Consider the following 72089-nt stretch of genomic DNA (forward strand, 5'->3'; position numbering starts at 1 on the left):
TCTTCCAATCTATGCTTTTCACTTTAATTTGCAAGGTAAATTGGTTGACATTGCGGATGCTTCACGACGATAAATCAGCACAATTCAATGGACGTGCCTATGTACCAATTTTAAAAAGTTGGGAAAAAATAACTACATTTTGGTGAATTTAGAAAAAACGTGTTTTAACTTATCCCAATTCAACTGCTTGCCATTTTTCAAAACTCAAATTTTTAGTTTTTATGGTTGAATAGATTGTAGAAGTTGATATGTAAGGCACGACTTGACCTTAGACTCATGAAGAAATTCTATACATTTTAAATTGCAATTCAAAACTATGTTCATTCATTTCAAAATTTGTTTTTTTCCTTTACCTCTCACGAATAGAGTATTTTGAAATTTTAAGACATTTTGCCATATCGATATCTGAAATTGGTGAATATTTTGCAAATTCAATTCGTTGGATGCATGGTTTTTGATTTGTTGGGGCTCGTGCAAAAATTCTTGCATTTACAGAGATTGAAAGAAACATTTAATAAGTCATATAAATTCCCCTGTGATGTTAGAAGTTGTTTCCGAGGGGATGGCATTCAATCTACACCCCGATGATTACCAAAACATAGTGAGTAGAATCTATCACATTCTGTGTGTAGAGCAGATAACATCATATTTTTTGCAAACTTTTACTAGATAGCTTGAAATATCTCTCCATTCTTTACATGACATGTAATAACAATTTTTTAATTTTCCATTTGCTAAACATTTATGCTAATATCTGTTATGATTAATTGAACATGTATGAATCCTTTTATTTTAAATATTTTAATTCAAGTAACTTCATTTTCTAATTTTTTCTATTTATCTATATAATGAGTATAAATCTGAATAGCCAAATTTTATTCAAATATATATTTTTTAAATACAAAATATAATTTGATATAGTTTATTTTTAATATATTTTAGATTTTATACAAGAGCAATAAATTGGGAGCCTATTAAATAAGTAACAATCTAGGCTTCCGTCCATTACAAAAAATTCAATGTAATTTTTAAATTATAAATTTTAATACAATATTACAATTTATTTTTTACCTTATACAATTTTAGTTTAAAGAATTACATTTTCAAAAAAATTATATATTTTCTCTCATAAAGTAATTTTTTTATTTTAAATATTTAAGTTTAAATAATACATTATCACTTTTAAGTTTTATTTTATTGCTATATTTTAGATTTGGTTCAAATTATTTTATTCTTAAAATTTTGACATTAAATTTAAGTTTAAGGATTTCAATCTATACTAACTTATATATATTCTATAAAATATATAGGGAAGCCGAGAGTTATCAAGGCTTTAGTTTTTATAATTAGAGTACCATCTTGCTACTTCATTTGAAGTAATATTACTCATTGAGTTCCAATTACCACATGTACAAACATGCACACACACGAACATGCATATATAAACACACACATCACTCTCGCTTTCCTCCTTCCATCTCTACCTTATATCTATGGCCTTCCCATCTCTCCCATTCTTCTCCCTCTCACAATATCTTCCTTATATTGTAATCTATTTCTACATCATATATCTGGAGACTTATGTTTTCATCTCAAATTTTTGCTATTTATTTTCTTGCACTCCACAATATTAAATCGCAATTGTAATGTTTGGTTCTATTTTTATTTTTTTATATATATTTTTTCCAAATATGTCTCTTTTGTCATTGGCTATTCATATTTTTTTTGGGTGATTTTTTAATTTTTAATTCAAACACTCAAAAAATGTATTACACCACCAATAAGAAATAAGTAAAAGTAAAAGATCTTTGTAAATTTCTAATTTTTTAAAATAATCTTCTTGAAAGTTACTATCTTAAAATGTTGCACAATTTGATTTTAAAAAATAATAAGAAGAAACATGCAAACAACAAATAATTGAATAAAAATTTAATATTTCTTAAAAAAATTATTTTTAATTAATTATTTTTAATATTCAAAGTTTAAAATATTGATACATATTTATATCTATACATTTTTAATAATTATATTTTTAATTTTTAATTTTTTTTTATAGATTTATGCAATTATAATTAAATGAACATATAGTTACATGAAATATCAAGAATATTTAGATTTTTATAATTATATATTTTTAATAATTATTTTAACAATATAACTTAACCATTTTTCATGGTATGATTCTTAATGTATCACTTTATCATTTTAGCTATGGAATTGTAATGAGTAAAAACTCAGTTCATAATAAATTATCTTTACTTTTGACATTAGGTGGGACTTTAGCTCTATATAGCTCTTCTTCCCATTGTAACTCTTTGTCATTACCTCCACTTAAAATTTAAGGATTTCAATCTATATTAAATATTTTTAAATGTTATTGTATTTTTAGTCAACTGATTTATCTTTTTTTATCTCAACCAATTGAATTTAAGTATTTTTATTTTGAGTTTCGATTTCTTAATTTTCTATTGTATGTATATGAAAAATTTAATTTCTAAAATGAATGAAACTATTTTACCTCAATTTGATTGGCTCATTATTTGGGGTGTTATAAAGCAAATTTCTAGAAATCCCTACTCAATATTCTCGAATGTATAAATAAGAAGCATATAATACAAATATAAGAACTTTAAAATAAAAATGTTAGTACCTAAATATAACTAAGCTATAATAACTTCACTTATATAGTAAATTAAATATTATTGTAAATTATAAATATGGTTTTATATTAAAAGTATGTTATTTTTACAATATTTTAGTACAACAAAATTTTAAAAAATAGATTGATAACTGTTTTAATCTTACAAAATTCAATACTAGATTCTTATGAAAATATATTATATATTATATATTATTATCCTAATAAAATTAATTAGTTTCATATTATAATTATTAAAATTGATATATTACTCTATCTAATTAAACCATTACAAATACAAACACTATGCACTTGTTAATTATGAAAAATTATTCTCAAATTCAAAAGAGTTAGAAAATATCTATAAATTCTCAATCTATTATATTAATCTTAATTGGAATTTTTTTTTAATTGTATAATCATATTGTTAGGAATAAGGTGTCTCAACCTTGGATAATTCCTATTCTTATTATTTATTTTGTAAATCTATTTTTCGCAAATAATGCAATTAAGTGTGAGTGTACATGTCTAGTTGGCATGTTGATGTGTCACTCCACTTGAATGTAGTTTTAAAATTTAAATATTTAAGTTTAAATAATATGTTATCACTTTATGTTTTATTTTATTGCTGTCTTTTAAGATTTGGTTCGATTTATTTTATTTTTATAATTAAAAATTTGACATTAAATTTAAGTTTAAGGATTTCAATCTATACTAGCTTATATATATATATATATATATATATATATATATGGAAGCCAAGAGTTATCAAGGCTCTAATTTTGTCATTAGAGTACCATCTTGCTACTTTATTTGAAGTAATATTGCTCATTGAGTTCCAATTACCACATATACAAACATGCACATACACGAACACACATACATAAACACACACATCACTCTCGCTTTCCTCCTTCCATCTCTACTTATATCTATGGCCTTCCCATCTCTCTCATTCTTCTCCCTCTCACAATATCTTCCCTATATTGCAATCTATTTCTATATCATATATCTTACATTTTTAGTCCTGGTAGAGACTTATGTTTTCACCTCAAATTCTTACTGTTTATTTTCTTGCACTCCACAATATTAAACCACAATTGGAATGTTTGGTTCTATTTTTTTTTTTCAAATATATGTCTTTTGTCATTGGCTATTCATATTTTTTCTAGTTGTTTTTTAAATTTTTAATTCAAAGACTCAAAAAATGTATTATACCACCAATAAGAAATAAGTAAAACTAAAAAATCTTTGTAAATTTCTAATGTTTTTAAATAATCTTCTTGAAAGTTACGATTTTAAAATGTTGCACAATTTGATTTTAAAAAATAATAAGAAATATGAAAACAACAAATAATTGAATAAAATTTTAATATTTCTTTAAAATTTTATTTTTAATTAATTATTTTTAATATTCAAAGTTTAAAAATATTGATAAATATTTATATCTATACATTTTTAATATTAATATTTATAATTTTATTTTTTTATTTTTATAGATTTATGCAATTATAATTAAATGAGCATATAGTTATGTGAAATATCAAGAATATTTAAATTTTTATAATTATATATTTTTTATAATTATTTTAACAATATAACTTAACCATTTTTCATGGTACAATTTTTAAAGTATCACTTTATCATTTTAGCTATGGAATTGTAATGAGTAAAAACTCATTTCATAATAAATTATCTTTACTTACTTTTGACATTAGGCGAGCCTCTAGCTCTATAAAGCTCTTCTTCCCATTGTAACTCTTTGTCATGTACCTCCACTTAAAATTTAAGGATTTCAATCTATATTAAATATTTCTAAATGTTATTGTATTTTTCGTTGAGTGATTTATCTTTTTTATCTGAACCAATTGAATTTAAATATTTTTATTTTGAGTTTTGATTTCTTAATTTTCTATTGTATGTATATGAAAATTTTAATTTCTAAAATGAATGAAACTATTTTACCTCAATTTGATTGGCTCATTATATCTATGGCCTTCCCATCTCCCCCATTCTTCTCCCTCTCACAATATCTTCCCTATATTGCAATTTATTTCTTCATCATATTTCTCACATTTTTAGTCGCGGCGGAGACTTATGTTTTCACCTCAAATTCTTACTATTTATTTTCTTGCACTGCACAATATTAAACCACAATTTTAATGTTTGGTTCTATTTTTATTTTTATATTTTATTTTTCAAATATATTTCTTTTGTCATTGGTTATTCATTTTTTTCTGGTGATTTTTTAAATTTTTGTTTCAAAAAATGTATTATACCACCAATAATAAATAAGTAAAACTAAAAAATCTTTGTAAATTTCTAATTTTTTTTTAATAATCTTCTTGAATGTTACGATTTTAAAATGTTGCATAGTTTGATTTAAAAAAATAATAATAAGAAATACACAAACAATAAATAATTGAGTAAAATTTTAATATTTCTTTAAAATTTTATTTTTAATTAATTATTTTTTAATATTCAAAGTTTAAAAGCATATATTTTTATCTATACATTTTTTATATTTATATATATACATTTTTAATATTTTATAGATTTATGCAATTATAATTAAATGAACGTATAGTTATGTGAAATATCAAGAATATTTAGATTTTTATAATTATATATTTTTTATAATTATTTTAACAATATAACTTAACATTTTTTCATGGTAAAATTTTTAATGTATCACTTTATCATTTTAACTATGGAATGTAATGAGTAAAAACTCATTTCATAATAAGTTATCTTGACTTACTTTTAACATTAGGTAGTACTCTAGCTCTATAGAGCTCTTCTTCCCATTGTAACTCTTTGTCATGTACCTCCACTTAAAATTTAAGGATTTCAATCTATGTTAAATATTTTTAAATGTTATTATATTTTTCATCGAATAATTTATCTTTTTTATCTCAACCAATTGAATTTAAGTATTTTTTATTTTGAGTTTCAATTTCTTAATTTTCTAATATATATATATATAATTTCTAAAATGAATGAAACTATTTTATGTCAATTTGATTGGTTCATTATTTGGGGTGTTATAAAGCAAATTTCTAGAAATCGCTACCCAATATTCTTGAATGCATAAATAAGAAGCATATAATATAAATATAAGAACTTTAAAATAAAAATGTTAATACATAAATATAACTAAGCTATAATAACTTCACTTATATAGTACATTAGATATTATTTTTAATTATAAATATGATTTTATATTAAAAGTATGTTACTTTAACAATATTTTAGTATAACATAATTTTAAAAAATAGATTGATAATTTTTTTAATCTTACAAAATTTAATACGAGATTCTTAAGAAAAATATTAAAATATATTAGATATTATTATCTTAATCAAATTAATTGATTCTATATTATAATTATTAAAATTAATATATTGCTCTATCTAATTAAACCATTACAAATACAAACACTATGCACTTGTTAATTATTAAAAATTATTCTCAAATTCAAAAGAGTTAGAAAATATCTATACATTTTAAATCTATTATATTAATCTTAATTGGAACAAATTTTAATTGTATAATCATATTGTTAGGAATAAGGTTTCTCAACCTTGGATAATTCTTATTCTTATTATAGGTATGTGCAAGATCATGGTCAACCAAACTATGCTCTTAAGTGGCAATAAAAAATTAGAAAATCAGGGTTATGTCAACTTGACGTGCAATTTTCTACTTGTTATTAACTTTATATCAAAATGTTGAGAGAAAAAAATCTCTGTGAAATTGAATCTTGTTTCTAAACTACTATGACTTATCTCAAAAAAAAAAGTTCATTGGTCAAAATTTTGAATTTTAATGCAATATTACAAAATATTTAGAACAAAAATAAGAAGTAGATGTATGTTTGACCACCTTAATCAAAATCAAATGATAATATTTTTTAAAAATATTGTAGATATAAGTAGTAGACTCATGCCTAGATGTGAAACATATTTTTGGGTATTTTTATTCTAAATAAATAATAAATAATTAATTTTTGACTTTAGTATTTTTTGAATAAAAGAATCTCATGTCTGACCACCTTAACTAATTCAAAACTCTGCAAAATTCAAATTTTTATTTTTTTTTCCTTATAGTAGAAGAAACATAGAATGTGATGCATCTTTTGGATTTTAAAAATGTTGTACCATTTGAAAGTTATAGTTGTTTTTCAAGTAGTGTGTTAGTCAACACTTTATATGTAACTCCATTAAAAAATAAGTAGTAATTACTTAACTCATAATTTGAGAAGCGTTACATTTATGGAAAGATAAGAATGTTCTTAAGAAACCCTTTTCATTTCATCAAATTTTGGTGGAAAAAAAGTTATTAGCTACACATTTGAAGTAAAAATCACATAAAAATAGGCCAAAAGCACATTTTAAGGATGTTTTTAAAGTTGACCATATAGGTTTGGTATCAAAAGATATAGTAGATCTTATAAAGATATTAATTGTTTTCATTTAGTATCAGAGTGGGTGGAAAAAAAGTTGGAATAGATTTTGAAATGGTTTGAGATATTTTAGAACTATAGATTTTTCAGATCGCCACTTTTTGGCACACCATTATCCTGCACATACCCTTATTTTTTTTGTTAATTTATTTTTTGCGAATAATGTAATTAAGTGTGAGTCTACATGTCTAGTTGGCATGTTGATGTGTCATTCCACTTGCATGTGTTAGCATCTTGAATTGTGTGTAACCAAATCATGACTAAAATAGTTATGGTGGATTCCTGTGACGCATAAGAGCTATCTTCGAAAGATATGATGATGGGTGAAGACATGAAGACATGTGGCAATTGATCATTGAGTATTATACACTCGAGTCTCCATCTAGTGTGCAAGGTTTGGGGCATTGGCCTAAAAAAAAATTTGGGTTCCTACTTTTTTGGAGAATGGTAAAACCCTAACACAATTGTTCTTTGGAAGTTGCCCTGAAAATGGAAAGCATATGATATAAAAATTTCTAGGGTTTTAGATAGGAGAGAATAAAATGTGTATTGTTGGTTACTACTAGATTAGTCTTTCGTGTCCTAAAAGAACTTGCATTGTAAGTGTGTTGTAACCTTTGTGTTGAAGATAATACATTGTGTAAGTTTTGGAGGGGTGGCGTTGTTTGACCGAAAGGTTTTTTCCCACTAGCATATCTTTGTGTTTATGTATTTTCTTTCTCTGTCTATTTTCTCTATTCATGGTTGACCGCAATATTATTGTTTAAATAATATTGAATCTAAAATTGTAAGGATTTAATAGGAATTTGCACAATACTTTCCTTAAGAGATTATTGTAGGAAGTTGTTTCTGCACCTGAGTTTCCTTACAAATATTAGTTATATTAATTAAATATTTTTCACATTCCCCTCTCTATTTCTCCTTTTTCTATCTTTTGTCTCTTTCACTTGCCTTTCCTCCATAGAGTATCTCACCCTACTCTCTATCACACACTATGTAAAAGTTTGTATTCTTCTTTCTTCACCCCTCCAACTATCAAGCTTAATTGGTACACTAAAACCATTAACTAATAGTGGCTAAGAGTGGGCCCAACCACTCTTAGCCAATAGTTTGGGGTCACTATTATGCATTGGGCTTAGGCTATTGGGCTAAGAGTGGTTGGGCCCACTCTTAGCTACTATTAGTCAATGGTTTGAGTGTACTAGCTAAGCCACTCACCTCCAACTTCATTTAGAGTTTTAAAATTCTTCTCCCAAAACTCCTTACACAATTTAATTTAGAGCCAATATGTGTCATGCCCCATAAATTTATTCACAATGTCTTAATAAAAATTCAAACACTACTTTGTCATTGTCTTATGTTGACTTTCTCCACATCTATTAAACAAGTGGTGCTTAGGAAAGGGCCTTCTAAAGGGACCTACAAGTCTATCTTTAAATTCTTGGATGTTCCTTATTAAAGATCACCTAATTAATTAGAATCTTTTCCTTTAAAATAGAAAAGGTTGGGGATATAAATTTTCCCACTAACTTAAGATAACTCATATGTGGTGCTTCATTGCTTGATAAAAAATATCTGCATAAATTAAAGAAAAATTTAAAAGTTGATCATTATTATGAGAAGGAATGAGGTTTATTTATAGGTTGAGGATTATAAATTGTCATAAACAACTAAGATAATTACAACTTTATAAATAATATTTTCTAATTTTTGAAGGGTTTTAATTTTTGAGAAATTTGATTTTTTGTAAACATGATTTTTTCTAATTATTTGTTACCGACCAAATTGTCTTTCCTACAAAATTCAATAATTCAATCTATGCCCAAGACCAAAAATCCAAAAGGTTCACAACATTTGGTTAAACATTATGTTGATCATTTCCCTCTAAATTTTTATAGGTACAACTCCCTTTACAAATATTTTATCAATGAATTTGAAAGATCAAAACAAAAAATTGCACACTTAAGCCAGAAAGTATTTAAGGGACACTCACGTACTCTTAGGTACTGAGGTATTGATTCACAACTTCATAAATTTAACATTAAATTAGAAAGCTCACAATCTTCACACAAAAAATAGGATTCACATATGAAATTAAGGCCTACAAAAACTTAAATCAACTTTTCACAAATGAAAAACCAATACAAAAAATAGGATAAATAGCAATAGATGTCATACAATATTAACCATCATGGCTCAGAAAGTAACCATAACTGATTATGCCCAAACACTAAGTTTCAAAGCATAGTAACACACACACACACACACATTCAAAAAGATCTCCAAAGCATAAAGTCATCAAGAGACAACTTTCACATATACTACTATATGTCTATTACTATGTCCAACAAAATTTAATAATCCTAAACTATCAGAGTATTTTATGCTACTTAAAATATCATCCCTTTCTAGCCAAATGCTCCAACATTTATAGTCTTTTACAAACCTAAGAAGGCCTCAATCAAAACCCAACCTTTTGGTTGAAAATAGTTATAAGCAAAGAAATACTTTTTAAAATAGCTTTTTGAAAATTCAAACATCAAAGATAATTGTTTGTAACTAAACATCTTCACCAAGATTTTCTCCATCCACCATGGTTTGCTTGACTAATTTCTAGCTTTTGAAGGATCTCACAAATTCTTGCATTGTATGGGAGTGAGGATTCTTTCAGTTGAGTAGTTTTGATCTACATGCATCTTTTTGCCACTTGAGATCCCTAATCATGTGGCTTTGTCTTGGCATAAGGTCCTTGTTTAAATATAGCATTGATTTAATGTTGGCCAAGGTGGTGAAGTCTTTGGAAGTAGGGGTGTTGTTGTCCTTTATCCCAGACATGGCATTGTTGAAGCTTTCAGTTAAAATCTTGGAGTCCATGTTGCCATCCTCAAACTATAGAATACCTATAGGGTTGACAATCTACATATCCTTTAGGAGCTCTTTATGCATTCTAGTAAATTTGAATTCCATTGCTCGCATCTCTTCAATGGATCCCTTGTAAATCGAATCCTTCCAACCCATATTATTTTTAAGGATGAACAACATGCATGAGTCTACAGTTTTCATGGGATTTTCACATAGAAACTTCAATGCACCATATTTTTCAACTTTGTGGACCTGAAACACAATGCTTGGCACCGAATTTGATTAGCCTCCCACACTAATGTTGAAAATAGATTGATACAAGTATGATAAATCTATTTCAATCATTTTTTTGTCACTGATGTCAAACCTATTATTTTCTAGTAAGAAAATTGCTTATATATTTTACGTACTATCACTTGTTTAATTGATCAAGAGGATTTGATCAAAATGATGTAACAATAGCACCTAGAGGAAAGGTTGAGTTATGATATGAAAAGGAGTACAAGAATCAACTAAGATAGTGATATCATAGTGCATTGATAATCTACTTAAGGTTGCAAAGGTTAGTTACACTAAGCAAGTTCAGAAGGACAAGTTAAACAAAGTTTGTTTGCCAAGCTTGACCAAGTGGACAAGAGGTGTGTAGAAAAGTTAGTGCAAGCCAAGTAGAAAATAAGTTAGAGCTAAGAAAAGTCAATTTTAGTGTAAACTAGGTAAAATAGTTGATGCTGAGTAAATTTTAGTTGATGTCGAGCAAGAGTAAACTTTAGTTCATGCCAAGTGATTTTATAGTGGGTGCCGAGCAATGCAGTATGTGTTGAGCATTAGAAGCTAGTTAATGATGAGTATCAACATTATTAGAAAGAACATGAATTCAATGGATCTGAGCCAACACGTTTTTTTCTTGAATTGTGTGAACCATGTAGAAGATAAGATTCATGAGTTGGTGGCACAAAATTCATGATACACTATTTTGAGGCAAATTGAAAGAGGATTGAAGAAGTTTTTAGAAGGGAATGAGATGAAATAAGAGGTAGATTCATTGAATCCTACCTAATCTATCCTAATCTTAAATTGGACAATGGAGAATGAACATAAAAATATCTCAATTCTCTATTTATAGAGATGGATGGTCAAAAGCAAAGGTTGTCATGTGCAAGAATCTGAGGAAGACAAGGAATCTAGGGTATTACTTCATTCAATGACCTAAGTGAAGAGTCTACATTGGTAAGGAAAGAAAGAAGGCTTAAGGGTATGGATGCTTAAAGGGTGAATGAGCTATCAGAGTTGAAGTGTGTGAAAGCCAAGAAAAATGGAGGACTGAAATAAAGATCTATAATATGCAAATGAAGTTGTAATTTGTTGTCAGATCAAGCCTTATTGTTACTCTCTAATAATTGTATTAGTCTAGGGTAAATCCTTTGGATCAAGGTTGACCTAATAGTCATTTGTAAATCCTTTAATAGGGTGACATTCCAAGTAAATGATCTAAATTCCTCTAACAAGGCTCACTCTTAATAGGGTGATTGAAATCTTTTAACAGGGTCACATTTAACATTGTGCATTGTAACCTTTAACAGGTTTGGACTTTTACATGGCATCACTTTAGAAGAGTGAGAATGAGTAGCATATTATTGGTGGATTTTTCCAAATTGGGTTTGCATATTAAATCATTGTGTCAAATGTGTTATTGAATCTGTTATGTTTCATGCTTACATTTCGACAAATTGATTTGATAGTAACCTACAAGTTTTAAGTGATTGCATAATCATATGGATGCATAAATGATGATAAATGTTTTATTGGTTCACTAAGCTATGAAAAGTTTTAATTATACATCTAGACCTTGGATAATAATTCACCCCCTCTCTTAGTTATTCTAAAGAATTCCAACAACTGGTATTAGAGCCATCTTCTTAAGAGGACTAGTTTGAAGGTACTAGAAGAACAAAGATCAAGATGTCAAAAAGACAAGTACCCAAGCTTAATAGAGATAACTTTCCTGCATGGAAAATTATGATGAAGCTATACCTTAGAGAACATGAAGATCATGCACAATCTACCATTACTGTTGAGCATACTGATCCTCTTGGAGCCCTCACTATTGAAGATCTAAAAAAGAAGAAACAACACAACCAGGCAATGTTGGAGATTGTTGGAATGTTCAAATGGGAAGAGTAATTCTGAGGGGGGGGGTGTGTGAATCAAAAGTACCAACTTTTATCCTTTCAAACCCTTATTAACACATAACTAAAAGCAATGTACATGCATGCAAACATATAAACAAATCATGAAATGAAAACATGTATAAACACATAACACAAAGATTTGGTATCCTAGAAACCCTCCAGGAATAAGAAGTTAAAACTGGAGTGGGGACGACACCCAAAAAAATCACTGTAGCAATCAATGTTCAACCACTTCTGATGGTCTACCCTATGAAAGGTCTACCCTATTAAAGGTTTTACACTGTGACAATAGTGACCTGGTTAAAGGATTTACAAACACTTATGCAAAGTGTCATCTTGCTAAAGGATTTACAATAGGTTGTTGTTAAACCCACCTAATATTGTTAGAAATAATAAAATCAAAATGAACTAAAATTAACGAATTATAAATTAATCCAAGAGAGTTTGTGATGAACATAATTACCATACTTTAAAGAGCTTTCCAAGATCAACACAAGAATGGAGACACAGATTTTGAAAGGAGAAAGCAAAGAAAACTCCTTGTGAATTATATGAATGAGGCAAATTCCTAAGAATGAAGAAAGAGAGAGAAGGAGATAATGTGGAGCCATAGGGCTCATTACATGAACTAGATTTGTGATTGTGTGTTAAGAATGAGAGAGCAGCATCTCTTATAAAGAGATGAGAGGAGGAGTTATTTGTAACTCCCATGTGAATGATTGCCACATTCATAAGTGTGTGCATAACAAGTGTCATAATCCTCTTAAGAAGGAATAACTATTTTCCTTAATAAAGGAATTACAAAATATACTTGTCCTCACATGTGGACTAAAGGACAAACAACATAAGGGATACCTTGTTTTATCGCATTTAATAAATACAACCAAGGAAAGATTACCAATTCTAACACCCCCCCTTTAATCTTTACTTGGGGAAATTACATCAAAGGGTATTAAACCCAAATTTTTACAATGAAATTCTAAATAGCAGCAACTTGATCTTGTAGAATGTCTTCAATTATGCAAAAGGTCTCTTGTGAGTGTAGGTAGATCTTCGTAGATCCAAGAGAGAAGTGGATAGGTAATCTGAATTTACACCAAATAATATTGTCTTGTATGGATTACCTAAAAAACATAGACACAAGAAACAAGACAACTATCCACAAGGAGCATTTCATTTTATATTCAAATTAGAAATCCTTTTAAATAAGGATAAGAAAATTTTCATAGAGAAATAGAGAGGAAAATACAACATGTTACCACAAAGCAATGAAGTTAACCTGATATTATATGCTCAAAATATTATCAACAAGGACAAAAAAGCTTGATCAGTGTTCTCAAAAAAAGTATATTATACTAATGTACTAATGACTACAAACAAGTCCAACTAATGATACATGCATCGACATTGCATCAATCATGTGGATATAGATAGTCCACTTAATGAATCATCCCACTACAAATTAATGGGTGATCAATCCATAACATGCATGATTCATGATCTAAGAAATGAATTATGCAAATCATTATCACATTAATATATGAAAATAAAGCATAAGGAGAGACATGCTGATCAAATTAGTATTATCATGATTTTTGTTTGGATACTAAAAAGAATGGATTATGAGGAGCTAACAACATATTGCCTTCAAATTGATTAAATCATCTAAATTTGGAGGGAAAACTTCAATAATATCCTCTTTATTGAGGAACAAAATGGAACAACATGGAGGGAAACTCCATAAATATCAACCTTTCAAAGTAGAACATATAGAATCAAATGGAGGGAAACTCCATATAAATATCAATCTTTCAAAGTGGAACCAATAAAACCAAATGGAGGGAAACTCCATAAAGATATTATCCAATTAAAGTGAAATAGATAGGATCAAATGGAGGGAAAATCCATATAAAATGAGTGCACACCAATATAGGATGGAGGGATACTCCATGGGCTAGATAAGGAAACTATGTATCAATTATACTGAGGGGACCTACATTGTTAACCTTGAAAAAATGGCTCCTTATGCAACTCAGAAAAAATATCATATAAATCATGTAGATCAATGGTATAAAACCATAAAGTGACAACATGGGCATAGAATGATGCTATAAAAGCATAAAAGTGCAACTAAGTGCATATCAAAATATCACAATGAAGGCAAATGTGTAAGATAACTCATAATCCATTTAAGGTGAAGCAGGTATCCAAGGAAGATCAATGGAAAAAAAAACAAAGTATGGATATTAGGTATAAACTCCTTTGAGGGTAAACATGAGTACTTAATTCATTTTGTGAAGGTATATATCAATTTCTGAATCATAATAGTCATAAATAAAATTATATATTTATCTGGGTATATATGTGTGCGCCCATATATACTTAAATAAATATATGATAAGTCACAATATTTATCTTTAAAAAGCATTAATAGGATCCTTCTATAAAAATATATAACAAATAGAATGAATATTTTGAATAAAGACAAAATGTCTTAAATAGTAATTGAAATACCAAAATCTATCACAATCAAAGAAATGCATGATCATTAGGAATGACTACCAAAGCAAATAGAGTATTTTTTTTGTTAAAAAATAACATAACTAAAATTTCAGAATGATGAAAGCCAAAAAGGCATATTACATGAACAAAAAAACTAATTTTTCTGCATACATGAATAGAGACGTTAAAGCAATGATAGAAGTTTAGTAGTTACAAAGGAATATAACTAGAATAGACAGTTGCAAGTAAGACAAAAAGAAATCCCCTAACATGCATTGGGTAGTCAACAGTGTAATCGAATAGAAAAGGAAAAAAACTTCTATAAATTGCAACCAAAGAGAATGATGTTGAGAGAAGCATTTAGAGTCTTACTCAAAAATTTCAGTCGAGCTAGATCTAGGTGAAGGCAATGCATATGAAAGAAGAGTATGCAAAAGTATCTTTTTTTTGTCATAAAAGAAAACTTATATTTCTTATGAATTTTGAATGTAGGTTTTAGAGAGGAAATGGATCAAAAAGTGTTGAATCTCCGAGTGATGATTCCCATTTTAACATGGGAATTTCCATTGGAGTCAACATACTTGAGGAGAGATTTTGATGAACTATTTCAGGCAATGCCTGGAGAGGTGGAGCATGCAATAAGGAGCATAATAGGAGATGGGGTGTTGAGGCCAAGGGCACCATGACCTATCTATCAGACTCAAGTATTGTCCATATTATACTCAAACATATATGATATGTTACCTGAGTACAAGATGTTGATGAAGATTCAAGAAATCTATATTAATCCTTCTCTTGTGAATGCAGCCATATTGGATGAAGCAATCAGTGGTTAGGTTTGTGGCTAAGGAATCACATGTATTTTGAAAGGGAAATGATTCATATTGCAGAGCTACTGCCAACAGATACGGTGGCTAGGGAATATGCATTATTTGATGCAATCTTAGTGGTACTGGTCTGATACTGTGAAAGTCAAAGGGTTCCTCCTCAGATGAGGGCCTCTTCTAGGGATGACAACATAGGGATTATAGTGGGGTTGGTGGGTTCTACAAACCAAATGTAGGGGGTCTAGAGGAAAGGGTTAGAGAAAAGTTAGGCATGCAAAAGGTTTTAATTATGATAGAGAGAGAAAGAAAAGAAACATTTATGTACTTATTTTTATTTGAAATAGACTAATAAAAAGATAAAGAGCACTATATTAAATTGCCTACATGAATTCACTTTAAGATAGAAAAAAGATGTTTTAACTTTATTAATTAGCAACAACTTCTCTTATTAGTAGCGATTTCTCTTCATGTAAGGCAACATTGCAAATAAAAGAATTGATAATGATAATTATTCTTCCCTCATGAGACTTTGAATAATATTAAAAAAAAAATTAATTTAGAGTTAAAAACTTTTCAGAGAATAACTTTGTAACAGGCAAATAATAATGCAGTCCTGCAAAAAACATTAGAGGAATAATTCTTTTGCAAATATAGAAATTGTATCTACCATTGTTTTGTTCAAACGTTACTAAGGAACCTGCAAATATCCTTAAAATAGAAACTTAAAAGTAGATTTTTCAGATGTATCTAACTAATACAAATTATAATTATTAAAGCCAAATGTACAAGTTATAAATAAATTTTATAACTCACAACATAATAATTTATAACTTTAAAAAAATTAAACTAAAGTAAATAACCAAACTTATAAATTAATTTAACAAAGAGTTCTAAATGTGATCAAAGGCCAAATATAGAAGTTATAAATTTGTTTGATAACCTACAATATGACCATTTGAAACTTACAAATGATTAAATAGTAAAAAATAATAATTATTAGATTAGTGACAATTCAAAAAGAAACTTTATTAATAAATTAATAACTAAATCATAATATCAAACCTAGATCGACAACCCAAAGGAAGCATTTAAACTTAGTGACCCCTAAGGAGAGAAAATGGTCAATAAAGAAATAATAATGAAATTTTATAACAAAATCTATTACTAACTTAACTTGAAACAAAACTAAAGGAGAAAACAAAACATATAATTTAAAAAAGCAAAATAAGGCTAGCATAAAAAAAAAGGTCAAAAAAAGAATAAGACTAGTGTTAAAACATATAAGATAAATAGGAGGCACCAAAAAAAAGTCATCTAAAGACTGCGGCAAACAGTAGGAAGAGTAGGACAGCCAACAGAGATGCATGACAGATCTCTTATCCATTTACATACCCTAAAAATAGGAAATTTACCAAAATTATGAGAATAGACGCTACAAATGCCAACAACCTAAAGAAGTTATATGGCCATTGTTGAAAAAGCTTCAAACGCTAATTACATGCAGCTAAACCATGCATTTCTTAGAGAAGTTCTAAAAAACCTCAAAAAATTAGAAAACCCACAAATCTCAAAACTTGGTAGATCTTATCAATTGAAGCTTTAAAAACTTGCCATTTAATTACTGCCATATATTCCTCAACAGACCCACCACCAAGAACAACAAAAAGACCTCAAAATCTGCTTGAAATAAACTAAAAAATTTAGAAAAAAAAATGAAACTTGATCACACTAAGCTTGACTGAGTGGGCTAGTTTAGACTATGAGTCCTAGTAGATTACAAAAAAATAATGCAAGGAAAAAGGGATAGCAGCTGCATGTATATCTCAGCCCACGTATTACAAAGAGGCACAACAAGATCGATATGGAAACCAGAAAAAAAAGAAACGAAGGCTCAAAATGGGATAAGGAGAGGAGTATGGGAGATAACAAGCATGCAAATGAAAGAGGGCATGAAATATGAAACCCAAAATAGAAGCAATGCTACTTCCAAAGAAGGAACTAGAAGTGCCATCGATTTTATGAATAACACCGCCATACATCTGATAATAACATCTTCACCCATCACTTCTTACAATGGACATAACATATTCACCCATCATAGTTGGCATTGAAGCAATGTTCACAATATCTACGAAAATACAAAAAAAAGCCAAGTGGGTGAGAGATTTTGTTTCCCATAGACGGTGCCTAACCAGCAGCGTAGAGAAAACATGGGTTAAGGAAAGAAAAAAAATATCAACTCATGGAATGCAAAAAGTGTAGCTATAATGCAGATCGATGAAAAAGTGACAGATTTTTTGAATTATGAAAGCCGCAACGATAAAACCAGTAACATATTTGATGAAAAATGAAGATAAATCTGATAGCAAGAGCAGACAGGTAACACATTCGACTGATAAATGAAGATAAATGAAGAACAAACAATGGATTTAGGGTTAAAGCACAACTAATCTTTAATCAATTTAGTCCATGCATAGAACTTAAATCAACCATCGTATAAACTTATAATGGATTTAATTGAATCTGTAAATGGTCCCAATCAAAAACTAGGATGACAAAAAAACATAGAACTTTGAAAACTGGTGCTCTCTAAGCAGGAAATACAATCAGAATATTCGTAGAGATTCACAAACTTTTAAAATTGCAAATATATCTATTCAGATCATCACCAAAAAGAAAGGGCTAATAGCAGAAAAAAATACATAGAGCTCACACGCAAGGAGCAACATATAAAAAAAAGAAGCATCTATAAAATTGTAGACCATGTAAAATGAGACTTAGTCTGCAAACAAGAAAAATAAATTGAATGAAAACAATAGATTAAATAGCTAAAAAAAAGAGAGATAAAAGACAAGAATAGAAGAAAGTTTCTAAAAAGAACTAAGAAAGGTAAGAATATTAAGGAAAGGAATTGTCCAGACTTACTAAAAACAAATTATGATTAAATATAAAATTGTCTAGACTTTCTAAAAAATAAATTAGGATGTAAAATAAGATTAGAGAAAATAAGATATTTTCCAAGATAAAATGAATAGAAGTAAGAATTTTAATCATAAGTCAAAAAAATAAATAAATAAATTTAGAGAATTTCTTAAATATATATAAAGAAAATTATATATATATATATATATATATATATATATATATATATATATATATATATATATATATATATATATATATATATATATATATATAAGATTATTAATGAGAGAAAATTATTATTATTATTTTTTATAAAAATTTATTATTATTATTATTATAGTGTTCCCTGCAATAAAATGGTAGGGAATCATAATATAATTTATTAAAAAAATTTAAAAAATATTAAACTCAAATTAATGAATGCTACGAAGAGTAAAAAAATAATAATTTTAAAATAGAGTTACCTTAGTCAAACTAAGGTGAGTTCTAATCCATCATCACAAAACTCAAAACAAGGGTTAGTATGCTTTGATACCACGTTAGAAATAATAAAATCGAAATGAACTAAAATTAATAAATTATAAATTAATCCAAGAGAGTTTGTGATGAACATAATTACCATACTTTAAAGAGCTTTCCAAGATCAACACAAGAATGGAGACGCGGATTTTGAAAGGCGAAAGAAAGAAAACCCCTTGTGAATTATATGAATAAGGCAAATGCCTAAGAATGAAGAAAGAGAGAGAAGGAGATAATGTGGAGCCATAGGGCTCATTACATGAACTACATTTGTGATTGTGTGTTAAGAATGAGAGAAAAGCATCTCTTATAAAGAGATGAGAGGAGGAGTTATTTGTAACTCCCATGTGAATGATTGCCACATTCATAATTGTGTGCATAACAAGTGGCATAATCCTCTTAATGAGGAATAACTATTTTCCTTAATAAAGGAATTACAAAATAGACTTGTCCTCACATGTGGACTAGAGGACAAACAACATAAGGGATACCTTGGTTTATCCCATTTAATAAATACAACCAAGGAAAGATTACCAATTCTAAAAAATATATAGGATTTTCAAGACCTTCTCCAAAGGTTCTCCTACCTAGATGTTAAGCTAACCTATCAACATAGGATTTCAACCTCTAATACAATTATGAGAGAGTACTGGAATATTTGACCTGATTGAATGCAATCTCAAATTGTTGGGTTCAAGTACTAGATCTGCTCTTTTTGTTCTAATCCTTCCATGATTTGATCTCTGTAAGTGCTCCTTGTCCCTTGTACTATTCTGATCAACTTGATATGAAATTGTTGCTCTATTCCTCTAGGTCTTTCCTTCTTCACACTGAAATTTCATTATAATTTTCCCATACACTATTTTCATCCACATTTTCAATGGTGCATTCAACTTCCTTATAAAGAATACAAAGACTTAGGGTTAGGTATGGATCTACGATCCATATTGAATCTCAAATTATTGCTCAAATCCTTGGATTTTCTTCATTGGTTGCATGCCTTCTCCATTTTTTTGATTGGTTGCATGCAGATTGCATAGGGAATGTAAGTGATTCGTCCTTATCCTTTTTCTCCTTCAAAATATCTCTAAGTCAGCTCCTAAAATGGTTTACATCTTAGTTTGTGAAAGCACAAACTCTTATGCTGATCCTGAGTTACTCAACACTCATTACATTGCTGATGCTCGACATGAACTGATTCTTGGATTTCTCGACATCTATTATTTTCTTGGTTTTCTCAACACCTGTTATACACTGTATTGCTCAGCATCTAAACATTTCTTGGATCACTCAACACATACTACATTTTGACTTGCTTGGCACCAACTGTGGCTCGAAACTTATTGAAATTCTAGCTTCGCATACATTGTGTACTCGACATGTATAGTGAAAATGGTTAAGTGTGTTGACACTCAATTGTCAAAACTATTCTTTTGACCAACAATATCCCCCTTTGACATGAGTGTCAAAAACACTTAACTAGGCATTCATGCAATATTCCAAAAATATTGTAACAATATACCTTATCACTCCCCCTAAGTTGATTATGCCTTGTCAATTCTTGAAACTAAAATTATGTGTCAATGTGCTTGATTCTCTTTGTCCTTTGTCCTATTTCTACATTCTAAGTTTGTGTACTATATCTGATCTATTGAAGTTTAGAATTTTGCATTTTCCCTTTTCTCCTTTATTATTAGTCTACTCCTTTTTGGCTATTTACAAACTTTCCACATTATTCTCAAAATGAAAGAATGTAACAAAAAATGGTTCAAAATTTGGTATTCTCTTCAAAATTTGCATATACATATCTCCTCTTATACATATATCTCCTCCTTACTTTATCTCTCCCTTTTTTGACATTTATGTTAAAGGGTTCTATGGAGTAATACCAATCTTAGCCAAAAATGTGCTATTTACCTCTAGGAGTATCTTTAGAGCTGCATCCCAATTTTCTAGTGCAATGTCCAATGACTTATGCTAGATGGTGACCTCTGCTACTAGATGTACAAGTCCATCTAAGGTAGAAAGATTTGAATCTTTCTTAGAACTATTTTTGCATACATTTGCCCCTTATGAAGTACCTCCAAGTGAGGGGTTATAGATGATTGAATTTGCATCAACTTAGCTTTTATATTTTCCTCCTTTGTTGTTAATATAGTTGATTCTCTTTGAGTGTGAAGCGTTTGAGTAAAATGCTTCTCACTTTGAGCTGGATTGATTGGGAGTTGTATACTAGAAATCTTTAGATTTCTCTCCAAGCTCATTATTTTCTAGCTAGTCTCCTGTGTGAAGTTGGAAAAATCACACAACTTGTTGCATAGGGAGAATATATTCCCAAGTACAATTTTGACTTTATCTAATTTCTTAGCCAGCTCAACTTGTGATAGTGTTATATCACCAGATATTTTCTCATTTACCTTTCCTTGAAACTTCCTTTCTGGCCATTTCATTAATTTTGCATTTGTATCATGGTCTTCATTTGTCACCTGATCAACTATATCAAATAGTTGTTCTATTATTTGCCTTGACTCGTCAGGTGTCTACAAGCTGAAGGTATCCATAAAGATGTCATTTATCTCATTCAATACTTGCCTATATTTATATTCTTTTCTCAATACCTCTCATCTTCTTCTTCTATCCAGTGCATTTTCTATTTCATAAATTTTCTCCTCAGTGAGATTGTTGGATTCATAGTAGGGTATTGTGATTTTCTCATCAAGCTTAGGAATTCCATAATGAAGTTTCCTAGCTACTTTTGTTGAGCTCGAGCCTAGTGTTCTAATTTGCAATGCTAGTATTTCAGTGCCCGGCTTCTGAAGAGTTTGAGTGGGAGTACCTATTTTTGGTAATTCAACCAAAGTTTGTATTGTAGATTCCTCCTCATCTCTTGTCTCTTCCTTCTCTTCAGCTTGTTTCTCCTTTTCACTGTCAATGGTTGGGGGTGTGCTTGCTGGCTGTTCTATTTTCTCTTTGTCTTCCCCTGTTGCTACACATGGCACTTGAAGTGCATCTATTATCATTCTTGGTGTAGATGGTGGAGGAAGGAATAAGATTCCAATAGTTTGAGCGGTCAAAGGTGGTTCTTTTGTTTGCACCTTGACTTCATTTGATTTTACTATTTCCTTTTGTAACTCATCAACACTAACCAATATTGGGCTTGTACATAATCTAGCTACTTGTGTTGATTGGTCAAGGATCTTTGCTAGATCCTCTGCAGTTAATGGATTGATGTTTTGACCAAAAGTTTCAATAACATCCTTTATTTTAATAATCTCTATAGGTGTGATGGTGGCATGAGGAGGGCTAAGAGGTGGCATTTGTGTGACTTGCACACTTTGCTCTTGTTGCTCATCTATACCCTTTTCTTCCTCTTTCTCTTCTTTATTCTCTTCTTCATCTTTCTATTCCTCCTCTTCATCTTTCTTCTCTTCCTCAACTTGCTTCTCCTCTTCCTTCTTATCTTCCTCCTTCTTCCTTGTTTCTTTCATTTCCTTTTTATTGGCACTTGCTTCTGCCTTGTATTCTTCATCAAAAACATCATCAATTTTCTTGTATATTATTTTCCACAATCTTGTGGATTTGCTGACTACGTCTTCAATTTTATTTTGCAATATACAAAATGCTCTATACTTAGGAGTAAATCTACTATTGTGCCTCTTGACTGCATTAGTTATTTGACCCTTAGTCAAATTAGGCAACAATCTAGCTAAAGTAGATTCCCTTATTTCTTTTTCCATTTGCAAGAAAAAATACCAATTGTCTTCTACTATTTTGTACAATTTTTTGGGCGTTGAGCCATCTAACTCTAGAGGTTTGTGCTTGTACTCAGCCATCATAGCATACACAAATTCCTCTATTTTATTTTTCTCTTCCTTTGTCAACTTATTAAAATCTAAATTCTTCAAATCTTTGAAGTCATCATTTTTAATCTTTGTACACAATTTATCAATAGAAGACTTTGGTGGGCGACTTACCACTTTGAACTGACTATTGTCATATGCTTCTGTCTTTTCTTCATCTAAATCAGGTTGAGCTACATATTTTCTTCTCTTTCTTGGCTCCTCCTCAATCTTATTGGTGGTTTTCTTCTTCTTTTCTACCTCTTCTATGGCCTTTCATGTTATAGCTCTGGTGGTGGCTCTGGTAGTAGGCTTCTTTGATGCAAGTTTTGTCATTTTCTTTGCTTTGGGTTGAGGAGTAGGTGGAGTTTTAGCCTTCCTCTTGCTGACTTTAGTTCTAATAGGTGCTTCCTCGGCTTCTTTTTCCTTAGCACCTTCCTCTTTATCCTCACCTATACCTTGTGTTAGTTGTAAAGGCTCTCCTTCATCTTCATTTTCATCCTCTTCTTCATCTACTTCCTCTTCTTTAGCAATACCTACTTCTTTAACTCCAAATCTTTTCTTGATCTTCTTGGTCAATTTGTCCTTCTTTTTCATTGTTGTGGCTGTCTTAAGATCTATCACCACCCTTGATTTGACAATTTCATAGGTTCCAAAATGTTTTGCATCCTTGTCAATGTCTTCTACAAGTAGAGTTGTTATTACTGCTAAGGATTGATCAACATCAAGTTCATAACCTAGTGGCCTAAGCCATTGTAAGGAAACTTGGCAATAAAGAATATAACCATTTTCACATAACCCATAATAGATCTGAAATAAACACAGAATTAAAATCCACATGCAAGAGAATAGACAACATACCCACAAAATTGTGACACAAGATATACCCTGGGAAACCCTCATTGAGGGAAAAACCCGGCCTCCAAAAGCATCTATCACCCTGTATTATTCAGCAAAAATACCATTGTCATACAACCATGGAAGCCTTCATGGCCATAGCCACAACCGAGCAAACTATGTGAACAAGCATGAATCCACACATTCCATGCCATGCTTTCAACCTTCACAAATGCTCCCTTGGCTAACTTGTCAAGCCTTGTCCTGCTCGACTCTTGCCTTTTGTCTTCTCCTTGTCACTCGCTCTCTCTCTATACAACAACTACCCTTGTGGCTGCTTATATAGTAGCAAGTCCCACAAAACTACCAAGTGGTACTACATAAACCATGTGCTAAAACCATGTGCTACCTAACCCACTGACCCCACATTTAATATTGGGCATTTAATTTTTTTCCCTAATATTAAATAATTACATAAAATATTATCACAATGTTACAATACAACTTATCAAGAATATTCTATGGGAATCTTTACATGTTGCACGTCCATCTAGGCACAACATTACATAATAAAAATAAAATAATAAAATAATAATATTATGCAATGTGTGCAACACCCATTATCTCAACAATCTCCCACTTGTTGTATACATAGCATAGGGTCAATCCGTAGCCACATAAATGAACAAGGGAACAATCCCTCCCAGCACATCCACCATCATGGATCAAAATACACCAAGTGCTCCATCCTGGTACCCACAACAAAATCAAAGTATCCAGCATCTCAAACATGAATGATCTCACCTCCTATTATGCCACTCCCAGTGGACATACATAGAAGCCATCCAAAGAGAAAACCACCCAACCTGTCGCATTAGAAGATCATAAAATCCTGTACCAACTAAAATTTCAAGCACAAATAACTTGATCCAAAGGTAATCACATGTATCCGTAGTTGTCAAAATATCCATAGCTGAAATAGCACCCACAAAAAAGTGCCAAACCCATCCAACTATCCATACCTCAAAGGTATAACAAGTGAATCTCATATCACCGACATATCCAATTTGCAATTTGCAATCACAAGCTTCAAGAGCAATACCTACCACATAAATATCAATAAGCTCCCACTACAAAAGATAATGTCAAATCTATAACCAATCCACTCAACACATCTCAAAGAAGTGAATCCATGTAGTATCAAGGACATCTACAATACATAAACCAATATCCTACAAGGAAAAACTCTCATAACAAGTCTCCAATAGTCTTCCAAATTCTCCACAACCAACAGAGGAAAGAGATAAATAAATAACCATGTCATCTCTCACAGGACATGCATGACCACAAACCAGTGATCACAATCTCCAACCAATCTCAAATCTAATGTAGGAAAAATTGAACATCCAAGAAGATAACCACGACTAAGAGAAACCATGCAAATCATAACCTGTACCATGTCCTTCTACACACACCTCTAGATGTAAACTGTGCAAGTATGATCTCCTCCATAAAACTCCAACAAGAAGCCTCAACAACACCCAAACCATACCATATAACTAATCATGGATGTAAGCCTCTCGCAAGAAGATCAAACTTAATAAACCATTTCTAAACCAAGGAATAACCATTCCTAATCCAAAGAAAATGCCCAATATAAAACCATCTCCCAAACTCAACCAGCATAAAAACATATGCACATGGAGATAACCAATGCTAAACCATCTCTCAAATGAACCCTCCAGAACTAACTCATGTACCATAGCTCAAGATCCATATCCATGAAAGACAAGCATAAATATAATGCAACTGAGAGAAACAATGGGCTATACCTCTCAAGTAGCAAACTGCCGAGTAGACCAAGAGTGGGGAATGAGAATGCTCATCAAGATACCCAAGTCTCCAACCAAGACTCATCTAAGAACAATCTCCTCTCAAGTCCATATCAGGTGGCTGCCCCTCGGACTTCCTGCTGAAACCATCAACTGTCCCAACAAATACTTCTCTAATCCAAGAGAAATCAGCATCACCACCGTCTCTAAGTATCCATGAGCACCTGTAACCAATCAATCCATGCCAACTCTAAATGCAACATAGAAATATCATGAAGTATCCAGCTTATGATCAGTGTACTCAATACCAAGAAACTAAACCAAGACCAATGTCAAAGTTCTAACCATGGCCTCAGGAATATAAATATGAAAACATGATCTAACCATCTCAACTAGAGAGATAACATGCTCTATCTAAACATACTATAACATGTCACAACTCTAAATGTGTATCAAGAGTATACCATGACATAATAATGAAACCATCCTTATACCAAGGATAACATGCCAAATAAAAGCATAAACCACACCTTTGCCAAGAACCCTGTGAGTCCTCAAGATGCAACCATCTTCACACACCATGAAGAAAACCATCTCCACATACCAAGAAGAACCATCTCCACATACCATGAAGATAACCAAGAACTCCATGAGTCCTCAAGATCTAACCATATTCATACACCATGAAGATAACAAGTGCACCATGCAAATCTCAAAGACGCTTCTGCAGTAATAGGATCTAAGACAAACCTCCAAAATTTGCAAACACTCAATAAATATATCAATGCCAACAACTCCCACTCAACCGTGGTACCAAGTCACCCATGGCATCATAAAATCCATCAAAGAACTTAAAGTGTACATCATGATCTCCTTAAAAGAAAACCAAATAACCATGATCCTCAACCAAGAAGATATACCACCATAACTGAATCAAAAAATCCAAGCTAATGAACATCAAGGATGTACCTGTATATCCAATCATGTCATGCCAAAATCTATGACACCATGATCACATCCATGAACCGAGCATCTGGCTCTCAAAGTGTCCAACTTGTCAACATAGTCAACCACAATCCTCCACCATGACTGTAACTGGTAATAACATCTCATCCCTTCTACATGAAGATAAAATCATGTGACTTAGGGCATAGAAAACCCAAATCCAAGCCACGAATCTGAATATGCATCAATAATGAAAGATCAATGGGCAAAGACAACCCATAACCAAGCTATAAATGCAACCTGTAAGTATAGACCGCTTACAACACTGCACAACTTGTAGATCCAACAAGTCATCATACATATCCAAACCAAACACTGATAATCATATCATCATAAGACCAATCTAAAATATGAACTGAGTATACAATGACATCAAATCTTAAATCTCCAATGCCATAAACTCACAATGTTACCATAGTCAAAATATACTTATAAACTATTCAGATCAATATATCAACAAATAAATCATGCCAAACCTACACCAAATCTAAACCAATGTGTAGATCTCTCCAAGAGCTTTTCGTTGACTACTCGAAGTCCAAAATCCAACTCTGTATGCCTAAGTTATGCCCTAATCCGTGCTCAAAATAAACAAAATCTGACTTTAGGGCTCTTAAAATTTGAAAAAATTTTGAAATCACAGAACCAAACCTAACCATGTTGTAGTGCTCTGAATTAGCTTTCCAACGCCTATAAGAACTCTGAAATCTGATATTTTGAGAGAAAGTTATGGCCATTTTACTAAGACAGTCTTTTTACCATTTTCAGTACGATTTTTCATTTTTAATTTTTTTTCAGTGACGAAAATTCCGACGGGATTAAATTTGACGGCCATCATGGGCTGAAACTAAAAAACTCTTTCATTTCCTCTAAACATGGCCAAACTAGGGCATATTATATATCATAATTTATGGAAATGTCGACCCGGATCCAATGGTGAGGTCTGTTTTTACCCAAGAGGTCATTTTTGCAAGCTACCCCCAAAACCCTCATTTTAAATGAAATATCCGAAAAAAAAATTTCTCTAACAATTTCACATGCCCAAATCTTTTAACATCCCATCATAACAGCAAATCCAAAACCTTCAGATCTGCAATAAATCATTCATATATCTTGCCCTTTTTTTTTATCCTCTCATGCATTCCCATGGATTCAATCTAGGGTTACAATAATAAAACCATAGCTCTGATACCACTTGTAAGGAAACTTGGCAATAAAGAATATAACCGTTTCCACATAACCCATAATAGATTTGAAATAAATATGGAATTAAAATCCACATGCAAGAGAATAGACAACATACCCACAAAATTGTGACACAAGATATACCTTGGGAAACCCTCATTGAGGGAAAAACTCAGCCTCCAAAAGCATCCATCACCCTGTATTATTCAGCAAAAATACCATTGCCATACAACCATGGAAGCCTTCATGGCCATAGCCACAACCGAGCAAACTATGTGAACAAGCATGAATCCACACATCCCATGCCATGCTTTCAACCTTCACAAATGCTCCCTTGGCTAACCTGTCAAGCCTTGTCTTGCTCGACTCTTGCCTTTTGTCTTCTCCTTGTCACTCTCTCTCTCTATACAAAAACTACCCTTGTGGATGCTTATATAGTAGCAAGTCCCACAAAACCACCAAGTGGTATTACATAAACCATGTGCTAAAACCATGTGCTACCTAACCCACTGACCCCACATTTAATATTGGGCATTTAATTCTTTTCCCCAATATTAAATAATTACATAAAATATTATCACAATGTTACAATACAACTTATAAAAAATATTCCATGGGAATCTTTACATGTTGCACGTCCATCTAGGCACAACATTACATAATAAAAATAAAATAATAAAATAACAATATTATGCAATGTGTGCAACACCCATTATCTCAACAGACATCTCACTCTAGGTATGATTGCTTGTATATACGTGTAATCAATATCCATAAGAAAGAAAATATCCTTTAGATGAAGCTCAACCAGTGAGACTAGTATCCTCATCCTCTATTTCATGGACTTCTTGAAGTCCTCAAAGTAGCTAGTCATTTGGGCATAAAAATTCTCACCCATCTGCTCAATGAATCCATTGATTTACTCAACAATGCTCTTATTCTGATCCCATTTCACCTTGCCTACTAAAGGGAATTCTTTCATGATATAGAAAAACATACAAACCAAAATTGAGCCAAATTTGCATTGAGCTCCCTTAGACTTCCTTATAGCTCCTAGATTCTCATTAATCTATTGTAACATGAGTTTTGCAAGATCATATGTATGATCTTTCTTCACCAATTTATAGGCAACATCCACTACTATACATGGTACACTATTTAGTCTACTTGACTGGTAGAATTTGTGTGATATGACTCTCACAACAAAATTTAGTAGGGGTTTTGTGATGGTGTCTATTGTCATTCCCCTATTATTCCATTTTGCACCTATATTCTTCTCTATGGCCTCCTTTTTGTCACTTCTCAAGGTCTTTGGCCAATCTAGGGTTGAAATACCAGTAACCCTATGGACAATTTTCTTTGTAAAATTCACTAGCCCTGTCTCTAACCAAAAGGCTCCATCATGGATTCTACTCAACACTATGCATATCCATTCCATTTCGAAAACAATAGGAAAAACTAGGGCTTTGGTTAGACCCTTCTTCTCAACTATGGTGAATTCATCTTTAAGTTTTCCATTATCACATAGTTTATCAAATACATTAAAAATCTCCAAATCTCCTATGGCTCCAACTTTACAATTATAACACTTTTGAATGTCTTGAATCATGACAACTTTATTAGGAATTACAGATAGGGCACCAAGGGGATCATTTTTATAAGCAACTTCAGGGATGGGTCTAAACTCAGGCTATTTGACTTCATTATTGACTAGTTGAATTTTATGAATTTCCTTCTCCTTAGTGTTTTTTCACCCTAATGCCATTGTTTACCAAACTAGGGTTTAAAATTGAATAAACTTTCAAGTTGAGAATCGATGAAATCAAGTTGAATCACTATTGAAATTGCTATAAATTTATGTTTGATCAGTGTAGAATTGCCTCTTCACTCTGCTTGACTTCACTTTGTGTTTGAATGATTTAAAAAATGAATGATTTTCACCTTTATTAGGTTTTAAAACCTATCATTTATTGCATTTTTTATGACAACTATACACTTGGCTTCCAAAGATTTTATCAACTCAGCTTCCACTGAAGTTCATTTACTCAGTAGCTACTATCTTATTTCACTCATCATGAACTGAACTTTTCTATTGCTTGACAACCACTAACATCTCTTACTCGGCATCCATTAGTCTATTCAACTTGGCATATACTAGAGTTTCACTCGGCAACCAAAGGGAGCTCGACATCATCTTCTATCTTTCAACTTGACATCTTTTCTCATGCATATTTCTTCTTTGTAGTACTTCTATGTTTTCTTGGGGTGATGTAAAATACATTTTTATATTTACGAGCCCCATGTATCTGTCTTGTGCTTAATTGAATGAGGTGTGATCACTTGACCTCTTGGGTGAAGTGATCTCTCCATTTGATATGCTGCATTCACCTTTCTTCTTCCATGTCTTGCTCATTTGTCCTCTTATTTGTTCAACATCAATCTTTTCTTTTCCTTTATTGACTTAAGTTTTTGGTGCTTTTGACTTTGTAGGATAGTTTCTGCTGATATGACCAATCTTCAAGCAACTAAAACATGTAGTTTGGTTCAACCATTTGTTGTAACTTCCCTTGAAATGTGTCCTTATGCAATTTTTAGGAATGTGTCCATACTCTTGACAATAGTGACAACTATACTTGGTATTGTAATCCCAATTGTAGTGATGTACATGATTGATTCCTCTTACAAGATGATTAGGTGTCCACATAGGCTTTGATCTAAATTCAAATGCTCTATGTCCATACTTTTTGCAGTTGTAGTAGTGACCCTCAAATCTTTGCATCCTCATGGTCTTGGTTCTGCAGTCTTGTGTTGAATGTCCTTGCTTTTTGCATTTGTGACAAAATTTTGCATTTGTATGCTTATCATGCTGATGACTATTCTTGTTTCTGCACACATTAGAGGTATGTCCCTTTTTAACACAGAAATGACAAGTAGGTTTAGTTTTCTTACCTTTGTTGTTTCTTTCTTCTGCAGCCTTGGATGATTCTCCTTGTTTAGTGCTGATGTAGCCAAGTCAAGTATCATTACTAGCCCTTGGTGATTTCAACAATTGCTCAAAGTACTTGATGGCCTCATTGGGTTTGTTGTAACTTTCTGCTATTTCCTTTTCTCTCTCTAATTCATTCTACAATTGTTCATTCTGCATCTTTAAGGTGGAGATCTCAATGTCCTTTATGTTTAGCTCATGATGAACATTCATCATCTGGCTTAAGGTGTCCAATGACATGTTTGAGATCTTTTCAAATTCAATTATCTTCTCTTCCAGCCTATTGATGAGATTTCTCTTGTCATCTTCTATCATGGCCTTGAATTCAATAGCTCTTTTCTTTTGTTCAGTTACTTTACAAAGCATTATGGTTTGTGATTCTTGTTCAAGCTTGAGTAGTCTAATTTCTTCAGCTTGTGCTCTATTTTTTTCCATTAATTCTACTATTGTTGCATCAAATTTCTTAGAATCTCCATTGGAAAACACTTGTGAGGTGTCAATCTCCTTGTAGTGTATGTCATTTTTAGCTATGGTAATCTCCTTCCTTCTTTTCAAGGATTTTTTCAGTTCTTCCCTGGCTTCCTCTACTTTTTGTAGAACTAGTTGTACATCAATCACCCGGTTGTCAATGATCTTCCCAAGTTTGAAGACTTCCATCTTCTAACCTTTTTCTCCAAGCTATTAGGCTTTTCCTTGTGAGAACCAATGCTCTAATACCAATTGTTGGAATGTTCAAATGGGAAGAGTACTTATGAGAGGGGGGGGGGGTGTGGTGAATCAAAAGTACCAACTTTTATCCTTTCAAACCCTTATTAACAGATAACTAAAAGCAATGTACATGCATGTAAACATATAAACAAATCATGAAATGAAAACATGCATCAACACATAACAAAAAGATTTGGTAACCTAGAAACCCTCCAGGAATAAGAAGGTAAAATTGGGGTGAGGATGAGACCCACAAAAATCACTATAGCAATCAATGTTCAACCACTTTTGATGGTCTACCCTATGAAAGGCTTGCCCTATTAAAGGGTTTACATTGTGTCAATAGTGACCTAGTTAAAGGATTTACAAACACTTACATGAAGTATCACCATGTTAAAGGATTTACAATAGGTTGTTAAACCCACCTAATACATAGGATTTTCAAGATCTTCTCCAAAGGTTCTCCTACCTAGCTGTTAAGCTAACCTATTAACATAGGATTTCAACCTCTAATACAATTGTGAGAGAGTATTAGAACATTTAACCTGATTGAATGCATTCTCAAATTTTTGGGTTTAGGTACTAGATCTACTCTTTTGGTTCTAATCCTTCCTTGATCTAATCTCTTTAAGTGCTCCTTGTCCCTTGTATTGTTATGATCAACTTGATATGAAATTGTTGCTCTGTTCCTTTAGGCCTTTCCTTCTTCAAACTAAAATTTTGGTATAATTTTCCCATACACTATTTTCATCCCCATTTGTAATGGTGCATTCAACCTCCTTATAAAGAATACGAAGACTTAGGGTTAGGTATGGATCTACAATCCATATTAAATCTAAAATTCCTACTCAAATACTTAGATTTTCTTCATTGGTTGCATGCCGTCTCCATTTTTTTGATTGGTTGCATGTAGATTGCATATGGAATGTAAATGATTCATCCTTATCCTTTTTCTCCTTTGAAATCTCTCTAACTTAGCTCCAAAAATGGTTTACATCTTAGTTTGTGAAAGCACAAACTCTTATGCTAATCCTAAGTTACTCGACACTCATTACATTACTGATGCTCGACATGAACTGATTCTTGGATTGCTCAACATCTATTACTTTCCTGGTTTGCTCGACAACTATTAAACATTATATTGCTCAGCATCTAAATATTTATTGGATCACACGATACATACTACATTTCCTGGATCACTCAGCACATACTAAATTCTGATTTGCTCGACACCAACTGTGGGTTGGCACCTATTGAAATTTTTGCTTTCTCTTTTTGGAGTAGGGTTTTTCCCATGTGGTTTTCTCTATTTCTCCTCTTTATAGAGATTTTTTTGTGATTGGGTACCTGATCTAGCCTTGTTGCCGGGACCCAATTCTCTTTCATAGCTGTGCTAGGTTAGCTTCCTCCCAAGCTTCGCTTAAGGGGGGGTGTTAGAGTAATTATTTGTTCTAACTTATTAATTAAATCACTTTGATTTAATTAATTAAGTTTCCTATTACTCTAGTTTTCTTAAGCTATCTTGTAGGTGCATATAATTAATATTTTATTAATTATATTGTGCAACCCTAACTTTTTTAGGCTTTAGTTTCCCTTTTCGAGTTTTGTGATTCCTTTATAAGGATTCACCTCTTTGTATTTTATTCATTCACTTATTGGATTATATGAGATATTTCTCTTTGCATGTCCATAAGATGGATCTGGCTTTTTGGCCTTCTTGATTTTTCCTTGCCTCTGTTCTTTGCTTCATCCATGTGACAGGGTTATGCATGTAGGTGTTCTTGGGAGATTAGTTTTTCACCTAATCTAACAAAAAGATGGAATCTTCTTTCAAAGCTAAGATATCATTGAAGGAACCTGGTGAGAAAAAGAAGAAAAATAAAAAATATGTATCTAGTGACAGTGATATAGATGAGGAAGATGTAGATCAACTTGAAGCACTACTAGCAAGAAGATTTCACAAAGGTAAAAGAAAGTTTAAAGGTAAACTACCTATCATGTGTTTCAATTGCAATGAGGCTAGTCATAATGTTGCTAGATGTCCAAAGAAGAAGAACTACAGAGGTGGTGACAAGGACAAAAGTAGAAGAGATGAAGAGATCAAAGATTACAAACACAAAAGCAATAAGTCTTGCTACATTTTTGAAGATGAAACAAGAGATGAATCTAATGATCATCATGATGAAGTGGTGTATGTTGCAATGAAGGATAAATCTGGTGAAGATGAGGCAAGGACACTTGTGTCTTGTGTGAACAAGAATGACAGATGGATGATTAATAGGGGGTGTTTACATCACATGACTAGAGATAAAAGTAAGCTTATTACCTTGAATTGTTATGATGGAAATAGTGTAATATTTGGTAATGATGCACCATGTTTGATAAAAGGAAAAGGTTCTATCAAGCTCATAAAAAATATTTTATGTGACAATGCTTACTATGTTGAAGGACTTAACTATAATTTTTGAGTGTGTCACAACTAAATAATTTAGGATGTTTGAAAACAAGATTGCTAAGATATATGACATTGATGGAAAACTTATTAGAAAGGGTGATCATACTAGAAGTAATCTATTCTACCTTGATATAGAGGATGCTATTTGTTTAGTTGTAGAATTTTATGATGTGTGGCTATGGCACAAGAGGTATGCCATGTTAATTTTGATAACCTAGTTAGTATCAGTAACATGATAAAATTTAGAGGTTTGCCTAAGTTAAAGAAGCCTAACAATATAATGTGCAAACAATGTTAGTCAGGCAACATGACAAAGTTCAGTTTTAAAAGTAAAACTCATACCTCTAAAGGAATGCTAGCGATTGTTCATACTGACTTGTGTAGACCAATTGAAGTGAAAAGCTACAAAGGAGATAAGTACATTATGCCTAAACTGACACTAAACTCTAAATTTTCATGAAAACTTTCACTTTCAAATGAAAATTCCCATTTAACGGTTAGGAATTTGAAGATGAAGTAAACTAGAGTCTTTTAGGATTTTGTGTCTAGATTCTAAATATATTTATTTTAATTTTTTTAAATTTAATTTATTGAATTATTTTTTCTCCTACAAAAATTAGTATGATATCAAAAACCTGATTTTTAAAGAGTGACACTGTTTTTGACACACATAACATTTTTTTACAATAGATATCAATGTGATTCTTTCAAATTTAGTTTGTTAACATCCATACCTAAACTATATAGTTGGTCTTATATATTTATCATTAGTATTTCATATTTTATTGTAGTTTAAAGTTGGCATAACACTAATTTAGACATACGTGGCTTTTGACACATGTAACTTATTATATATTTACCCAATTTCAAAAAAAAAAAATTGTTTGAAAGGTGACTCAAATACGGAGACCACACTTATTTTTAAAATTTTTTATTTTTTTATTTACTATTTTTCCATGAGCACCGAATATCTTAGTTTATTTTTTATAATAAACCTATATTCAATTCATGTTAAAAAATATATATACCTAAAAATTTTGAAAAGCATCAAATTCATAGTCATTAGAAAGTTAGTTCAGAGTACTTCTGTCATGCAAAATTTTAGGTCTTCAATGCTCCAATTGAACCTAGTAATTCAGCTCTGAAGAAAGGAATTCACTGAAAAAACTTCAAACTATTCATATAAGCTTCTATCTAGGTAGTTTTGATAGAAAATTAGTTTCAATAAAAAAAAAAATTTGAACTTTCAATAGAAACTAAATCACTTAGTTTCTACCAAAACTATGAGTGGTTTAACCGCACGGTTAACAAACCTTCCATAGTTTCAATTGAAAGTAATGTGGTAGTTTTGATCAAAACTAGCAAGTAGTTTCAATCGAAACAAGGGAAAGATAGCGTGGGATCTTGCCTAGTCTGCCACTAGGGGTGTTTCTCTAGTTGGCCCCTAGGGGTTTTTTCCTAGTCAGCTAATAACTTTGTTTTTTAAAGAATTTTTTTTATATAAATATGAGTTTCATTTTTTTTCAATTTACATTTATGTGAAATCAAGTTATTGGCTTTTGAATTGGGAAGAAAGAAATATTTGACAAAATTCAACCTATTTTTGAATTTTGGAGGAAGAATTTACAACGTGGGCAATAAAGATAAAAGAGTAAGTAAATATGCACGAAGAAGAACTAAGGAACAAGAAGATGAAAATTGTCAAAAAATGCTAGCAAGATACTATCTTAGATCAGGTACACATCCACAATCTTTTTTCCAATGTATTTAATTAGTTTATTTAGTTAGGATTAGGGTTTAAATCCAATTAGGAATATGATATTTATCTTAAATTAGCATTACTATTAACTTAATATTAAGATTTTATTTGAAAGTATGTTCATATTTAGGCCATTAGGGTTTATTCAATTATGTCCATATTTAGTCCTTAGGGTAAATATTACATTATGAATAAATTTTAATTATGAATTTATTTAGCATTAGAATTACCTTGTTCATTCAATTATGTTAATAATTTATAATCCATTAAGGTTTATTAGATTATGATTAAATTTAAATAAATGAATTTATTTAGGACATAGTCAACCAGGACAACCTACCGACATTGGAGAAGGTTCATCCCAAGTTCAAACAGGTACATGTGCATCTCTTGCAAGTATATAAGATAGATCTCTGTAGATTTCTAGGTCTCTATCAAACTTTATATCTTTAATTTTTAAATTTAGCAAGCGATATTTCCCCTTATAAAATTACTTGATTTTATTTGTTATATCATGCACGTGCAACTCTAGTAGATGATGAAAATGTTGGACATGAGGAAATTGAAGATGAAGCAATGGATATTGAAGAAGGACCATCTAAAGGTTAGATAATTTAATCAAGTACATAATATTTCACTCAACTTAAACATGTATATATGTATACATATATGTCCCCTAAAGAGATTGTATCTTAAGACTTTGTTTCATTTTTTCTTGTGCAACCCGAGATCAAACAACAAATGATAATGTTAATCTAGCTCAAAGATTGAAGAGAAAAATTAATCATAGAAACATAGATCATTTAATTGAAATGGATGTGGAAAAATTGAGAGAATATGCTAATCAACCTACACATACTACGAAGAGGAAATTGAATAAAAAGTCTAAAGACATAATTGCACAATTTGAGAATCTATCAATAGTGGAGAAAACTCAACTATTATCAATTTCACTTCTTAAAGATGAATTAAAAGAGCCACTAAGACTATTGGGTATAGATACAAGTATAAAAAAGAGGAGGACTTCTAAACTAGAAAAAGATATTGTTGAAAGTGTTAAGGAAGGTTTACATTCCATTGGGAAAAAAATTAGATCTGTAGATAAATCCATTGCACTAAGAGTGATATTGACATCTATTTTAAATAAGAAAACATCCCAAAATAGACAGATCTCTTCATTATCATCTCATTTTGGGTATATTCAGAAGATAGTACTACATTATCTAAAAAGGAGAAACAATTTGAATGATAGTACATTAGAAGGCAATTGGGAACTAATGTGTAGAGCTCCTCGATCTAATAGGATAGGGGAAATAGCTAAGAACTTAGTTATTCAATTTTGGATTGATAATACTTGTCCTTCACCAAAAAGAAGAGATATCATCAAGCAGAGGATTGGGCCTAAGGAATATATTCAACACGCAAAACATTGGTTGGATGTCACTCAACATGAATTGTATCTCTCATTTTGTAATTTAAATCCTAACATAAAGATTGGACAAACAATGTTTGAAAGATTGAAGCCCTATTTTGTGAAGGTAAATAAATCTTTTGAAACATATTGTTTTCGATATCATGTTGAATTTGATCTGTACTATGAAGGGTTTTGAAAGATGATAGAAGAAAGTGGTGGAACTTCTCAAAATACTTTTCCTAAATGACCAAGTCAATTCATAACATCAATCTTATGTGACAAACCAAATGATTGTGCAATAGGTGAAATAGATTGCATAAGAGGAACTTGTGAAACATGTGGTAACTTGACTAAATTTCCTTTGAGAGAAGAAAATACTAATATGACAAGGATGGTAAAATGTAAGAGATATAAGTACATAAAGTTAGAAACAAAAGTTGGAAAAGAATCAACAAGGTTAGAATATATAGAGGATGAGATATCGAATGAAGAATTTATGTCAAATTTTTGTAAATTGATTCAACCATATATACGCCATGCATTTCTTTCTAAGTGGCAAGCAGAACAATTTCAAACACTAAGAGAAACTTTCCCACTCAGAACAATTCTATCTGTTGTTGACTTTGCAAAGAATTACTTTTTCGTATCTCAAAAACAACTTCAAGCAGAATACTACTATATAGAGCAAGTTACTATTATTGTTCAAGTGTCTTATCATCATGCACAAATTGATCTGGATGGTGTGGAAAGTACAGATCAAGCACAAGTCATTAAAAAAAAGTATCACTTTTACATTAGTGATGAAAAAGAACATGAAACACATTTTGTGGAACATTGTTTTAAGACATTTTTTGAATATTTGAAAAACAAAAACATTAAAATAGAAAAACATTTTGTATGGTCAGATGGATGTGCAACACAATTTAAATTAGCTAGACCATTTTATGCATTATGTAGATATCATCGATACCTTAATATACCACACATTTGGAGTTTTTTTTAGAGTGGAAATGGAAAGGCTGAGCATGATGGTGTAGGAGCTTGTATAAAACGTGCTTTAAGAAAGTATCAAATGGACTATAAAGGATATCACATTAATAATGCTCATGATGTGGTTGAGTGGTGCAAAACACATTTTTCGGTGCCAACAAATATAGATAACACATCATCACAAGTAGATCGAGTCATACCATTTAGAGTGTTTTGGGAGGTATCGGGTATATATAAATTAATTTGTTCATATTTTTAAATTGAATCTTAAATTTATATTTAATATTTTACCTTAGATGATCTCTAACTAAATTATGGACCTTGTGTACATTCAAGTGTTGATAGAAGATCAATGCATGCATACAAGAGGGTAGAGAAGACACGATCTTTGCATTCAGTTATGAGTACAAATAGTAATGTGCGGTCATTGTACACAAGAGAATACTCATGTTTTTGTCCTGATTGTATTGATGAAGACTATGATGGTTGCATTAATCAAGAACACAGATATGTGGGTGAATGGACTTTGGTGCCACTAGATGTTAATAATACGAATGAGTTTGAGGACGAAAACTATGAGGATATTCCATTGATTTCTAGTGATTATAACCATATTTTAGGATTGATCAGAGTTGGTATGTATGAACTATATATATACCTAGATCATGTACATGTATAAATTTTTCATAATTTTGGTTAATTTTTATTATATATATGTACTTATGTACATGACATGTATCCAGAATTTTGACATATATAAGTTTGTGTAGGAAATGTTTTTGTAGTCATGGCAGAATCGAAAAATGTAGAAGGTGTTAGCTATTATTTATTATGTTGCACCATGGAAAGAGAGAAGCTAACAATGACTGAAATAAGTGATGAAATTATTTTTCCCACAGGTTAGTATATAGTTGAATTATGTACATGTATTTCAAGTATCTATGTTTTTTATGAATTCAAATTCTTTGACTTAAATTCAAGATTGATGTATTTTTTAAATGTGTACATGTGCAGGTTCTATTGTTGTATAGGGAACATATTTGAAGCAAAGAAAAGTACTTAAAAATGGGATTCATTTCACTGATTATCAACCTAACAATAAGGTATATCAATATAGTAACTATGTTATTGCCACTGGTCTAACTTTTCATCTAGTCAAAGGACCTGGAATATGTAAGTGGAGGCTCCATATTGATGATCATGAGAAAATATTAAATGTTATCCAAGAATGAGCTGATCCACTTGATATGAGATAGAAACAACTCGTAATTTTAAATGTAATTCAAGAACAATTTGAAATTTGGTTGAACAATCATTTGATCAATTTGAAATTTGGTGGAATAACTAATTTTCTAAATTGAACTTTTACTCTTTCATTTTTAACTCAATGTCTTGAATTAAAATTGTCATAAAGTAACTAATTATAGAAATTATGAACTTATATGTATGTGTGTACACTAATTACCTAACATGTGCACCTTGAGGGAAAGAAATTCGAACACCACTTGTCTTAAGGGGATGAAATTAGGGGTCTGTAAAATTAATTATATTGAACTTTCTATTTCATTTAACTTGTCAATTTTAGGACACATGTACGCTTTCAATTTAACTAATTAGGATATGTGCTTTCAATTTTAGGACATGTAAGCTTTTGATTTAACTAATTACCTGACATGTGAGCTTTCAATTTTAGGACATGTGAGCTTTCAAGTTCAAATTGTGATTTGTTTAACTAAATTTTGAACATGTACATGTTTTAAGTTGGACTTGAATTAGAACATTGGGCTTAAGGGGATAAAATTCTAAGATATGTGTACAAATTAAAATTTCACTATGATTAAAATTTGAAATGTAACTCAAGAACAATTTGAAATTTGGTTCAAACTATTTGAAATTTGGTTGAACAATCATTTTATCAATTTGAACTTTGGTGGAATAACCAATTTTCTAAATTTAACTTTTACTCTTTCATTTTTTACTCAATGTCTTGAATTCATTTAACTTTCTATTATATTGAACTTTCTATTTCATTTAACTTGTCAATTTTAGGACAAATGTACGCTTTCAATTTAACTAATTAGGACATGTGCTTTAAATTTTAGGACATGTGAGCTTTTGATTTAACTAATTACTTGACATGTGAGCTTTCAAGTTCAAATTGTGATTTGTTTAACTAAATTTTGATCATGTACATGTTTTAAGTTGGACTTGAATTAGAACATTGGGCTCAAGGGGATAAAATTCTAGGATATGTGTACAAATAAAAGGGATGAGTTCTATAGATTTACTCAAGTTAGGAATTATGTACAACTAATTACTTGATACTTGAACATTTAATACATGATATATTACTAGACATTTAAATTACATGAATATATATATATATATATGTGTGTGTGTGTGTGTGTGTGTGTGTGTGTGTGTGTGTGTGTCTAAATTTAATCAATATATTACATGTGTACATATCTAGATAAATTACTTATATATCTTCTAGAAATAATTTATAATATACTAGATCTAGATCTATAATGTATTAGATTCCACAACACAATGTAACATTTATCAATCACCTGGAGAACAAATAACAAAAACATGTATCTATCTAGAGATCTATCAGAAGATAATATAAAATATAAATAGTGTGCACACATGTAGACATCCAGATCCAGGTACATCTATATCAAATCAAATATAAATATAACATGCATGTGTGTATATAAAGTGTCTATCTAATATATGAATGTCTCTATGGATGAAAGTCTAGAACAAATCATCTAGATTAAAAAAAACTATAGATCATTAGGTGTAGGACTATCATCGCCATGCCTCCTCACAACGCGGTCTAAAGACTGACTATCAAGGTGCTCACTAAGATGTGCTAACCCCTATATATAAATTCAAGAGAAAGTGATATCAATACATACATACATTTAATTAGGAGAAAGTGATATTGAAATACATGTACACATAATCAAAACATAAATAAACATTACCTGTCCACTACTGACATCATTCAATGAGTCTCGACGACATACATGATCTGGCATCAAAGCTAGAGTAAAAAGAGGCATGTCCCCCTACATTGTACATGTGCATATGCAACACATCAAATTAAAATTTCTCTATGATTACAAATCTACATGCATGATATACATACATGTGCATGCATGCACATGTGTAAATTAAATTAGTTTCAAATTATTGAAATTTTAACATGAAAAAAAAAAAAATTACTTATGTAGATGGTGGCATCTAATAATACTAAGACTACATAGCATTGATTGTGTCCACTAATGCATCTAGATTTCATTGTGTCACATCAAGGTCCATCTCTACATCTACACGAGCCCCATGGCTAGTGACTAGCACACATCCTAATAATGACGAGCCAAGTGGACTATGTAGATGAGATGACATAGAAGTAGAATCATCACATGTCAACAAGTCCATCCATCATGTGGTTGACAAGCTCAAATCAACATCATTAAGGCCCACATCTGAACTCTGAGCCTACCCTATAACACTGGTTGAAGGGTCTGTGGTATGTATATGTCTCTCTGGAGCAAAAGAGTGGTCAGTAGGTGGATCATTATGTGTGTTGGAGTTGATGAAATCCAACTTCGAAGACACCCAAGATCACCTACATGCGAAAACCTATCAAAGGGAAGCCAAGGAGAGAAGAGCGTAGAGCTAGGAATAAACCCTAAATGGACATGAGAGACAACCAGATATGCAAACACAAGAAAAAATGTATTTACAATATGCAAAATGAGATTTTTTTTTGTGAAATAAAATGAGGGACCTCGAATATAAAGAGCTCCAAGAATCTCCTAGAAGAAGCTAGCAGATGCTAGGAGATAAGTGTGACAATGAAGCATACATCCACATGAGGTGGAAAGTCCTCGAACAAGGTGAGAGGATAAGTATGACTTAGAGAGAACAAACTCTCGTATTGTCAAAAACTTATAACAAACTCCTAGGATACAACTAATAAATGAAATGCATTTACCTAAGTAAGCTTAAGTAAATAGAATAAATAATTAGTAAATTAATTATTTACTCTAACACCCCCCCTTAAGTGCAACTTAGGGAAATGCCTTAAGCTCACAAAACTAAGAAAAATGCAAAATGGGTCCCAGCAATGAGGCCATGTTAGGTACCCATGTACAATGCAAAGAGATGCAACCTCTAAAAATTGAAAAAGAGAGAAAACCACGTGGGAAAAACCCTCCCCCAAAAAGAGGTAAGAACCTAGTGAAGAACTGAAGAAGCCTCCAACTAGGGAAATGTCCCCTAAAATAGGAACAAGGAGTGATCATGAAGAGCATCATTGAAGCATGAAGAAACCACAAAATCTTCCATCAAGAAGAAAACTACTGATCTAAAGAACCTCCGTAGAAGAAGAAGGCATGAACGGAGCATGTCTATATGGTAGATGATCCATCTCACCGAAATACATAGGTAGCTAGCCACTACAATCGCCTTGTATATAGGATCAACCACTGAATAAATAGTTCACACTAAAAACCAATCAAATCACGGATGCATTAGAAGAATAACATAACCCCCCCTTAATGCAGATGGGGTGAGATCATAGGAAACTAAGAAGGTGGGCCAAAGATCTCCTACTAACGAACCAAGAATGACGAGGGAGGAAGAGGTACAAACACCTATAAAGACACGGTCACACTAACTCTACATGGGACTAATGTCATGGAAGGGACACTCACTTGACAAAGGGATAATGCCTAAAATAGCAAACAACTATCCCCCCATGATGCTTTATAAAAATAGTGCATGTACAATTGACTCAAAAACAATATTTAATACCCCAAAATGCAAAAGTGACACTTTATCTCAATGCAATACATAAAAGTGATTCAAAATTATAGCTACAATTATCAAAACTAAAAAAAAGCTACAACAAAACATAGTACAACCCAAAACAAAGGAAAACATGCTAGGAAAATGATCCTCAGGCCTAAAACACGCAAGATATCCACCATATAACAAAAATGCCAAAAATATGATAGAAAGAGCATGGGCCAAAATTTAAAGAAAATGACCACATTTCTAAAAAGGTGATAGAACTAGCTTTCCAAAAATATAAAGTTTTTTAAAAATGACATAGGACACAAAAGATATGCAAGTTGGAGTCAAAAATAGAACTTTAGACTTTAAATGAAAAAATAGACAACAAAAATGCATTGAAATGTAAAAATACCTACACCAATATCTTTGTCTCAGAACCATCTTTTTGGCACTTCTTTTGGATTGGAAAAATACCTCTGTATGCTCAATTTATGGCCAAAAAACTAAAGGTAGGTCAAAAAGGACCTAGGAGATGTGCAAGCAAGGTGTGCTAATGCAGTAATGATGTCATGATGACATCATCATTTTACTATCCTAAATTTGACAGTTTGGAGGCTGTCACCATAAAAAAAATGCAACATGGCAGAGGAGTGATGTGGCAAGGGTGATGTGGCAAGTCCACGTGGCAAGGTGCCATGTGGTACCCAGGCCACATGTCAGCCCCGCACTAGCTGACTATCCCACGCGGTCTGGTGACTGGGCTACTATGCCAATTGTACATGCAGATAGCACAGTGGAGGTGGACCAACTGAGAACACTATCAGAGGTGGCAAAGTTTGCGAAGGAGGTGGCTCTGTTAGGTGTCCCCGTCGGCAGAGCAAAGGAAACAAGGAGGCGCTAAGGCGAAGCACTGTTTGAGAATAGCCTGAAGTGTTTGGACAAGTGGTGTAGCTTGTCAATGGCTAGGTGCAAGTGGCCCTGTAGTGGCTATTGGGTAGTGCCACTATGGTGCACTTTGTAAAAAAATTTTTAAAAAAATTTTGCCAAAAAACATCTGTACGACTGTATGGCAGGACCTCCGAGTAAATAAATTTTGCCTCCCAGAGCTCTGTCTCCAAAATTGATGAGTTTTATATGGATCCTAGCTGAAAATCACCTTCTAAATCCAATGGCAGCACCCATTTGGGCTCAATCTGCTCTAAAAAAAATTTGATCCCTTGATTTGAAAAAAAAATGAACAAACAAACTGGGGTTTGTGACTCCAAATCACAGCCTCAAAAATTCTTCAATGAAGTAGCAATAGGGAGGCTCTGATACCATGTTGGATTTGATGAAATCCAACTCCAAAGACACCCAAGATCACCTGCATGCGAAAACCTATCAAAGGGAAGCCAAGGAGAGAAGAGCGTGGAGCTAGGGAGAAACCCTAAATGAACATGAGAGACAACCAGATATGCAAACACAAGAAAAAATGTATTTACAATATGCAAAATGAGATTTTTTTGTGTGAAATACAATCACAGAGATTGAATATAAAGAGCTCTAGGAATCTCCTAGAAGAAGCTAGAAGACGCTAGGAGATAAGTTTAACAACTAAGCATACATCCACATGAGGTGGAAAGTCCTCGAACAAGGTGAGAGGATAAGTATGACTTAGAGAGAACAAACTCTCGTATTGTCAACAACTTATAACAAACTCCTAGGCTACAACTAATAAATGAAATGGATTTACCTAAGTAAGCTTAAGTAAATAGAATAAATAATTAGTAAATTAATTATTTACTCTAACAATGTGCACTACCACCATGACCACTACCTGATTGATGAGAGGAATATGGCTGAGGATGTGTTCTAGTATTACCATGGACACAATCTTGAACATCTGATATGGGTATGCCAAGATGCTCTAATACAAATCTATATGTATCTAATAGATCCTCAACTAGTGTAATGCCTTGCCTAGAGATCCTTCAAAACAAGGATTCAAATCAAGCCAAGATATTTTTTTTTTACAAGTATGAATGCACATGACAACATCATACAGGGATCAAAAAGATCACAACAGAAGACTCCACCACAATCCTGGCACCCAATAGATCTTCGAACGCCACTACCAAACTCACACATGTGAACAAAAGCCAAAAACCACCACAAACAAGATGAGGGCTTAAGAAATGACCACTCATCAACAAAACACCAAGCTGGGGTAAAATGTAGAATCCTGAGATCTGGCTAAGCCTAAAATCCTGAAGCCTTGAAAATTGGATAAGTCTAGATTTTTTAAGCCCTAGAATTTCCTAGAATCCATAACTTGTCTTCGAGAGGTTTGAAATCTATCTCAAAAGATTCCTTGCATATATTAAAACATATCTTAAGTATAAGTTGACGTATATTTAATTTCTTTAATTTCAAGAAATTAAATATACGTCAACTTATACTTAAATGATATATTTTAAACCCCAAGAGACTGACTACAAAAACACACACAAGGAAAATCAAAAAGCAACACCAAGGGATTGAAGAACACCTAAGAGGGTACCCCGAACCATCCTTGAAAAGTTTAGATTGGATTGAAAAGTACCCACTACCCACCCATGCAGGTTTCATAAAAACTGTGTAACACTTTATCAGCACTGTGCAATACTTTACTAGTGTTGTGTGACATTTCTTCAAAGGGAGTGCAATACTATAAAGTATTGCATGACAAAACTCCAAGAGGTGTGCGACACAAATAGGGTGTGCATGATAGAGTTCAAATGGGCGTGCAACACTTTATTGTATCACACCATGCTAACACATGATTGCCCAGGAAAAGACAAGAAGACCGCAAAGGAAGAACGTTAAGCCAAATAGAGCTAGAACCTCCATACCGAGGAGTATCGGATCCACATAGATCGAGGAGTGAACACTCGAGTGCAAAAACAACAAGATGCCAAGAAAGAGATACATCTATCCATCTAAAACTATAGCAGAAAAGAATGAAAGGAACATCGCAATGAACATAAGTGAACATTGCAATGAACTAAACAAACAAACTAAGTACGTAGTTCCTCCCAATCATCAATAGCATCATAAGACCATCATGGATCTTAGCCATCCCCTGCGCGTAACATCCCAAGCCACCAATCAAATTATCAGTACTGTCATAATAGGGACGTTACTACTGAACACGCTACAATATAAGCATAAGGAAATCTAACATGCTAGTAGAAAAACATAAGATAATCCTATAGTAGATAACATCACCTATCACATGCTAAACAACAATAAGCAATAGATATGCTAATACAACAATTCACAGCATCTAATCATATGCTAAACATCAATATGGGAAGGCGTCGAGTAAACTAACATCATCTAACATGATATCCAAGCATTCTAATGAAAGCATAAATCACAAGAAAGCATACTCTGGAACTCAAAGTACTAAGTGAAAACATCCAGCAACAATCGCACTAGGACAAAAGATCATCTCTGTATACCAGTCCCTAGTAGTGGTGAAGGTAGCTACACCTCCCAACCACATGGAACCTATAGGTCCACACCCACCATGCTGATGGAGATAATGATCCAACCACAAACACACATAAAGCACAACATCCAAGGCTAACACTCATGCCAAACAGTATGATGGCTGCAACCAAGAACCTAAGACAATGCAAGGAGTACAAGTCCTGGTCAGACACTCAATAGGCTACTAAGTAGGGGCTGACATCATGGAGAGTGTCTTGGCATCGACAAGCCCAAGCTCAGATCACGTGTGGAAACTCTCACAAGGTACTTCCCTCTCGAGGTACTCCCTTGAAATCATCACACAAAGTTTTATTATCTTAAGTTTTATTACCATTCACACATTTTCTTTAGTTATCACTTAATCAAGTCCCTCTCAGCCATACCTATGGTGTCATGATCGCTAGGCTATGAGATAGAAGCCCCCTCCATATACTACCCTACCCTACCCATGCTCATTCTATGACAAGTGCCCATGGGCATGCATACTCCCATCCCAACTGCAATGATCGTAACTTCCAAAAAATCCATGGAAGATCGAGCCTCGAAAGTCACCCAACAAATGTATGCATACATACTCGTGTGTGGTGCACCACCATCATGAAGATCATAACACAAGGACAGGAATGAGAACACAAAGAAAAACAAAACACCCAACTAAAAGCAACTCAAGAGGATAGATTCTACACGAATCCCAAAGCCAATAAAACCATACATCATAAAATTACTCAATCGGCTTCAATTCGAGAGTATGGATTCTACATGAATCCCAATGATGTAACAAGACCAAAAGTTATGAACTTACTCAATCGGCCTCAATTTGAGAGTATGGATTCTACACGAATCCTAGCATCCATGAAACAAAGAAAAGGTCTAAAAGAAACCATAATAATAGGTATAAAATCACTCAATCGAACACAATGTCAAGAGTATTGATGCAACACACATCCCAATGCAACATACGAGTACAATAGTGTTCTAACTGATATCCAAATGGATCATCCAAGTCCACGACCCACATTGTGCCAAGAAAACTTGAGAAAATAGGGTGGCACACAAAATGAGGTAAAAACCACAAATTTTGGAAAAATTGTAAAGTTAAAACCCATTTGGCCTTTGGGTATGAAAACCCCAAAAATCCAAAAATAAATAGAATTAGACACCGTATGCAAAAATAGCTAGCATAACAGCCCAAAAACCCAAACCCTCATCTCAAAAAATAGGAAAATGTTCATACCTGCCCAATAGGGTAGAACTAACATACAGAAACGGAAGGGAACACTAGTTCTCAGCCTCCAAACAAACGGCTACAAAAAATAGAAGCAGAAACAGAGCAAAAAAAATAAAATAGGAAAGCCCTACCTCACAGCCAAAAGGGAAAAATAGGAATCTGAACCATAAAATAAATATCCCACAGAAGTAGCTGAAAATTGCAGCAATCCAAGGTTTCCCCATGTTGGATCCAACGAGCCCAACCTCGTGATGGTCCCACACCCATAGCTCCCACAACAAACCAAAAAAAAAATCCTCATGAAGAGGATTTTGGGTTTTACTCTCCAACTTTCTAATTCAAAAGTGAGAAGTGAGGAATTAAATTCCTTTTTGGATACTTATTCACTTTTCGAGTGAATAATTGATTAGGGCAAATAACTAGCCAACCTAGTTAAACCTCGAATCGACCCAAACAAAAATAGGCTATTCCTATATATAGGAATTCATCTATGGAAAAGCTGCTAGAAATTAAAATAAATCAGTTAAAAAGCTTGAAAACCCAAAAACACAGAAATCTCCTTAACAACTTTCACAACAATGCGAAACACTAAATACACAGACACACTCACTGGTCAAATCACATAATGCAAATGAGTTTGGATTTAGTAATCACCGAAAGGTTTAAATTAAACATTTAATTAAGGATACGTCGACCATACAAGGATGACATTGGTAAAATATGAAAGGCCAAATCACTTACTCCATGTGCCACTACCAAGGATATAAATCCTGCACACTACACAACACGATCAAGTGCAATTGCATATAATAACATTGCCGAAGCAATAAATGCATTAAATCACCTAATTTAACCATTTATTTAATTATATTAAAATAATCTATTTATATCACTCACGTTTGCATAAAGCATAACAACGTAGGAATGAAGTAAATAACCATAGCATTAAATCCATCACATAACATAATTAGAGGTATGCCCAAAAAACTAGATAACCAGATATCATCATAAAACACACTATCATCTCAAAATGGCATCGTCATGCAATATAATCAACTAAAAAACATAGTAGTCTAATATCTATGATACTGAAATCAAGGTATAACATCTGACCCTTGAATCATCTCAAATGTAAAGCATCACATGAGTAACAAATATCTCTCTAATTAGAAATATAACAAGGTAAATGTCCACAACACAACCAAAGAATCCAACATGAAAAATCCATTTAATTACTTAAGCATTTAATAATGATTGATTAATGAATCAACAGAAAGACACTTAAAAAACATAAACAAACACAGTCATAAACATGACTAACCACTGCTACAGGAACCTAGTCCAATGTAGCATGGTAATAGAACATAGTGCAATCTCTGTACACATCTCAAGGTAATCATGGAAGAACCTCATGATACCACATTGATCTTGGTAACCACTGGCACAAACCTCAATGAACCAAAAATCACCATAATCTCATAGATCAGTCAAACACATAAACAAAGCAACTGATACAGAAACATAAATCCAAACACCTCGACAGTGTAGACCACTTAGGGTCACAATCATGATCCATCACAAGAAAAGATCAACAAGGTTGCATCCATTGGGATGACTTACATAAGTCAAATGGGAGAGGCACTATATCCAGACCAATCATAGTATCTCTTGCCAACACTCCAATGAGACCCTCTAAGCTAGCCACTGAAGGGATGCTTGCTACAATGTACAAATCTCCTGAAGATGAAGCATAGGATGATGATCTGGAATGCCGACAAGACATCAAATACTGACCAACCTCATCACTCAAAATAGATCTAACAGCTGCTACAATCTCTCCAACTCCCTGAATGACCCCATGTAACTGAGTTCTACGCATGGCCTCATCAGTCGATGGACCTAACATAGGGGAAATAGAAGGCACCCTCTCTCTAAAAATTGATCTATGTGCTAGTGGGGGATGACCTAGCTACCTATCAGCCAGTCTACCATGCCCCTATCCTAAATTTCCTAGTAAATTTGTGTAGTTCACCACCCTGCGTAAGTGAACCTCTGCATAAAGCTATTAGGCAAAATAGAGTGGAATTTGGTCATTATTTGGATAATGACCATGGGTAGCGAGGAAGCGTGGGTATATCAATGCAGCCATCTATGGATTTGTACACTTAAGGGGAGAATACCCCTTCACATACTTTTGTGAAAGATAATGAGGGAAACATTCCCTCTTCAAGACATCTTGGGGCACCAAGCCCTACACCTGCTAGAATGAAAGACCAGAGGAGACCTCTTATCTCTTACTATCAAGGATAGTCTGTATAGTCTGTGCATAATATGTGGTAGTTCCATGAATCTCATCTCAAATAAATTTTAGGCTATGTAAGATACTCTGGCATGTACCACTATAGACACTAGAGCATGTGCCACTAGTCAGGGATTCTTGAAGTCTATGAATCTCTTGGTTAGTGCGATCATAGAGCTCCTAAGGTGGGATAGGTAGCTGATCACGGGGGACATAATGCTTCTCAAGGGGGATAGGCTACTGTTTAGGGCCTAGGATAGGCTGCTCAGGCCTAGGTATAGGCTGCTCGAGGGGGACAGGCTACTCAGGGGGCATAGAAGGTTGTTGATCAGCCATGTGTCAATGTATGTAGGTGCATTTATAATGTGTAAACTTGAAAATTAAAATGTAAAACATTTAATAAACTTGAAATTTATATTAACATACATGTACAATTTGACAAAATTAAAAAACAATCTAAATTGTTTTAATAAAATTAAACATGTGTACATATATATAGAAGTCCTAAAACATAAATGAACATGTACCTTAAAAAAACTAAATTTTAAAACACACATGTTGTTATATATAATGTTTGTAACTCAAGGACCTTTTAAGAACTATGTGTGAAAGTTATATTTCTATCTAAGTTAGATTGAATGTTCAAAAGTTTTAGACATACGTGTGTACATAAACTTGTCAAGTGTAATTTAGGTCCACAAAGTAAATATGCATATAAATGTATATATAGATATATGAATATACACATGATATGTATATTTTCACATATCATGTGTGTGTATATGTATGTGCATATGCACATATATAAACACAAACATGATATGTGCAAATATACATATCATGTGTATATGCATATAGATCTATATATGTACACACACACACACACACACACACATATAGATATATGTGCATACCAGGATACATTTTAGGTTTAGGGTTTTCCATTGAGGTTATGGTGTGGTTGTTTAAATCATGGTTAGCAAATTAGAGTTAAAAGTTGGAATAAGAATATAGTTAGGTTTGGGGTTTGGGGATGGCTAGTGTAAGTGTTACTACTAATATTCTGCTTTAGGGTCAAGGTCAGGTTTAACATCATGATTAAGGTTTGGGTTAGGTTTTGTATTAGTGATATAGTTAGGTTTAGAATTATTCTTAGGTTAGAGAAATATTTTTCTTAGGATTATTGTTAGTGTAACTTTGGTTATGATTAAGATTTTAGTTAAGGTCAAGGTTTATGGTTAAGGCTATAATAAAGGTCAGTGTTAGGATTCATATAATGCACCATGTAGGGTTAGAGTTATGGCTTTGATTAGGGATAGGGCTACGATTAGTGTTTATATTATCTCTTAGTTAGATAGAGAATTAGAATTTGGTTGGGTTGAGGTTTAGATCTAGTTTGAAAATATCATTTGAGGTTAAGATTAGGGTCTACATCATGGTTGGTCACAAATAGGGTTTGCGTTAAAATGACATACCTAGGTTTTATGTTTGGGTTATGGCTAGGGTCAACGTTAGGCTTTATGGTTGAGGTTTTACACCATGGTAAGGGTTTGAATTAGTGATGTATAGTTAATTTTAGCATCATCTTAGGTTAGAGAAATAATTAGAATGGGGTTTTAAAAAATTAGGGTTAGCATTTCAGTTATGATTAAAATTGGAGTGAAGCTTATAGTTGAAGTTACAATTAGTGTTAGAGATTTTTTTAAAGGTCATGGTTATGGCTAGTTTTAGAGTTTAGATTAGGTAAAATAGTTAGAGTGTACTTAAATAAACTTTATTAAAAGAAAATATTATATATTTAGATAATATGGATGAAAAAATATCTTTAAAATCTAAATAGAGAAGAATTTAAAACAATATGAAGAGACAACAGGTTAAGACTACAACAAGAATACTAGTTGAAGGATGAGGGAGTCATGTTTCCCAACTTGCCTCATTTATCAACAAGATAAAAAATAACATCAAGATCAAGTGAGAATAATAATGAGAGGAGATTATCATATCACTCACTTACTTCATACACCATGGAGTCTAGAGTGACATTATGGGCCTAAGAAATAACTATAATTGGAGGATGTGGTTGTATCATCTACTTGATTTGTGCATTAAGAGATCCACAATGACATTAGAGGCCTAAGCAAGAACAGTAATTGAAGGAGGAGAGTTTAGTCATCTACTTTCTCTATACATCATGGGATCCAAAGTGATATAGAGGGCCTTGGAAAGAACAATAATAGAAAGAAGAGGGGATCCTAGATCATCTACTTACTCCATGCATCATTGGACTCATAGTGAGATCAAAAGTCTAAGCAAGAACTATAAGAAGATAAAAGTGATAGGTAGTCATCCACCTATCTCACATATGAGTAGAGTGACATAAAAGACTTGAGCAAGGATGGTACTAGGAGGCAAGACCCAATCATTTACTTGTCCCACTATAAGATCTAACATGACACAAGATTTAAAATTCCAACACAAACACAAGTTGCATACAAAGTTGCAAGTCAACAATAAATAAGCACAATTAAGTAAAACCAATAATAGACTACATATTCAAATAAGATATGATACATCAAAAATCAATAAAAAAATCAACCAACCTATTGAATACAATAGTTAAAAAATTGTTAGAAGATTTTGACTATCTTATCAAATACATCAATTTTTACCTTGAGTAAAAAATAGACCAAACAAGAGATAAATTGAATCACATTTCACATAAAGAATACTACAAGAGCCTTCAACTAGGCTAACATAAGTATTCATATATACATATTTATAATAGATCAATGGGTTGAATACATTGAAATCAAAATTTATCAAAGAAGGCCACCTAGATAGGACCTCTAGACACTTGTTTCACTCAACACAATAAGAATGATAATATTGCCAGACTACATTTCCACCCTACCACAAAGAAAATTTATGCTTTCCCAAAATCTTTCATGATGTAAAAGATCATCCAATCTAGTGTGAGGAAGACTAACAAGATAATATGACAAGAGTAATGAAATTGGTGTAAAGTGGTATATATACTCTCAAACATTAATGTAATGATATCATTTCATAAATTTGAACTCCCTCTCAATCAATAAGTATCCAAAGAGGCAAGCATGTCATTGGATCATCTAATAAGACATACAAAATGCACAAGATACATATTAAAGAAATAAAAGAAAGCAATATTAATATATTATATATTATTTCATAGAATTTTATTTCATATCAAATATATTAAAAATATATTGGTGATGATTGAATCAAGAGGACATCTTAATGTAATCATACTTATTAATGAAGCCAAGATTCATAGTACATCCAATGTTTATCATGAAACTTTCTATATCTATCTATAACTATTTGATAAGTTGAGAAAAAACCAAAAATCATGGTAATAAGCTCAAAACTTTCAATCTAACACATCTAAAATTCACAATGTATATGGGTTTATTTATGGTTAAGGTTAGCCTAAGGGTTAGGATAACTATTATAGTAAGGGTCTAGAGTTGAGGTTAGGATTTGTTTCATACTTAATGTTAACATTAGATTTTTGGTTGAAGATATAGTTATATATAGGGTCATCCTTAGGTTAGAGATATAGTTATAGTTACCTAGGTTAGGTTTAGGTTTTAGGATATGGTTAAAATTAATGCTACAATTAGGAAAATGATTTAGTGTTATGGTTTGAATTATGATGAGTGATAGCATTAGGATATATACATATATATGCATACACACACATGTGATATGTGAAAATATACATATCATGTGTATATGCATATATATGTACATATATTTTCATATCATGTGTATATGCACATATATATATATGCATATACATATCATACATATATATGCATTTATATACATGTTAGTGAACAATTTTTCCCATGAATGTTCATATATCAAAATAGAGAAAAGAATGTAAACTAACAAATGAATTCCTATTCGAAGAAATTAGGAATTCTCTGCTTGAAATTTCTTCAATTGAAACCGGTGCAACTACCTTTATTGCATTGAAAGTTTTAACCAAATAAACTCAACAGAAAATTTTCCAAGAATACAATCTGCTAGACATTTTGAAACAACTTATTTCATCTCATGAATTAAAAAAAAACTTTAATGCAAAAGAACCACTCGATTTTAATTATCAAAATGATCCACATAGCTGAATAATTAAATTATCGAGTAGGAAAATTTCATGAACTAATTTCCCATAAAATTTCCAAATTCAGAGTTCACAATTTCAAAATCAATAATAGGTGCAACCAAAAGCTTAAATAGTATCTATAGAAATACCAAAATAAGTAGACAATAGTACCCACTTATAAAGCTTTCAACCCGAAATCAAACTATAAAGTTTCATGTATCTGCTGAAGTTCTGAAATGTTGCTTCTAAACTGGAAATAAAACCATAAACAAAAGTACTTCTGTCTACCGGTCTACTGGAGAAATTTGAACCCCTTAAAAAATACTAATTATTACATTTATAAGCATGGGGCTGGACTTAAGCAAAAATTACCCTACCAGGAGTTAATTGTCTTTTGGAAATAACTGATAACTGAAAATGCAAGAAAACAAAATAGTAAAAAAACTACAACTAAATGGTTTTTGATCAGGTTGCATTGTCGCCACCAACCGCTCCTCTTGTCAACTTCCACATTTTGCAGGTAGCTGAAAAGGCAAAAATAATGGATTGATGTGGAAGACCAATGTAGGCAAGCCATTACTTCCAAATTTCCTTCATCTTCTTTAGTTCAACAGCCTTTTCCTCGTGCATCTCCAAGTGCTTCAGATTGATAATCAACATAGCTTCAGTGTGAGCCACGATGGAGAAATCCTACTTGGCTGGTGTCCTCTTATCCTGCCATTCTTGAAATTTCTTTTGGACTTCTTTGATTATTTCATCTAATTGGGCAACAGAGTCATCTTCTCTTTCCATGAACTGTTTTACAAACCACTTAAGGTCATTCTGAATAATCTGATGTATAACCTTAAGTTCTTGTAATGCTTCTTTGATTTTAGATGCCCCCTATGCTAGTGCTTCATTTTACCATTCAATGCAATCTTTTATGACATACATAGTTTTTTCATGAAGACCTGCTACAGGACATTTAGCTTGAAAATTTTGCATCCCAAATTCTTGCACATCTTCTAGTGATATTACCACTTTTGCCCAGTTATTCTTCTCTTTTTCATATCCATCATTACTTACCTCCACCTTTTTAGTAATGTTCGATATCTCCTTTGAGGCATGATCTAGATGTCAATTGTGTTTTACAATGTTAAGAAAAACATCTTGTACCCATTCACCTGCTACTTTGGCTATTGCTTTGCACTTGTGTAGATTCTCCAATGATTGCTGATTGGTTGCATAGTATACGTCAACAATGGCTAACATCTCATAGATTGGCTTTGCTTCAGGATGCAAGATAGCGTTAATGTACTGCACCATGTTCTTTATTGTCTCCTTCATTTCTTTCTTGTCTTGCCCATCTTTCCACACTCTCTTTGTGATCTTTTTATTAGATACCTCAAAGAATCTCATGTCAACTTCACAATTTCCTTTTCCCAAATTAAACTTTTTTATTTGGAAATCTTGAGGCACTACCAAATCACGAGAACTCCCATCAGGTGGCATAGCTATCTCTGCTACCCATCAGCCTGAACTTTTGTCAAAATTGATTCTTGCTTTGGTCCTTCCTTTTTATACTTTGGGTGCTTTACCAAGGTATTTACTGACCAGGTCATCAATAGGCATAGATATTGGGACCATACTTCTCTTCTTCTCCATTGATTTCTCAAGTCATTTAGGAGTAGATTGATCCTTTGTAGCAGCAGGGGAACATTTAACTAAGGGGATATTACTTTCCTGATTTCCTATATCCATTGGGGAATTCTAGGATTTAGGTACATTATCCACCATAGATAGGTCTTCTGTTGTCTCCAAGTCCACCATTATGGTGATTTTACTTTTGACGGCTAATGTCTTCTTCGTTCTTGAGCAGGGTACTCTCCTTCCTTTTGGAGTTTCTTCTTGAACTTGAAGTTGAAGTGTTTTTGGAACGGCTTCAAGTTCAACTTCAAGTGGACCTACAATAGAATTAGGGACACTTTGATTAGTTTGCTTATGAGCAGTTCTTTTACCCTTGCTTCTTGAAGACTTCTCAGAAAAGCTTGGAGTAGCCATTGTTTTTTACTTTAACCATTTGGTAGTTCTTACTATTACATCCTTGGTACAGGCATATATATCATTTTCTTCCCTTTTCTTCCAATCGATTTAGGGGATAGGCATGCATTCAATCTAATCCATGTAAAATTGATCAAGCACACCTTCAAAATCATCATCTTTCAGCCCATAGGTATCTAACTCCACATTGAACATGGTGACTTGTTTAATGGTCAAGCATGACCATAGCCTCTTCCTTACTTCAAATTCATCATGACAGTTTGCCCAAAAATCCTCTAGTTGTGGGGAATGAAAGAGAGAAGCTGCATTTTTTACATTATTTCTAATAAAGCCAGTGTAGTCAAAATCTAACCGAGAGGTGAAAGATTTAAGACATAAGTAGGTTAAAGATTTGGCTGACAATATGGCTTCTTTCAAATTGGGTCATCTATAATGTCCAATTTCAATCAGGAAGAATACTGAAGAGGATTTTTTGGAAATTTGAAAGGACTCAACAAGGGAAGCAAACTGCCGACACATTTCTAACAACACTATAGAATCTGAATAGTAGCGTGGTAATTTCAAAGGTTCACTAGGAAAATGACATACTCTGATATAGGTAAATTTGGGAAATTGGATGAAATAACAACCATAAATTTGCACAACCTGCATGGCCTCCTCTGACATCCTATCATTTTCTCGACCCTATAGTTCAAAAACCAATTTCCCTAGAAAAACATCATTGACCTTCTTAAAATATTTGCATGATATATCTTCTTGGATATCTCTGTAATATTGGTAGATAGGCATGTCATCTACCCAAGGTATATGTGGAAGATAATCCCAATCTTTGGATGTGGCTAGGGTATAAATCAAGTAAGAGGACAAGAAAAATGGACTGCAATTAGTAACATCTATCAGGCCCTTATATAAGTTCTCTGCCATTAGGTCTGACCAATCGATGAATTTGACACCTTCAACTATCTTCTATATGAATAAGTACATCCAAGACTCCCAATGAAAAGCATGTTCATTTCCCTTAATTATATTAAGCAAGAATACAATATCTACAATCTCCTTGATGAAGTGTTCGATGGTTAATGGTTTAGGCAACCTAGAACCTCCCTGTACAGGCTTCAAGAGCAAGGACTAAGCAATCTTGGTGTTGTAGCTGGTTTTGTTTATGGCATACAAGTGTTCAGCTTCTTCGAACGTCCATGGCTCATAGGGTTCTTTATGAGGAATCCTGAGGCCAGAATTGACACTGGTCCTGTTAATTTTGACAACTACTTCCCCTGAGGTTTTCTTAATGTATCTTGAAATAGGGTCATAATGGTTTGCACATTCGAGGATGAGCTCTGGGCATGGGATTGCAATGGGAAAAGTGACGACTTCTAATAAACCACTATCAACTAGCCTCTGGTAAATGGGACTTGATAAAGTAGTTTTGGTTCTTTCAACAACTTTAGATAAATTTCTATTAACCAAAAATGTATCATGAATTTCAGGCAAGGAACTGAGTAATGGCAGCTTCTCTAATTTGGGCATTTTTGGCCAAAAAAGTGTCATGATTATTATGACAACAAATCTACAGGACCAAGTTTTAAAATACTTTCAAAATGAAGCAAAGCACAACCAAAATGCAAAGGGGAATGGAGATGCACTTACAGTTTGACAAAGACACAGCCCAAAATTTTCCTTTCTTACCTAGAAGTGCCGAGATATTTTTGGAGAAAATGAGATGAGTGGGAAAGGGTAATTGCATGCATTTAAGAAATGACATGGATAGAGAATTGCAGGACAGATTTAGCAAGTAAAAATCATCATTACTCATTCGTGTGACATTCATCAGAAAAGGTGTTGTTGGTGTTCTTGTTTTAAATACCTTGTCAAATCCACACATACCTTCCCATAACAAGTAATCATGGAATGACATTGTTAATACTCCATTAAGTATTGCCTAGCTGAATACGTGTTGCCTTAAATTTCCTTGCATATGACTTCAGGTGCTTTGGGAAAATATTATGCTAGGACCTACCTTGGAATGGCTTGGCAATCTTTAATCTGCATAACAAAATCATTAGCGGACAAAATCAACACTGAAATTGAAGTTGAAGTTTTGAGTGATCAGGCTTCAACATCAACTTGGACTTCAAGTTTACAAAGGTCAACTCGATAAAACTAGCGCACTTATAAAATGGCAGACCAACAAGACTTTGAACCTAAACTTGAAGTAAATTACTACTTCAAGTTCAACTTCAATGGGAAGACTTGGGACCAAAACCTGTTAGGGTGCGACCAAGGTTACAAGCTCTAACAATCGGCTCTTGTTGGGGAATGAGACTGAAAGGATCATGAATGAACCCAGTGACTAAGGACTGCAGACAGACTCAAAGAAGATGACACAACACACATAACAAAACAAGGAAGGAAAGGAAAGCCAAAAGGGGGTGGTATTTACAATGAGATGAGGAAAAGGCTCAAAAATGGTACAGCTTGAGATCCTGTCCATTGAAAGATAGGGGAAGTTTGTCTCCATTAAGATATTGTAGCTTGAAGGTGTTGGAACCTAATTCTTCAGATATTACAAATGGACCCTTCCATAAACTTTCAAATTTAGAATGAGCTCCCTTGGGTTCCATCTTCTTATCCCATAACAGTACTTGATCTCCTTTCATGAATTTTTGAGGCCTTGCCTTTTGATCAAAGATCTTTTTAACTCTTGCCTGATGGTGGGTGATGTGATCAACTAACTCCCTTCTTTCTTCCTCAATTCTTTGAAGATACAATATTCTCTTTTCGATGGAAGATTGAAACACTTCATCTTCAATTTCCTTTTGCAAATTCAATGTCACCAACTCTAAGGGTAATGACAACTGTGCCTCAACTCCATATACCAACTCAAAAGGTGGCATACCTATGGCTCTCTTGGGAGAAGTTATGTCAGCCCACACAACTTCATACAACCTCTTGTGCCAATCCCTTCCTTTTTCATCCACCAATTTTTTCATAATATTAACCAAGCTTTTATTTGTGGATTTTGCCTACCCATTGCCTTGAGGGAAGTAGTTTGAAGAGTGAGACAAGTGTATACCATGATCGTAACAATATAATTGAATTTCCCTAGATGAAAAATTCTGTGCATTATCTATCACTATTTTACTTGGAGTACCAAAATGGGTCAAAATATTTTCTGTCAAGAATCTGCACACTTCTTGCGAGGTTGTCACTTTAACAGGAACTGCTTCTACCCATTTAGTGAAATAATCAGTAGCGATGAGTATGTGTGTATGTCTCGCACTTGAAATTGGATTAATGGGTCCTATAAAATCCAACACCCACTGTTGAAATGGTTCTTCTATGATTACTGGTTTCAAAGGCAAGGTAGCTAACTATGGTTTCCCAGTAAACAATTGACACTTTTCACAATTTCTAACCCAATGGTAAGCAACCTTAAACATACCTGGCCAATAGTAACCACTTCTCAGGATTTTAAATGCTGTCACTGTTGATGAAAAGTGACCCCTGCAAGCTCCATCATGGAAGGTTCTCAATAACTTATCCTACTGATTGGTATCAACGCATCTCAAAAACATACCATCTAGGCCTCTTTTGTACAAGATATCATCAATTATGACAAACTTAGCTACTCTAAATTGGAGCATCCATCGGTCCTTTCCTTTTAGGTGATCAGGACATCTTTCGTAAGTTAGGAAATAAGTGATATCTGAATACGATTCATCTTGGAGACCTACAAATAGGTAAGAGGGATTTGACTCTTCTTTTTCACCTTCTGCAATAAGCTTACATGGGCCTTGCCCTCAAATCAATTTAGTCGGTCAGATGTCTAAGTCAAATTCTTGAACTTTTTCCACCCATGTTTCTCGATTGTTGGCTACCACATCTTGTTGTGTGAGAATACTCTTGACAGCCGTGGATGGTACATACACTATAGAATGAGAGTACAAAATATAGTACCTGAAGTATTTTACTACTTTTACAACAGTGAAAGCTTGTTTTTCAGAAAGAGAATAGTTGAGCTCATGTTTTTTTAGAGGTACACTCATAAAAGAGATAGGCATCTCTTCTCCTTGGTCATTCTTTTGAAGCAGTATGCCTAACATGGTATGCTCATATGCATAGCAATACATTATGAAGTCTTTTTTGAAATTAGGATGGAATAAAGATGGAGCTTTAGCAATAGCTTCTTTTACCTCTTTGAATGCTTTTGACACTGGTTCATCCCATTTGAAATTTTTCTTCTCATTGAGTAACTTAGCCATAGGTTTGACAACTTCCGCAAAATATGGCACGAATTTTTTCAGAAAATTGATCTGTCTAAAGAAGGATTTTACACCATTTCTATTGACTGGGGGGCATAATTTCTGAATGGCTTTCACTCTCTCTGGGTCGATTTTGATTCCTTTTTTTGAGACCATGTGTCCAATTAACTTCCCTTCAGTCACAACAAAAACTGATTTCTTGGGGTTTAATGAGATTCCATGATCTCTGCATTTCTGGAGCACTTTCCTCAAGTTTTTTAGGTGTTTCTTTCATCTCCTAGAAAACACTGTCATATCATCAAGATATACTATGCTACATCTATCCAATAAATTACTGAAGGTTGAACTCATAGCTCGTTGGAAAGTGGCACCAACATTTATTAAGCTGAAAGGCATTCTTTTGAAAGCAAAGGTTCCCCATGGTGTTGTAAATGTTTTTTTGTGTTGATCTTCTTTAGCAACTTCTATCTAGTTATAACCTGAGAAGCCATCTAGGAAAGACATCATTTCTGAGCTAGCAACTGTTTGAAGAATTTGATCCATTACTGATAAAGCGAAGTTATCTTTCAAACTGGCTTGATTAAGATTTCTAAAATCAACACAAATCCTTATTTCTCCATTTTTCTTTCTGAATGGCACTATGTTTTCTACCCATGTGGAATGGTGGATTGGAAAAATAATTCGAGCTTTAAGCATCTTATCTATTTCCCTAAATATTGCATCAAAAACCTTTGGATTATACGTTCTTAATTTCTTCCTAAAAGGAGAAGTTCCTGGTTTCAGAGTAATATGGTGTTTGTATTTACCATTTCTTAAAGTTTTCAAATCATCATAAGACCAAGCAAAGATGTCTATATATTCTGATAGGATCTTTATGAATCTAGCTTTCTCACCTTCATCACAATAGGTTCCCAGATTAATGATTTTGGGGTTATGCTTATCATCTAGATTCACCTTTTCATAATCAGAATTTGGATCTTCTCTAGGTGTTAAATCCTGAGTTAGGAAGGTATCTTTCCTATCGAAAATCTTTTCAAGCTTGACTAAGCCTTTAGGTATAACATTCCCTTTTAATTGCAACATGTCACCTTCTTTAGGTGGATCAGGACAAAACTCTCTGCATCCCACATCTGAACCTTCAAAATAGTTCATAGAGAACTTCTCAACATTCTACAAGAAAGCATTAATATGAGCATAATCTTTAAATACTTTCCAAGAATTATTATTATCAGGGACACTTGGTCTGTGAATGATTTCCACTGAATACTTCTTGTTCATGAAATTAGGATGGGGGATCAACAAAAAAGCTGATACTGCTAAAGAGTCTGCTCTATCATTTAGCTCTCGGGGAATTGCTTCAATTCCAAAAGCATCCAAATCTTCGATTTCGTCCCATACTCAATTTCTATAATGCTTGAGCCTTGGGTTTTTGACTGAGAATATGCCTTTAACTTGTTTCACTATCAACTCGACATCTCCTCTCACCTTTAATAGCTTGATGTTCATTCTTTTTGCTTCCTCTATACCTAGAAGTAGGGCCTCATGCTCAGCTATATTGTTAGTATTTTCAAAGGCAAGCTTATAAGAAAAAGGGAATTTCTAATCATCAGGGGATATGAGAACTATACTAGCTCCAGATCCATTCAAACAACAACTTCCATCAAATTTGAGAGTCCATAGTAGATCTTCTCCTAATGGCTTCTCACCTATTCTCTCATCTTCAGACAGAATTAAATAGTTAGCAAAATCTGTCTCTTGATAAAAGATTTGAGATTTGGAGTCATTGGATGGGAAGACTGTATATTTGGATTTTTCTTTGGGTAAGAGGGGCACTTTCTCTTTCCCAATAGGTACCATAGCTTGAGACCAATCCATCTTAACTTCCCCTCCTAGGTCTCGACAGAAAGTTTGACTAAGAAGCATGCCATAGCTTGTGGGGATATCCACAACTAGAATGGTGAGTTTAATCCTTTTCTCTAGGTAAGAAACTAATGCCACTTGGGCATCTTTGATTTGACCCACCAATGGTACCTGTTTGGAATCCATGGAATAACATTTGCCAAATGTTTTGGTTAAAGAAAGATCTAGAGCTTTTGCTACTGCTGCTAGCATTATATTACTAGAAGCCCCTGAATCTATGATGCAATTACTCAACTTAAAGCCATGTAGGAAGAGAGAAACATAAAATGGATCGAGCTTGTGATTATAGGAGGGTAGGAGATGATTTCCACAGCTAGTCAAATTGTGATGTGAATATCAGGATTTAACTGTGTGATTTTTGAGTCAAACTCGATGACCCATGTTTGACTCAAAAATCACACAGTTAAATCCTGATATTCACATCACAATTTGACTAGCTGTGGAAATCATCTCCTACTTATCAATTGATGAGCTTAAGGGGCTTTCTAATGAATGGGTCATAAGGCACAACACTTGGTGAAGGTTTTGCAAATGGGGTTGCAAGCTTTGGGTTTAACTGTGGAGGAAACTCCGTAGTTAAGCGTGCTCAGGCTGGAGTAGTACTGGGATGGGTGACCTCCCGGGAAGTCCCGGTGCTTCACCCCTGTGAGCATCACCTAGATCCAATGAGTGCTAAGTGTTCCATTTATTATCATGAGAGATGGATTCATGTTGAATCACTACTCATGAAACATGGGTCATCGAGTTTGACTCAAAAATCACACAGTTAAATCCTAATATTCACATCACAATTATAGGAGGGTTCAGGACTAATTGGGTCTAGTTGGACTATCTCTTCCTGATTATGAGATTTTTGTGTTTCTATTTTCTTTCCTTTTGAGGATTTCTTCTTTTGTTGAGAAACTATTTCGTGGCTTTCTGATACTTTAACTTCATGGATCTGTTTGGCTGCCTTGTCAAGAGAAGGCTGATTGACATATTCAATTAGCTTATTAAGTTCACCTAGATTCATTCTTAGATATTTTGCAAGAGAAATTTGTATCTTGGATGTCTTACAAAACTCAACAATGTCAAATGTGGAATCTGAATCAGCAACCTTCCTAAGGATTTGAGGAACAATAGTTACAACATGTGATGACTTACTTTCACTTTCTCTTTTCTCCCTTTGATCTTTGGCTAGTATTGGATTTGACTTGTTCTTATCCTGAGTTTCAGCTACACCAGTCCTTTGTGTAGACACCTAAATTTGATTACACTATTTTAGTAATCCTATTTAGTTATCTAAAAAGGCATTATTAATTAAATTTCTATTTAATTAATCCTTTGTCATCCCCTAGTTGATTAATTTAATTAATCATCTATAGTCCTAATTGATAAAACAAATAATCTATTATTTATCAATTAAACCCTATTCTTCTATCTAATTCCAAAAATCCCCATTTATTAAATAAATCTATTTGATAAATGAAATCCTCAAATTCAAAAACCCCTAACCTATCTCTAATCCTCCATTTAGCCTAATCCACCCCATACACCCATGCTAACCAAGCTTAGCCACTAACTCACCCACCCTCATTAATGCCATCCACTTGCACATCTCTAACATCCCTAATCTAATCCTAAACCCAAGCCTAATCCACCCCCTAATGTTGTCACATTCCTTAAACAAGTTTAAGACTTTCCTAATCCAACCAAAGTCTCCCCTCAAAAAAACCCAACCACTAAGTCATGAGTGCTCTTACAAAACATAAAGACTCTTACAAGCCCACTCATGACTCTTACACCCATCTTCCACACTCTTCCCTCTTCCACACTCATTCCTCTTACATCCCTCTTACATACTCAACCCCACTCATCATGACTTTAACCAACCCTTAACCCTACCCTCTCACACTCATCCTCCTTGTGACAAGTGTCACCTTCCCATTGGTGCTAAACAAGCACAATCCATGTGCTCCCCTTTGAGTGCATCTTAGCCCTCCTTAAGCCTTCATCCATCCTTGCATCTAAGCCCTCCATCCCTCTACCCCTTAGCCTATAAATTGAATCCCATCCCAAGCCATTTCATCAACAATCTTTGAGCTAAAGTTACCATGCTATTTTGAGAACCAAAGCCATCAACCATACCCTTATAATGCCAAATTGAGAGCTCACAAAGCTACCAATTTTCCATTACCCATCTCCATTGAAGCAGCTTTTGAGCATCTTGAGCATACATCCACAGCAAAAGGACACATCTACAGAATCAAGAAAGCATGGAGTGTTTTCTCTTGTGAGGTTTGCACTTCTTATTTTCTTTCTTAGTCTAAGCATATATGTGAATTTAGTTTTTGGTTTGTGAATGTTTACTTCATTTGTTAATGTTCTTTGCATACTGATTCTGGTTCTACACTTTGCACTTAGGTTAAGACTGAACAGGAAGCTTCTTCTAAGGTTAATAAGATTTCATTACCTCTGTTAGAGTCAGATTCATGCTCAAGGCAATAATTTATGGAGTCGCTAGGTTCCTCAGAAGATTCTTCTTCTATTATCACATTGGTGGAAGCCACTTTTTTTGCTTCAAGCTGGTGATATCTAATATTTTCAGGACAAGAAGTTCCCTCATGATCATTTGTAAGATGAAAAACACACATGTTATTTTTTCTAGGTGGAGCTTCAATCTATAATCTTTGTTGACTTGAGGGTAAAGTAAGTTGTTTTCCCTGAAAACTACTTTGGCCTGGATATTTTCTTAGGATATCTTGGTATGGGGTAATCATTTTAGGAAGTTGTTTCTTGAGAGTCATCACATCATTGATTAAATTTTGAACTAATGGGTCTGATTTTTCTGAGGAAGGTGATCGAGTTTTAGAACTTTGCATTTCTTTCTTCCATTTTCCTGCAGCTAAAAGATCATCTTCTAGTTCAACATCCAGTCTTTGTGCTACCTCAACATCTGCTACTCTGTTTCTCCTCAAATGAAAACTGATGTCAGGAGGCATTGCATTAACAAAGAATCCTTTACAATTTTCATCATTGGGCCTCTTGGTAGCAAGAATTTTATGAATTATCTTATTGAATTTTGCCACAAAATCTCTCATGGGTTCCTGTACCTCCTTTTTCAATTGAGTTAGCTGAAGTAGCAAGGTATGTTCATCTTCAGAGGATTTAAATCTATCTTCAAAAGTAGTACGCATATGATTCCAGTCAGTAATAGAACCTTGAGGTAGATGATGAAACCAATCTACCGCATCATCAATCAGAGTTTGCACAAATAACCTCATAGCTACATCTTCATGAGCCACAACAAGGAAAACACATGAGGTATTAAAGGCATTAAGGTGCTCATCATTTGATTTCTTTCCATCACCATAAAATTTAGGTAAAACATCTTTTGCACCTTTAGGAAGTGGATGCAAGTTACCTCCAAGAGCTAAGGGGCCCACTTGTGTGCCCTAAGGGTTAGAAGCCATCGTAGGGAAAATGAGGTTCAAACGCTGGATGTTTAAATGAGAAGGTATTAATGTGCCTGGTAGAATTAATGCTTGAAGGTTTACAACTACAGGAGTAGATTTCCTAGGAGAAGTTGGCCTACTTTTACTCTTGACAGACTTCTTTCACTTTAGGGAGAGATCAGGGGAAAAATTGAGGCTTTTTACAAACTCATAAGACTCATCAATGAATCCCTTCCTTTCTTCACTTCGAGTATACCTTTTGCTAGCCATCTTATCACTATATAGATTAATATGCAATACTCAGAATGGCCTTGGGACCAATCTATCCACTATTGCTTCCTCATTAGCAATAGGTATACCCCTAATGAGTTTGGCCCTTTCTTCTTCCCTTTCAAGCACTCGATTAACCTGTGTAAATTGCTCTACGCTTGTTCTAAGTTTCCAAGCTAATGCACTTAAGTCAAAAATGATATCTTCTTGTGTGTTATCAAACCCTAAGCCTGGTTGAAGTATTGGGAAAACTTCATGATGTGGTAACACTATTTTATCAATTCCCCAGTGGAGTCGCCAAAAATTGTTACTGAACAATTTTTCCCATGAATGTTCATATATCAAAATAGATAAAAGAATATAAACTAACAAATGAATTCCTATTCGAAGAACTTAGGAATTCTCTGCTTGAAATTTCTTCAATTGAAACAAGTGCAACTACCTTTATTGCATTGAAAGTTTTAACCAAATAAACTGAATAGAAAACTTTCCAAGAATGCAATCTGCTAGAGATGTTCAAACAACTTATTTCATCTCATGAATATAAAACAAACTTTAACGCAAAAAAACCACTCAATTTTAATTATCAAAATGATCCACATAGCTGAATAATTAAATTATCGAGTAGGCAAATTTCATGAACTAATTTCCCATAGAATTTCCAAATTTAGAGTTCACAATTTCAAAATCAATAACAGGTGCAGCCAAAAGCTTAAATAGTATCTATAGAAATACCAAAATAAGTAGACAATAGTACCCACTTACAAATCTTTCAACCTGAAATCAAACTATAAAGTTTCATGTATCTACTAAAGTTCTGAAATGTTGCTTCTAAACTGGAAATAAAACCATAAACAAAAGTACTTCTGTCTATTGGTCTACTGGAGAAATTTGAACCCCTTAAAAAATACTAATTATTACATTTATAGGCATGGGGCTAGACTTAAGCCAAAATTACCCTACTAGGAGTTAATTGTCTTTTGGAAATAACTGATAACTAAAAATGCAAGAAAACCAAACGGTAAAGAAACTACAACTAAACGGTTTTTGATCAGGTTGCATTGTCGCCACCAACTACTCCTCTTGCCAACTTCCACATTTTGTAGGTAGCTGAAAAGGCAAAAATAACAGATTGATGTGGAAGACCAATGTAGGTGAGCCGTTGCTTCAAAATTTCCTTCATCTTCTTCAGTTCAACAGCCTTTTCCTCATGCATCTCCAAGTACTTCAGATTGATAATTAACATAGCTTCAATGTGAGCAATGTTGGAGAAATCTTGCTTGGCTGGTGTCCTCTTGTCCTGCCATTCTTGAAATTTCTTTTGGACTTCTTTGATTATTTTGTCTGACTAGGCAACGGAGTCATCTTCTCTTTCTATGAACTATTTTACAAACCACTTAAGGTCATTCTGAATAATCTGATATATAACCTTAAGTTCTTGTAATGCTTCTTAGATTTTACATACCTCCTGTGCCAGTGCTTCATTTCACCATTCAATGTAATCTTTTATGATGTATAGATTTTTTTCATGAAGACCTGCTACAGGACATTCAGCTTGAAATTTTTGCAACCCAAATTCTTGCACATCTTCTAGCGATATTACCACTTTTGCCCAGTTATTCTTCTCTTTTTCATATCCATCATTACTTACCTCCACCTTTTTAGTAATGTTTGATATCTCCTTTGAGGCGTGATCTAGATGTCCAATATGTTTTACAGTGTTAAGTAGAACTTCTTGTACCCATTCACCTACTACTTTGGCTACTGCTTTGCACTTGTGTAGATTCTCCAATGATTGCTGATTGGTTGCAGAGGATATGTCAACAATGACTGACATCTCACGAATTGGCTTTGCTTCAAGATCAAGATAGTGTTAATGTACTACGCCATGTTCTTTATTGTCTCCTTCATTTCTTGCTTGTCTTGCCCATCTTTCCACACTCTCTCCATGATCTTCTTATTGGATACCTCAAAGAATCTCATGTCAACTTCATAGTTTCCTTTTCCAAAATCAACCTTTGTTATTTGGAAATATTGAGGCACTATAGAATCATGAGAACTCCCATCAGGTGGAATAGCTATATTTACTACCCATCAACCTAAACTTTTATCAAAATTGATTCTTGCTTCGGTCCTTGCCTTTTTTACTTTGGGTGCTTTACCAAGGCATTTGCTGACTAGGTCATCAATAGGAATAGATATTGGGACCATACTTCTCTTCTTCTCCATTGATTTCTCAAGCCATTTAGGAGTAGTTTGATCCTTTGCAGTAGCAGGGGAACATTTAACTAAGGGGAGATTACTTTCCTGATTTCTTGTATCCATTGGGGAATTTTGGGATTTAGGTACATTATCCGCCATAGATAGGTCTTTTGATGTCTCCAAGTCCATCGTTATGGTGCTTTTACTTTTGACGGCTAATGTCTTCTTTGTGCTTGAGCAAGTTACTCTCCTTCCTTTTGGAGTTTCTTCTTGAACTTGAACTTGAAGTGTTTCTGGAACGGCTTCAAGTCCAACTTCAAGTGGACCTGCAACAAAATTAGGAACATTTCGATTAGTTTGCTTATGAGCAGTCCTTTTACCCTTGCTTCTTGAAGACTTCTCAGAAAAGCTTGGACTAGCCACTATTTTTGACTTTATCCATTTGGTAGTTCTTACTATTACATCCTTGGTATGGGCATATATATCATTTTCTTCCCTTTTCTTCTAATCAATTTTAGGGATAGGCATGCATTCAATCTGATCCATGTAAAATTGATCAAGCACACCTTCAGAATCATCATCTTTGAGCCCATAGGTATCTAACTCCACATTGAACATGGCAACTTGTTTAATGGTCAAGCATGACCATAGCCTCTTCCTTACTTCAAATTCATCATGACAGTTCACCCAAAAATCCTCTAGTTGCAAGGAATGAAAGAGAGAAGGTGTAATTTTGACATTGTTTCTAATAAAGCTAGTGTAGTCAAAATCTAACTGAGAGGTGAAAGATTTAAGACATAAGCGGGTTAAAGATTTGGCTGACAATATGGCTTCTTTCAAACTAGGGCATCCATAATGTCTAATTTCAATTGAGAAGAATATTGAAGAGGATTTTTTGGAAATTTGAAAGGACTCAACCAGGGAAGCAAACTGCCGACACATTTCTGACAACCCTATAGAATCTGAATAGAAGCATGGTAATTTCAAAGGTTCACCAGGAAAACCACCCACTTTGATATAGGTAAATCTGGGAAATTGGATGAAATAAAAACCATAATTTTGAACAACCTACATGGCCTCCTCTAACATCCTATCATTTTCTTGACCCTGTAGTTCAAAAACCAATTTCCTTAGAAAAACATCATTAACCTTCTTAAACTCTTTGCATGATATATGTTCCTGGAGATCTCTGTAATATTGGTAGATAGGCATGTCATCTACCCAAGGTATATGTGGAAGATAATCCCAATCTTTGGACGTGGCTAGGGTATAAATCAAGTAAGAGGACAAGAAAAATGGACCGAAATTGGTAACATCTATCAGGCCCTTATGTAAGTTCTCTGCCATTAGGTTTGACCAATCGATGAATTTGACACCTTCAACTATCTTCTGTATTAAGAAGTACATCCAAGAATCCCAATGGAAAGCATGTTCACTTTCCTTAATTCTATTTAGCAAGAATACAATATCTGCATTCTCCTTGATGAAGTGTTCCATGGTCAATGGTTTGGGCAACCTAGAACCTCCCTCTGTAGGCTTCAAGAGCCAGTACTGAGAAATCTTGGTGTCTTAGCTAGTTTTGTTTGCAGCATACAGGTGTTCAGCTTCTTTGAACGTCCATAGCTCATAGGGTTCTTTACGAGGAATCTTGAGGGTGGAATTGACACTAGTCATGTTAATTTTTCACAACTACTTCCCCTAAGGTTTTCTTAATGGATCTTGAAATAGGGTCATAATGGTTTGCACATTCAAGGATGAGCTCTGGGCATGGGATTGCAGCGGGAAATGTGGAAGCTTCTAATAAACCACTATCAACTAGCCTCTGGTAAATGGGACTTGACAGAGTTTTTTTGATTCTTTCAATAACTTCAGATAAATTTCTATTATCCAAAAATGTATGACGAATTTTAGGCAAGGAACTGAGTAATGGAAGCTTCTCTAATTTGGGCATTTTTGGCTGAAAAAGCATCATGATTATTATGGCAACAAATATACAAGACCAATTTTTAAAATACTTTCAAAATGAGGCAAAGCACAACCAAAATGCAAAGGGGAATGGAGATACTCTTATAGTTTGACAAAGACACAGCTTGAAATTTTGCTTTCTTACCTAGAAGCACTGAGATTTTTTTGGAGAAAATGAGATGAGTGGGAAAGGGTAATTGCATGCATTTAAGAAATGACATGGACAAAGAATCGTGGGATAGATTTAGTGAGTAAAAATCATCATTACTCATTTGTGTGACATTCATCGAAAAAGGTGCCGCGTGTGTTCTTGTTTTAAATACCCTGTCAAAGCCACACGTACCTTCCCATAATAAGTAATCATGGAATGACATTGTTAATACTCCATTAAGTACTGCCCAGCTGAATGCATGCTGCCTTAAATTTCTTTACATATGACTTCAAGTGCTTTGGGAAAATATTATGCTGGGACCCACCTTGGAATGGCTCGACAATCTTTAATCTTCATACAAAAATCATTAGTGGACAAAATCAACATTGAAATTGAAGTTGAAGTTTTGAGTGATCAGGCTTCAACATCAACTTGGACTTCAAGTTTACAAAGGTCGACTCGATAAAACTAGTGCGCTTATTACATGGCAAACCAACAAGACTTTGAACCTGAACTTGAAGTAAATTACTACTTCAAGTTCAACTTCAATGGGAAGACTTGGGACCAAAACCTGTTAGGGTGCGACCAAGGTTACAAGCTCTAATAATACACATGATACATGTGTATATATACACATATATATAAAGTGCATACATAAAAAATAATAAAATATACAAAGAAACATATATTTAAATACTAAAAACACATAAATTTTAACTGAAACAACATAAGAAGGGAATAAACAAGTATTTCATACCTTTTTCAGATGGTTGATGGGACAGATGCCAGTCAATCTTCTTGTTTTGATTGAAATAATGACTGGACAAAAGCTTGGGCCCCCTTTTATCTCGTATAGCTTGGTGCATTCTATTTTTTAAGGCATCATTTTTCTTATTTTCAATCAAAACTAAGAAAAAAGTTTCGATCCAAACTTCTCTCTTAGTTTCGATTGAAACTAACACAATATTTTAGTTTCGATCGAAACTAAGGCTATACTTTGTTTTGATAGAAACTATAAAGTTTTGATAGAAACTTTTAATTTTTGTTTCTATCCAAACTCTTCCGATGATTTTTCCCATGCATGCTTTTTTGGAGGGATTTCTTCCTCCAAAAAAGTGTAACCCACTATTGTGGGTTCACCCACTTGTTGATGATTATTGTAGAATGGTGATAGTTATGGTTTTTGAAATAGAAATCTAATGCTTTCCAAATGTCAAAGTAGTACTTAGCAAGAGTTGAAAAGGAAACAAGTAAAAGTCTAAAAATTTTGAGATCTGATAGAGGAGGACAATTTACATCAAATGAGTTTGAGATGTTTTGTAATGACAAAGGAATCAAAAGACATACATCTACTCCTAGAACCCCTCCACAAAATGGAATTGTTGAAAGGAGGAACATGTTTGTAATAGATTGTGTTAGGACACTTATGATGGAGAATAATGTTGCTTTGAAATACTAGAGAGAAGTTGTAAGTACAACTGTCTATACCTTAAACCATGTACATGTCAATAAAGGTACTCATTCAACACCTTTTGAACTATGGTATGGATACTCACCCAATGTAAAATATTCTAAGATATTTGGTAGCAAGTGTTACATTCTCAAACATTTTAGGAATGGTAAACTAGATTTAAAAAATGAAGAAGGCATATTTCTAGGTTATTCCACAAGAAGTAAAGCTTATATAAGTGTTTAAATACTAACACTAACAAAGTTGTGGAAAGTGAAAATGTGAAATTTTATGAATATACATAAGTATATGAGGTTGAACCTATGAAGGAACTAGAATAATAAAATTCATTTATATACTTTTATGAAGGTATGCCTACTAAAAAAGATGTTGTAAATCAAGTTGCAAACCATCAGCAAGTTTTAGTGACTGTCAAGTTACAGTCAAGAACCAAGC

The sequence above is a fragment of the Cupressus sempervirens genome, chromosome 5, assembly GCF_028749045.1.
Source record: "Cupressus sempervirens isolate cs-2001-9-10 chromosome 5, ASM2874904v1, whole genome shotgun sequence".
Lineage (NCBI taxonomy): Eukaryota > Viridiplantae > Streptophyta > Pinopsida > Cupressales > Cupressaceae > Cupressus > Cupressus sempervirens.